The following is a 72,089-nucleotide window of genomic DNA, read 5'->3' as shown; positions in this document are numbered from 1 at the left end:
TAATCAGAAAATAAATATTCCATATATCAATCCGAATACAAAAAAATAATCAACAAAGCGTAAGATTCGATATATACCACAAACTATCAGATCAGACAAAAACAAAACAAAACAAGAAAATTGAGGCAAAATCACAGCGAGAAACGAAAAACAAAAGCAGATCTAGGATCTAAAAAAAGCGATATCCCTAACAAACTCATCCATACATTATTATCATACCTGATCGAATAAAAATCATAATATTCCATCAGATCTACAAAAAAAAAAAAACAAGAAAACAAGACAAAATCAAAGAAGTAAAGAAAAAATAAAACACAACAAATACCTTCGGTGCTTGAGGAAGAACATCCCATCCCAAACGCTGTCTTTTCCTCGGCCGTCGATCCATAGTCAGTTCAGTGACGCGTTCCATCTCCATGTCTGGATCGGGCGAAAATTCGAGGGAGAGAATAGTGGTAATTGTAGAGAGTAAATTCTAGGGTTTGTAGAAACACAGAGATGCAGAAATTGAATATGAAAGGAGAGAATAATTAAGGGCTGGTGCGGTGGGCCGAGTCGGTCGCAGCAAAATCTGGCCGTCCACGTGGCGCAACGACAACCGTTGCTTTTGAGTGATGATTCTCCTTACGCTTTACTAACCTTTATCCACTGACCCCACCCATCATTGTGATAAAACCTAATTATTATAATTATCAAATTAAATAATAATTTTTATTAATTATTTATAAAAATAAATTTGTATTCAAACATTTTATCCAATATTAATTTAATTTTTTTTTTACTATTTTTAAACACTAAATTCAAATACAAATCTTAAAAAAAAAAAAAAAAAAAAAACGTGCATTAAGGTTGTTGGGCTTTTAATGACCTGAATTGGGAAATTTTAGAAAAGCTGGGAGTTATTGGGCCTTAATCATGTAATTAGCGGCCCATAATGATAGCTTTCTTAATTGATTGATTTTGTTCTTAATTATGCAATGGTTTTGTGTAGTTTGTGTATTAAACCAAACTTTTTATTATTTTAATAATTTTAATAAAAATATATTATTTTATTTTTTAAGCAATTGCACAATTATAATTTAATAAATTATTATTACAATATAAAGAGATAAATTACAATTATTCCTTATACATTTTATTACGATAAAAATATTTAATTATATTATCGTTTGTAATATTTCTAATAAAGTGAATTAAGAACAAAGTAGATTAAAGTTCTGATACAGAAGGATATTAATATAATTACATTATTAATTAAGTTTTAAAAAAAATTAAAATAAGAATATCCTTTAAATAATTATAAAACTGAAAAATTTATATATAGAATTTTACTATTTGTATGTTTGAATATAATGAAAATTGTATAAATAATTAGTATATATACATAAAAAATCAAGTGGGGTCATGTGACTCACCTTGACAATAGTGAATCCGCGATTGCGGATAACATCAATCAAAACTCAAAAATTAAAACCACAAATAGACATGAAAATTTCAAAATTTATTGGGTTTTCTTTGTTAATACTAACACAATGGTCAATAAATGGACTATTTTATTTTATACTCCCTCCGTCCCATAATAAACTATTCATTTTTTTATTTTAGTCCGTCCATAACAAAGTATTCATTTCTTTTTTAGTAACGGTACTATCTACCTAATATTACAAATACCCTTACAACTTACAATATATTACAAATGTCATTACATTTATATCACACATACTGATAAGGTTATTTTAGTCTTTTCTATTTTATTTCTACTATATCCCAATATAATACTAATATTTTTAAAATTACGTGCAAAAAGCACATGGATATTTTACTTATGAGACGGAGGGAGTAATATATATCAGCAACAAAATTGCCCTACTAAAACAACATTATGTTTCCCCATATTATTCAAATAATTCTCAAAAACTAAGTGTATGTTTCTTTTGACGTTGTTTAAAAAATTTTGGTTTGAATTTGATATTAAAATAATGTATGATGAAATATTTTTGAAAAAAAATATATATATTTTTCGAAAAACGCAAAATTTGAAAAGTAAAAATTCAAAGTTTATGATTAAATCCTAAGAAAATTTTCAAAACATAAAATTTAAATTATATTATTCCTCCTTACCAAATATATATTTAAAATAAAACTTAAAAAAAATAATTTCACATTACAACCACCCAAACCAAAAAGGATAAAATCATTGAGCATGGTTGTTTTTTTTTTTTTTTTAAATGATTAAATATGATATTTTGTAATAGTCAATACGATTGTGCAAAAATTGAAGTTTTGGTGAATAATATAATATTATCTCCGTCCACTTTGAGAGTTGATATTTGATTTTTTGCATGTCTATTTTTAAATATTAATTATTATATCAAAACGTTATACAAATTAAGGAAAAATAATAATAATACTTGTATTAGTGTCTTATCATACAATATAATGACATTTGTATAAGAAATTATACAAATATAATGATATTTATAATCTTAAATACAATTACACAAAAAATAAACGTAAATTTATTAAGTGAACGAATGGAGTATAATATAGTTGATTTAGCGGCGGAGTTAGAACTGTTGGGTCGAGGGAGCCGGAGGTAAGAAAAATAATATTAGGGTGAATTTATTAAATTTTATTGTATTTATTATATATTTTAAACGTTCTATTATTTATTTGTAATAATTATCTAATAATATAATTTAAACTAAAAATAATTATATAAAAAATTTGGTTGTGGAGCTTAGATTTTAAATAATAAAAATTTGAATTAAAATTATTGTTTAGAATATATATATATATATTAATATAATATTTTTAATTTGAAATTAAATTTTTTAATATAATATAATAAATAAATATTAATTTGATATTTTTAAAATAATTTTTTATAATAAAAAACAAACAATCACAAATATATAAAAATAATAGTATTAGTCATGATTTGCTTGCTGGGGTGCGGAGATACCTCAAAAGAAAGAGGATCGATGATCTCATCCCATAAATAATTATATAAAATAATTTTAATTATATAAGTATTATTAAAAATATTAATAACTCTTACGTTAATCCGATTTTTTCTTTTTTTTTTTTTTTAAATTTATTGTTATTATTATTTTCAATTATTCCTCCCCTAGCAACGCTGTTCTGTTCGCGAAAAATGATTTTTTCTTCATTTTTCCGTTGTAATTTATGTGAAAAATAATGGGAAGTGAGGGCATAAAATGATCTTCCGAGTCCAGGCATAGCTCCGCCCATCAATTTAAATTTAGAAGAGAAATGATGTTGCATATTTTATTATTATTTTTTTATTTTTTATACTATTTAATTTTTTTAAAAATTATATTATTCAATTTTATAAAAATCAATTTTAATTTATTATGAAAATATTTAATTTTTACAATCTTTTAAGAAATTGTACTAAAATATAATATTAAAAAACATAGTATATAATTTATAATTTTTTTAAAAAAAATATTACCAAAAATATTTTTTATGAATTTTCATTTGTTATAACTTTTTTTTTAATCCGGTTATTCATTTATTTTTATTTGATCCATTCATATAGTTGCAAATTTATTTTTTTTAATTTTCTCAATTGAATTATTTGTTTTACCAAATAAAAGAATTAATTGTAATTCTTTACTCAATTTCATTTATGTGCAATTTCATTCTCAATTTTATTCTCTGTATCTAGGGATGTCAAATGGGACGGGTTAGCTCCGGACCCGCCCCGGACCCGCTCTTAATGGGGCGGGTTCGGGGCGGGTTGTGAATTTAAATTTTTAAACCCGGCCGGGGCGGGGCGGGTTACGGGTTTTACTAAAAACCCGCCCCAACCCGGACCCAGATCCGAACCCGGTATTTTTTAAAATTATTATAACTAATATATATATGTACATTTATATAATAAAAATATATTATTTATTTATTTAAATAATTTTAAATATAAAATTCAATTAGTGGTCTGCTCCAAATAATTTTTTAAAATTATTATACCTAATATACGTATATTTATATAATAGAAATATACTTATTATTTATTTATTTATCGTATTTTTATGGATCAATATTTGATTATTTTTCGATTTTTTTTGTGTTTTTAATGCTATTTGTTTTAGTATTCGATTGTTAAAAAATATTTATTATTATATATTTAAAAAAAAAACGGATTTGCCGGGTTGGCCCGGGGCGGATCCTGGGGCCCGGTGGAAGCGGGGCGGGACGAGTCTCAGAGCCTAATATTTTTTAGCGGGGCGGGTCTCGGGGCCTGCAGAACCTGTCCCGAACCTACCCCGTTGACATCCCTATGACTGTATCAAACGGCCTGTTAGGGTGTATTTTAATTATTTTTAATAAAAAATAATTTTTAATTACAAATATTTTAAATATACTACATAAAGGAAAAAATAATTTGTGGTAAATCACAATTGAATGTTTATTTAGTATTTTAGTTTGATGCATACAGATTTATATCGATATAATAAAAAAATATTATTATGTCTTAAATTATTAATATTTTTATATTATATATATTGTATGGATATTTACATATTATATTTTCTATTAATATTCATTAAAATATATGTCGATCCAAACTTGGTAGGTAAATAAACCTATAATAAAATACAAACAATTGCTCCCAATTGATGAGATATGCATACCTCTGCATAAGATTTGTATTATGTAAAAATTTTACATTTAGTGTAAATATACATATAATATTTTAAAAATTATGTATTCAAAAAAATTGAATAATAAATTTGGAGGGGAAAAGTAATACTCCCTCCTCTCAGAATTATAGTCTGGGTTGTGTTTGATACGAGATTTAAAGAATATTGATATTATATTGATAGTAGATAAAAAATATAAGTAAAGATTTTTTTGCCCTGGTGAGTGTATTGGTGTAAAAAGTAGTAACAATTGTATAATAATAATGAAAAAGTAATGATAGTTATATAGTGATATGATTATTTATGAAAATGAGACTATTGTTTTTTGAGGAACAAAAATAGTAAACAAGACTATTGTATTGAGACGAATGAAGGGTGTGTTTGTTTGAAGGATTTTGGAGGATTTTCACTATTCATCCAATTTTTTCCCCCAAAAAACATCAAATCAATCACCTATTTTTCATTTTTTATATTATACTAAAAATCAATTTTACATTCAAAACATCACATCAAACCCTATTTATATCACATCATACAACTATTCAAATTCAAACTTTTTACTATTCAAATCCCAATCCAAAATCCAAACCCCCAAACAAACACACCCGAAGTATATTTTTATTAAAAAGATAAATAATTTTTTTTTTTATGAAAATTATGTAAATATTATATTACAATAATTCATTATTTTTATATTATCTATACAATTATATATATAAATATAAATTATTTAAATCATTTTACAAAATAAACCTCTTTATCTAATGCCCAATGGTCAGGTAAGGGGCTTTGATCACGTGCGTGGGCTCGTGCAGGTGGCATGAATATGTGCGCACGTCTTGATGTCATAACCCATGCCAAATAATAATACTACTAAAAACAATTCAAATATACAATTATCACTGTGACAGTTGGTGTGCGTGTGATTTAATTTAATATTTTTATTTTTTATTATTATAAAATAAAATTGTAATTGAATGATTTATTTTATAAAAACTATGTAATATTAAATATAATTTTCGCTAAAAAAAATTGAATATTTGAAAAAAAAAAAAAAAAAAAACACATTTCCAATAAACTTGTTTTGATTTGACATTTATTAAAAATTAAATTTTATTATAATGTTATGTTCCGATAAATTATGCAATGATCATCGTTTATACCTGTCATTTATTTTATGTCATTTTTCTTTTTTTTTTAAATAAGAATTAATCATTATAATTGTATTTTTTTATTTTATAATTTATAGTTTTAATTAAATTAATTAATTATTTTAGTTTTGATCTAAACAATAATCTTTTTGTCCGACATAATTTATCTATATTTTTATTTTCATATGGTAATTTGTTCATTTATTTTATACAAAATAATTATATATTTTAATAGTATTTTAAGTTTTATAATTTATACTATATTTTTTAATATTTCAATTAAATTAATTAATTATTTTAATTTAAATTTATAATAGTTTGTACTCCTTCCCTCCGTCCCATCTATCATGTTCACATTGCCGTTTATGTCCGTACCACATACTATGTCACTTTATTGTTTAGAAAATGATTACACATTTTAATCTCATTTTAATTTTTTTAATTTTATTGTTTTTTAAATTTTAATTAAACTAATTAGTTATCTTAATCTTAATTTATAATTATTTATATTATAGGATAATTATTTTCACTAATACATTCTTAATTATCTACTAATTACACTCCTCCTAAAATACCGTGTCTACAATGTAGCAGACACAGTCTCTGGAACGGAGGGAGTATTATATAATAATTATTCTTATTAATATATTTTTAATTATTTATTAATTATATTTTTTTTATATATAAATTGTTGAATCAATATAAAATTGGACAATTAAATTGAGAAGCCGGATTAAACAAATAAACTCATCCATCATTTCAAAAGATTCTCAACAGCAGCTAGCCAACTATAATCCGACAAAATGAATCTTTCTAGAATAAGTAGTTGCGTTACATTCGAATTTTATGTCTATTTTTTTAAATTACTGCTCCCTTCGTCTCGGATATTTTGTCCGTTTTACTGTAGACACTAGAACTTAGAAGGGGTATAATTAGTAAATAATTTAAAATCTATTAGTAAAAATAATTATTGTATAATAAAAATAATTATATATTAAGATTAAGATAATTGATTAGTATAATTAAAATTAAAAAAATTATAAATAAGATTAAAGTGCATAATTTTTTTAAAAAAAGGAAAGTGACAAAATAGGTGAGACAGACGGAAAATAGAAAAATGGAATGAGAAGTGGAACGAAGAAAGTATTATAGTCCCTCCGTACCACATACCATGTCCACGTTGCCGTTTCTGTCCGTCCCACATACCATGTCACTTTCCTTTTTTGGAAAATGATTACACACTTTAATCTCATTTTAAACTTTTTAATTTTTTAAAAATTTTAATTATACTTATCTTAATCTTAATTTATAATTATTTATATTATAGAATAATTATTTTTACTAATACATTCTTAATTATCTATTAATTATATTTATCCTAAATTCTCGTGTCTACAGTAATCATGACATTCATTGTGGGATAAAAGTAATATATGAAATACTCACACCAATATTTATGTCCATTTAATTGGATAAAAGTTTTAAAAAGGTGGTAAATCAGAAACAATTTTTTATAGTTAAATAAATATAATTTTTTAAGTGACAAACAAAAATTAAAATGAACATAAATTTGAATGGTAAATAATATAATTTTTATAAAAATATATTATTAAAAAATTAATAATAACACTCTAAAATTTGCAGCTTTAAGGCCTTCTTTAACCATTATTTATTTCTACAGCATCTACGGTGAAAATGCAATTGATTTACAATAATTTATTTAAATTATAAACATCAATTTCTATTTAAAAAAAATATATATTCCTATTTTATACTCCCTCTGTCCACATAGAAAATAAATATTTACTTTTGCGGCGATTTTTAAAAAATAATAGTATTTTAATTACAGTGGAGAGTTAAAAGTTCACTTTCTATTCTAAAAAATATATATTCCTATTTTATATTCCCTCTGTCCACGTAGAAAATAAATATTTACTTTTGGCGCAATTTTTAAAAAATAATAGTATTTTAATTATAGTGGATAGTTAAAAGTTTACTTTCTATTCTAAAAAATATATATTCCTATTTTTATACTCCCTATGTCCACGTAGAAAATAAATATTTATTTTTGGCGTGATTTTTAAAAAGTAATAATATTTTAATTATAGTGAATAGTTAAAAGTAATGTAATGACATTTTTACTCTTGTTTTTTGGTGTAAAAGTAATGATGTGATGTAAAATAAAGGTATTTGTAGAAAAAGTGGGATATTTGTGGAAAATAGTGAACTATTTTATAATATGTTTACTTTATAATTGGACGTTCTAAAATAAAAATATGTATACTTTCTAACTTAACGAACGGAGTATAACTTTTCATATATATAAGTCGTACATCAACTTTAATTTATTTTTATATTATCACCCACAAGAGATCCGGTGTGGAATGAATTCTGCAACATTTCCGCACCAATTCATTAAAATTGTTGCGGCTTCCTATTAATTCTCCTACGAATCATTCTGCGGCATTCTTGTTTATTTCTGGTAGTGTATCAAAATGTAATACAAATCAAGAGAAAAAAAAAAAAAAAAAAAAGATAAAAATATATTTATTAGTGTTGTTACACATTCAAGATCAATAAACCATATATATATAAGAAACATAACAAATTTAACCAAAGAACTTAAAGAATGTTTTATTACGAAAACTACTGTTCGGACTCAGTTTACCCGATCGAAAAATAATCTCAACACCTAGTGTAATGCACAACACCAACCCAAACACAATCGACATCCACAGAAATGCAACAATCATGCGAACCAAAACACGATCTAAGGAAAACATCAACGATTTAAGCCTAATCTCTCCCAAACAGACAATATACTCAATACACTGTAAGGAATGCTCAAAATCGTGAATCAAACCAAGGAACAGCCTCAGCACAGGCTGTATATCGAAAGCCTCAGTCGAAACCTTCACTTCGCCGGATAGATCACCGGAGAAACCCAAGGAAGATCGCTGGAATCGCCGTCGCGGTTAGGGCTTTTTTTAGAGAGAAGAATCGCGTCGCGTTGGGGAGAGAGAAAAGTGATAGTGAGAGTCTGAATTATCACACGAACCAGATCAGATTGACATATATAAGTATTATACTGTTCCAGACCGGTTCAGCACCAATATGGGCAGTTCAGTATCAGACCGCCGGTTCCTCCACAAACCGGGTTTGGTTCGCAATTACAGAATCTGGATTTCGGGTTGTGCGGGTCAGGTTTGTGCATCACCGGCCTCATTTGTCATTGGCCAAAAAATAACTACACAATTAGTCTATTATAATACCAATACAATGACATTTGTAGAATAAATTATTCAAATATAAGAATATTTTTAACGTCAAATACAATGACGCAAAAACCAAATGACAACCTTAAAGCGAAACGAATGGAATATTACTTTTCCAAAGAATAATCACACCAAAAAAAAAAAAAAAAACACTCTTGACTCCAAAAATAGAGTGGAGTTAACAAAAGTGGAAGGAATTTGAATTTAGGTTGGAACCCCAACCCCCATTTTTACCCAACCATAATACAGGTTAAAAAAACACTCGACTCCAAAAACACTCATCCCATTTTTACCCGACGCCTTAGATCATCTACCACACATGGTTCGCCCAGTGTGACTTTCCCGTCGAGGTTTAACCAGTGCACACTTTCGGATAGCGATTGCGAATTCCCACATCATAAAAAAAAAAAAAAAATGCTCTAATAACAAAGTCATGGATAAAAAAGTGTATAATTGCTCATTGGTTTTTTTTTTTTTTTTTTATCGGAATGTGTATTATTGCTCATTGTTGTTTAGCTAGGGTTTAGTTTTTGGATTCTTTTGATTTAAGTTTGTGTAATAGTTATTCCAGTGATTTGAGTTTATGCAATAATAGTTTGATGAAATACTTTATAATATAAATAATACTATATGTTCAGTTACAAAGTAACTTCTTTTTTTTTTTTCTACAAATATTTTTCTTTACGTTGCATCGTTACTTTTACATTTAAAAGCAAGAGCAAAAATGTCATTATAAGAAAAAAACTTCAATCAATCATCATTATATTTTACAAGAAAAAAAATAAAATTGTATAGTTGAAATATAACTTTAAAAACAAATAGAATTTAACTATCTTATCAAGTTTCACAATTTATGTTATATTTTATTATATTTAAATTAAATGTTATATGCAAAAATTTCACCCAATATTTTTTAGTAGAATAATTTTTTTATAAATATTATTAAAAAAATACAAATATACACATTAATATAATATATATATTTTCTATCAATAAAAAATCAATCATTTAACATAAAATAATATTTTTTATATTATTAACACAGTTGTTATACGACATACAAAAAGATCAATTTATCTAAATTTATTAAGTGAACAAACATCATTATTTTTACTTAAAAATTTAATACAATCAGTGATAACTATAAGAATGGGTATTCGTATATATGGTTTGAATTTTTCCGAATCAATATCCGAATTAATTCGAATCCAAAAATGATCTCGATCAAATTAAATTGTCCAAAATACGAAATACAAACCAAATTAAAAAAATGCATCATATATTCAAATGTTTGAAAATTAATCTTTTTGAAAAATTAGATAAATTTATTTTTAACAAATATTATCCAATAAAAAACAACCAAACAAATAAACATAGAACAATATTATCCTATATTTAAAATAGATCCCAACAAGTATCAAATAAAAAATCTCAAATAAGAACCCATAAAATCTGCAGTATATTTACATTTTTATTATAATATAAAGTTAATATTTTACTCCCTCCGGGTTTGACACGAGAATTTAGGTGGAGAGTATTAAGTATGATAATTTGAGATAATTTGGATATCAAGTTATGTGATTGGAGAGATAAATAGTTATTTGTTTTTTTTTTATTTGAGTGATGTGATGTGATAATGTAAATTATACATTAATACATGTATAAAAATATTATTAATTATTTCTAAATTTGAAAATGTTGCAGTGAATTTGAGAAAAACAAAAAAGAAAATGTTGCAAGGTGTTTGAGACGGAGGGAATAATATATTTCAAATTTCAAAATAATTTAATTATTCAGTATATCAATTCAAACTAATTAAAAAATTCAATTTTCAATACAATCCGATCAAATTCATTTGAAAATTCGAACCAAGTTTTAAATTTTGGTACGATTTGATTGAATTATTATTTTTTACGAATATGTATAGAATAATATTCTCTCTATCCCGGCTACAGTGCAGTGTCCCTTTTACCATAACACGAGAATTTAAGAGAAATATAATTAGTAAAAATAATAATAATATATTAATAAAAATAATTATCATATAATTAAAATAATTTTAAATTACATTTAAGATAACTAATTAGTCTGATTAAAATTAAAAAATATATATATTAAAAAAATTAAAATAAAAATAAAATACTCCCTCCGTCTCATATACTTTTTACACGTAGTTTTAGAAATATTAGTATTATATTATGATATAATATGAATAAAATAAAAATGACTAAAATAATTTTATCAGTATGTGTGAATAGTACATTTATTAAAAAAAAAATTTGATATTTTGTCAAGGACTAAAATAAAAAAAAGGATACTTTGTTATGGGACGAAAGAAGTATATAATTTTATTTTTTTTCCAAGAGTGACAAAAATAACTGAGACAATATTTATAGTTTTATGATTATTAAACGATAAATAAAGTAAAATGAAATTCTGACTTTTAAGTATACTTTCAAACGTGCAATGTATACTATTCCCTTTGTCCTATGTAATATGAGTGTATTACCGTAGACACGAGAATTTAGATAAAGTATAATTAGTAAGTAATTAAGAAGTGTATTAGTAAAAATAATTATTATTTAGTAAAAATAATTATAGATTAAGATTAAGATAAAGTAAATAGTTTAATTAAAATTAAGAAAACTATAAAATTTTAAATTTAAAACGCGATTAAAGTACATAATTATATTTTTAAAAATAGAAATGAAAAATTATGTGGAACGAACAAAAATAAAAGATAGAGACAAATTATATGGGACGGATGTGACAAATTATATGGGACGGAAGTAGTAGTAATCTATGGATGATTCTAGCAAAGGGAACGCATTGACAACGACAATGACAATAACAATGAAACTAGGCAAACCGATGGATGACTCACTTCCACGTCAGTCACCCAATGGGTCTTTGTTTCCATTGGCTTTCATCATTACCTATGCATATAGCTCTCTAATCTCTATTATTCTCCTCCCTTCCTATATAAACCCTACTTCTCCACGCCATTAATGCATCCACTCGTTAACGGTTAACCTCTCTTTTTATTACTACTACTATTTATTTCCTCCTCCTTTGTTGCCACCCACCAACCAATATACACATCCATCCTTGTCTTTTTTATTTCTCTATACATGACTATTACAGCAGACACTGTTATCTCTAATGGCGGCTGCCTCATGGTCCGCGGCAAAGTTGTCTTAACCGGAGTTCCCAAAAATGTCCTCATTTCTCCGGCCGCTTCCGGCTCCACATTCATCGGAGCCACCTCCGTCGCACCCAGTTCCCGCCATATCTTCGACCTTGGACTCCTCCGGTAAAATAAAATCAACACTATATATATTGTTAATTCATATTATAATAGTTGGCGGCAAATCCTGTGTCGTGCTGATCTAAATAATTTGACCGAATCAGCACATGATATAAAGGTGATCAACATATGTTTATAGATAATAAATGCCAAATTATAATATAACATATGATGTATTATAAATATATTAAAAATGTGTATAAATGTTGCTTATCAACCCTTATAACAAATCCTTGATCCAATCAAATCAGCATCATGCTTACTTGCCTACTTATGACAGAGACTCAAGGTTCATGTGTCTGTTCATCCCCAAGATATGGTGGATGATACCTCGCGTCGGGAATTCCGGCCGCGACATCCCCGGGGAGACGCAGATGCTTCTATTGGAAATCGGCGAAGAATCAGCACTCGGGATCCCCAATGATCAGGAAGATTCTCTTCCGGAATCTTCGTCGGAAAATAAGTACTATGTACTACTCTTAGCCGTGGCAGACCGAGCCTTCCGGGCAACTCTGCAAGGGACAGCGGACAATCATCTCCAGTTCTGCTACGAGAGCGGTTCGTCTTTAAAGCAGCATTATAATGCAGAATAATTAGCCATTTCTTGACTCATATTGTTCTCATTCGTTCTTTTAGGCGACCCGGAGGTGAAGACCAGCCAGGCGACGGAAGGTGTATTTGTGAACTCAGGGGACAACCCGTTCGAACTCATCAAGGATTCAATCAAGTATGTTGGGAATCCAAGTTCTACTTATCGCTATTCATCAACAGTAATTATTTCAAAAAAATCATTTGAACTACACCCGATGTTTTCGGGAAGTTTAAGAATGGATAGTAAATCCTAACTTCGGAATTTCTTCAGGATATTGGCGAAGCATACGGGCACATTTAGCCACCTTGAAAACAAGAAGGTAACTAACAATTTGGGTCCTACAAAAAGTGTTAGTTATAGTCTTAATCTTACAAGAGTTCGATACAGATCCCGGCACATTTAGATTGGTTCGGATGGTGCACTTGGGACGCTTTCTACACAGAAGTTAGTCCCAAAGGAATCAAAGACGGTCTCCAGAGGTTAGCATGTCGAACCAACATTGGATGTTTTTCGTTCACATGCACAATTCGGAAACTTATGTCCTAAATTCCAAACATTATTACAGTTTCAAGGATGAAGGGATCTCTCCTAAATTCCTCATCATAGACGACGGGTGGCAAGAAACCGAAAACGAATATCAGACAGCAGGCCAGCCGTCGATTGAAGGAGCACAGTATGTTCATGCCCCTTAATTCGATCACACGAACTGGACAGATTATATCACTTCACTAACGATCAATCCTAACAATACGATAGGTTCGCCGCCAGATTAACTGACATTAAGGAGAACCATAAGTTCAAAAGATCAGAATCAGATGGTTCGACTACGAATCTCAGAGACTTAATCCACGACATCAAGGAGAATTACGGACTCAAGTAAAAATTTCATATTCAAAAAATGTATTCATTACCTCAATAAACATACCTTAAAATCCCCAAAACTTCCAGGTACGTGTACATGTGGCACGCATTGGCCGGATACTGGGGAGGAGTGAGCCCTTCATCGGAGGCAATGAAGAAGTACGATCCGAAGCTCGTGCATCCGATCCAATCACCTGGACAAATCAACAACATCAGAGACATAGCAATGGACAGTCTAGAGAAATATGGAGTTGGGCTGATAGATCCTCGAAAAGTATTTGAATTCTACAACGATATGCACAGCTATCTCGCCGGGAGCGGGGTGGATGGCGTCAAGGTCGACGTCCAGAATGTGCTGGCAACATTGGGGTCGGGATATGGAGGAAGAGTGTCCATCACCAAACAGTATCATGAAGCCCTTGATGAATCTGTGGAGAAGAATTTTAGGAACAATAACCTGATCTGCTGTATGTGTCACAATTCCGACTCCATTTTCAGGTAACTTTCAATCTCCCATTCCTAAACATTCTGCAGATGTCTTTATTCAGACAAGAAAACGTACCTTATTTATTTTTTCCCACGTATCTTTAGCTCAAACAAGAGTGCAGCTGCTAGAGCATCCGAGGATTTCATGCCGAACGAGCCAACATTCCAGACACTCCACATAGCATCTGTTTCCTTCAATAGCCTTCTCCTAGGCGAGATCGTCGTGCCTGACTGGGACATGTTCCATGTAAGAAATCTAGTCATAATGCAATAAAGCTAATACCGTTGAATTAGATGAATACTAAGGCCCTCATTGTTCCTTCAATTTAGAGTAAACACGGCACTGCTGAGTTCCACGGAGCAGCTAGAGCAATAGGCGGCTGTCCTGTATACGTAAGGTAAGAAACAGTTCACATAATACTATAATAATATTGTAGTTACAACTTACACTCATCTCACTGATGATCCACATTCAATTACAGTGACAAGCCAGGAGAACATGATTTCAAAATCCTTAGGAAGCTAGTTCTACCCGACGGATCAATATTAAGGGCCAGATATGCCGGCAGGCCGACTCGGGACTGTCTATTTATCGATCCAGTCATGGATGGAAAAAGGTCAGCTCCTTATATTTTTATATAAAGCTAAGACAGTTCATCAGTCCAAAAGAAGTAAATGAACTACAAAAGAGATGTTCGGAACAGCCTAACAGTTGCTACGAAACTTACAAACTACTAATTTTACCTAGTTGAAAATCGAATACACGAACTCAAGGCTATATTCCAACAGCTTGCTCAAGATATGGAACTTGAACAAGTTAACCGGAGTGGTGGGTGTGTTCAACTGCCAAGGCGCCGGAGTTTGGGCGATGAAAGAAGCTCCTCCCAAACAGGTTGAAAACTCTTCACCTGCAGATACATCAATATCAGGCCGTGTCAGTCCCCTTGACGTAGAATCCCTGGAGGATATAACCGGGGAACATTGGTCCGGAGAATGCGCTGTTTATGCATATAAATCAGGTTCATCACTCTTTCCATCTACACTCCACTATAAAGTAGTTAAGCGTCAAGCGTAAATAATGCTGCATACTAAGTGATCACCCCATCTATAGCAAATGTCTGATTCCTAATACCTATGTTGCAGGAAGCCTTAGAAGAGTGACTATGTGCAAATCTGTGGGAGTGTCTCTACCCATCCTGAAATGTGAAATATTCACAATCTCCCCTATAAAGGTGAGAAAGCCTTGTCGGAAGACCAGACTTTTCACTCTTCTAGATTCATTGTGTGCACTAACAAAGAGTGTTTTATTGTGTTCAATCAACAGGTGTTGAATGACAATGTTCATTTTGCTCCCATTGGCTTAATCAACATGTACAACTCGGGAGGGGCAGTCGAAGAATGCAGCTTAAAAGAGACAACAGTGACAATCAAAGCAAGAGGGTCAGGACTATTTGGAGTGTATTCAAGTATGAAACCATGTTTGTGCAAGGTAGACAAGAAAATTGAGGACTTCTCATATTGCAGAGATAATGGATTGATGACAATCCATCTGCAAACTGAAAACATCTTCAAAGAGATTGAAATTGTGTACTGAGACAGCACTCTTTCTAAGTCTGAGATGCGAGTCATTTTAAGTACATTAGATAACACTCTTTCAATTAGAATCAGGGTTTAAATCCAAACCTCGCAGATTGGACGATTTGGACATATATCTACAACTATACATCTACCCTTTGTTTCACTGGTGAAACAAACAACTGTAATTTTCTTCTCCAACAAAGAACAACAAAATTTTCTATAAAAGACTAAGCCTTCAACCCCACTAACAACATAGACTAAAATGTTAAACAAATCCATTTATAGATGGTTCGGTTTCGAAAGCATTATTCTCTCGGGGTGGGGGGTTGCACCTAGCAGCTCTGCATAATAATTCTCTATGCCATTAGAGAGGTAAACAACTGAAGTTTTGATGACAAGTTAATATGCTTCTTCACAAAGTTGAGGATCGGCATATTTATGATACATATGCTTCTTCCCAAGTTGAGGATTAGCATGTCTATGAAAACATTATGGGGTCCATAACACTTACAAGTAAATCAATCTCCCAATGCACACCCAATAAATCACCTTCTATTATTCTAGAGGTACACCTCTGAGGTACGATGATTTATCGGGGGCTCGTATCATGTTAGAGTCATCATCAGGTATTACTGCCATTCTTCATTCTCTTATGTGCAAAGAAAACACAGGAAATGTAAGAGTTAAATAAGCTAATGGATTACAGGAGTGAAGTAAAAGATATACATTAAACCATCAAAAGAAGATAGAAGAAAATATAGTACAATATTTATTGCACGCTAGCTGGAATATCTGTAGGTAAATACATGTAAGAGCAAACATGTATATACAATGGGGAGATTTCTTGAATTACCATGAAATGCTGTGCATTATTGCAAAGAATATACATTATGCATATCATCCAGACTTATCCTCTAGAACTTTCTGTAAACAGCCAAATGAAAAAAAGAGATCAAACATTATATGATGCGATGAGAACAATTACGTATCTGATGAGAATACCAACCACTAGTAGCCTCGTATCTGTGCTTCCCGGCTTGTCAGTGGAACATAACGGACAGATGTTTGATTATAGACAGTTAGTGTGCCATCCGTGCTCTTGTCAACAACTTGGAGGTCCTGAAAGATGTTGCCCACAGGGATAACCAATCTGCCACCAGGCTTCAATTGTTCAACAAGTGCAGGAGGAATTTCTGGTGCTGCAGCTCCAACATGAATAGCATCATAAGGTGCACACTCAGGCCAGCCCTTCCTACCATCTGCAACAAAAGCAGTAGCAATTAACTGCAAAATGCAGAAAGAAGTATCCATCTTCTCAGAAAATGCTGAAACACCTACTCGTCTTTTCAGCAGCAAAGAACATTGTAAATTTGAGACTGAGAAGGCCACAAAAATAAATTTAACCCTCAGTTTCTAAGAAAAGCAACCGTGTCAACAGCAGTGAAACTTCAACCTCGAAAGCATCTATAAGTATATTCATCCAATAATTCGATCAAAAGTATATTTCTCAGTCCAAACTCGTAGCTTTCACCTCAAACATCTAATTTTCTTGTTTGAACCAACAGAACAGAAAAAAAAAAAAAAAAAAAAAAAAAAAGGAGTTTCTGGACCAACAGCTATACCTTTATTCTCTTTCTTAATTTTCGTGAATTCACACAAAAACTAACTCTAGTTTTAGACGAGTCTGTTCGATCAATAAAGAGGTGAAAAACTGGAGTATCAAGTATGGCTACCATTTCCATTCTTATATTTATTTATACTTGGGAAATGATGAAGAACTATATACGGTCTATCATTCTGCCACAAGTGCAGCAATGGTGAACAGAATGCCCTTTATATTCAATTGAATGAAATGTATACATGCACAAGAATGATTCAGAAACTAGATCCAGTATACTTGATAATAACTAAAAATTCAAATGAAAGTGTAACATGAGAATTAATGGTATACCGCCAACATGTACTGAAAGTGATCCATCTTCAAGCAATGGGGATGCTAAGCTCTTTCGGATATTCAGAATAGAAGATTCAACTAACTCGGGAATATGTTCTACACCAACAGCACGACCTTGCGGTCCAACCATAACAGCAAAGCATGCAGTCAAATAACCTGACCCTACAGAAGAGAATACATAGAAATTTGTCAAGATTAAAAACTGCAATAACAGAAGCTAATATCTCATCCCGCAAAACAATCATGACTGAAAACAAGTTGTACACTGATCATCAGGTTAAACCAAGCACAAAATTTAGTTACCAACCACAAGTTCCACCAACTTCAATGATAGGCGGAAACATAAAATAAATAAAATTACAAACTTGGTACAAACAAAATTCAAGGCAGTCAGGCATACTCAAGATTAATTATACATTAAACAATCAGATAATACACTTTCTAAAGAAATTCTCTCCCCCCCAAAAATCATAACTATAACATGATATTTCAGGCAAATACATCTACTGATAAAAACGCATTCAAGTGATGAATTTTGTAATGCAAGTCAAAGAAGAAAGCTAATTTTCTCTGAACTTCTAGATATTTCATAGCATAGATGAAATGAAATAACTGTCCTACCTGAACCAACGTCCAAAGCACACATTCCAGGCTTCAAATGGTTCTCCAATAGTTCAAGGCACATAGCATGCATATGAGGTGCTGAAATAGTAGCATTGTGACCTATCTGCATGGGGCTGTCGACATATGGCGGTGCACCCTCAGGCACAAACAAGGCCCGGTCAATCATTTCCATCACTTCAGCTACTTTCTGAGACCTTACTGCGCCATAGCTCTGTAAATGCTCAACCAATTGTTTGTTCTTGCTAATACTGCTTCCAGTCCATACTTGCTGTTCGAAAACATAAAACGTTGACATAAAAAGTAACACAGAGGTTCTTCTTATGATCTGTCACAAGATGAACATGAAACTGAACAAACAGTAAATTTCAAATGCAAGTAACTGAAGCTCATAAGAACCTAAACAAAATCAAAATCAAAATACAATTATCTCATCAGTACTTGTTCATATACAAAATCAACCCAAACCACTCACTCAGAGACTAGTGAGGATTGGCCAATACGAAACGCTAAATCCACAGCTTGCTTCAATGCATCTAATTTTCAATCTATCTTCCTTTCCTACCTACTGGTTTTCAGATTACATATTCGTTCCAACATACATACAAGACCATAGCAGAAACTTCACATTTAGCCTTTTTCTGTAAAAAAATTCAAACCACACATTCTTTTCAGCACGCAATCAACAGAACACTCCAATTATCTTAGCAAAACAGCTCCACTCTTCTATTTCGCATATGAATCGTACGTAAATAAATATACATAAACAAAACTATATATATTTACAATTCTAGCCGCTAATGGTGCTGCGGCTTCCAATTTCTTCAATTTCCACCAACTAGACTCCGAATAAAGAACACAAAAACAAGAGGAATCAAGCATCCTATAGAACCACGTGACCGTTTACCTCCATCCGGGAGAAGAGCCAGTTCCTCGTGAAGAAGCGAGGGTAGCAGCGGGTGGAGAAGGCGGTGATGGCGGCGGCCAGTGGCGGAGTAGGAGGGCGGCGGCGGTGCGAAACGGATAGTCTGAGAGGGTGCGCAGGGTAGCAGAGGCGGTGGGCGGTAGTAGAGAGTGACGAAGAATAACGGTACGACGTGAAATTCATTTCTTTAATCTTCTAATCCTTTCTCGCATTTTCTCTGTAACTCTCTGTCTTCGCTTCGTGTCTCGCTCTCGCTCCTTCAACTCTCCCTCACGTGCTCCTCACGTGTCACTCTCTACTATTGGGCTTCCAATCAGGCCCATCCTACTTTCTGGTTTACATTACTAGTTAGGCCCATTCATTTTAAATTAGTGTTTTAGAATGTGTTTTTTTTTTTAAATACTTAACACATTTTTCAAAAAAAAATTTAATATTCCTTCGTCCAGCATAATTTGTCCATCCGTCCCACATAATTTATCTTTTATTTTTTAAATATAATTATACATTTTAATCATATTTTAAAAATTCATAATTTATAATTTTTTTATTTTAATTAAACTATTTAGTCAACTTAATCTTAATATATAATTATTTTTATTATATTATAATTATTTTTACTAATATATTTTTTAATTACTTAATAATTACACAATACCTAAAAATCTATTTCTCAACTAAGGTGGACAAATTAGCTTTGACGGAGGAAATATATAGTTATAACATATATTTATTATTTTATATTATATACATAATTTCGTATATGCTTATAAAAAAATTGCCCTCCAAACCAAAAACAAAAAGAAATAAACCCTTACTCTTTATAAAATACTCTTCTTCAACTCAAATCATGTCACTATTTTTTATGGTTCTTTTGTCTATTTTACTTAGTAAATCATTTCATTTATTTATAATTTTTATGTATTTTAATAAATAATAATTAATTCATCAATATTTTTTAATTTACCATGATTATTTAGCAATTTTTTAATAAATTTTTATAAACTTTAAGTTTACTTTCTTAACTGCATTACTTTAATATTGAAATATTAATATTATTATTATTATTTTATTTCAGTGTTCAAACAAATTTATATAAATTTATGGGATAGAGTGAGTATTAAGTATTTAATAGTATGTGTGTGGTTGTGACTTTTTTTAGATTTTTTACTATTTAAATTTTATTTTTTCAAAATATCGAATTAAATATCTAATTTTTATTTATTATGTTAAGTTAACATTTAATTTTACATTTAAAAATATGATACTAATAGTATATTTATATGATATGAAATAATTATTTTAATATTTAAAATTTAAACCCACAACAAAGGGTTTGTTTGCTTTCAATATTACTCCTTATGTCCGAATAATTATGCTAATATTTTTTTTATTGCGTCAATTAAAAATGATGCAGAATTCATATAGTATTATATAGAAAATTATTAATTTATAAATGTTATGAATTTATTCTCGAATCTTTGAATTTATCGAACAAACCTAATAGCGGAACAATTAAATAAAATAAACCCAAATCAACAATATCGAAATGAAAAAAAAAAAAAAGAATTAAGGCAAAATCATTTATGAATTCTAGGGAAAGAAAAAACAACCAAACAGAATATGTACAATACGTTGACCATGGTGCGAAAATGACTTAAGGTAACCATGCCTCGAGATGGAGATCGGCTTGTCACTCTAAATCTCGACACCCACCGGAATCGCTAATCGAAAAAGGGTTCGAAGCTCACCGGAATCACTCACTGGAAAATCGGCGGAATCTCTTCGGCCCAAAAAACTAATTTCTATTTAAACCTTCCTAACAAACTAACCAATTAACAAACTCTAACAAACTTATAGTTCTCCGTTTGGGCTTGGGATTGGATTAGGACTAAAGGGTTGGGCCGATCCGGTGGACCGGGCTACGGAGTGGGCCAACTTATTTATTTGTCGGAGAGACTTATCGGGTTAGGCCTCGAATGGCCAAAATTTTTAACACTAAATATTGCTTTTATTTGTACAATTTTGGTTTTGATTTTAATATTACATAAAAATGTTATTTTGAAAGATATCAAATCAAACATCTATTTTTTTATTTATAATATTACATTAAAATTAAATACTACCTCCATCCGGCCATAACATTTATTTTTTGCATGTTGATATTTGAATATTAATTATTATATCAAAACATAGTACATATTAAAAAAAATTGCAAAAATACTTCCGTTAGTGTCTTGGAATACTAATAGAATGACATTTGTACAAAAAATTATAAAAATATAATGATATTTTTTAATGTTAAATATAATGACACAAAATATATATATTATTCTTAGAGATAGACGAAGAGAGTATTATATTTAAAATATTACATAAATACATAATTATATTACATCAAATAACTATTTCAGTTTAATTTATTATTTTTCTTTATTCAAATCACAATTCAAAATCAAAGTCCCACAAATAAGTTTTAGGTGCACAATCGTCAAGTGATTTTTTTTATTTTTTTATTTTTATCTTTTAAATTTATTGTTGGAACGACACTTAAAAGAAAATATAAAACAAAGAGTAGATTAACAAGACAATATTTTAAAAAATATATAAATAATAGGAAAAAGGGAAAAAAATGAAAAGAAAAAAAAAGAATGTGAATAATTGGTAAGAGTAGAATGCAAGATAAGAACTATATGAATGGATAGAAAGAAATTACAAATCAAATCAACATCCCTTTTTCTCATCCACTAAGTATAAAATACTAACAACAAAAAGTAGTTTAAAGTACTTAGCTCAATTTTGATTATGTTATTTTTTAGTTTGATTTAAATTTTAGAAATATATATGACCGCATTTTCAGCGCTGAATTTAAATTTCAGTTAAATTTAGTATTGAACAACACACAATGTGCTAATAAATAACACACAATAGTCTTATTTCCATAAATAACTACATCACCATAAAACTACTCCTACTTTTTTATTCTTATTATACAGTTGTCACTACTTTTTACGTTAATACACTCACAAGGACAAAAAAGTCTTTTATCCATACTTTTTATCAACTACCAATATAATATCAGTATTCCTTAAATCACGTCCAACTCAATTAAGACTATATTTATAGGACGGAGGGAATATAATATATAAACTAACAATGCATAATAGAAGTTCACACAACATATACACAAATTAATTTTAAGATATAATATACTCTTATACAGTACACGTTGTAATTATAAACAAAAGATATATATATTTTTATTAAAAACAACACATGTTATATATAATAAAGATATGTGTTGTTTCTGTATTTTACGTGCGCTGAGTTGAATCGTAACTTTTTTATATATATGTGTTCATCCAACTATTTTTTAATTAATGACACAAATTTCATTAAATATTATTAGAAAAATAAAATATAAACTCGCGTAATTATATCAATATATGGTATTTATTCATAAAATTATTTTTTATATTATTAATACGATTTTTTATGTTTAACCTAAAAAAACTCAAAATATACACACATCATCGCCTTTTTCTTGGGGGGCAAATTTTTAATTCTATTTTTTTTATTTATAAAATAATGTAAATTATTTTTATTTTATTAAAAATACTCTATTCGTCCCATTTGAAAGGACATATTAAAATTTTGTAGTAGATTAAAAAATAAATAATTAGTGTAAGTGTGTAATTTGACTTTATGTATAAGAAAAATTGTACGTGTAATGATATGTTTATTATTTAAATAAAAATTAAAAGTATTGGATTACTTTTACTAAAAATAGAAAGCGATACTTTTGATTAAAATAGACAAAAAAAAAAAAAAAAAAAAAGAGAATACTTTGAATTAAAATGAATGGAGTAATAAATTAGGAAAGCATCAATGTCTAATATATTGTAACTATATATATATATATATATATATTGTAAATATTCATATATTTATCTTTTGAAATAAAAAATAACACATTTTTTTTCATTGGAAAAAATAAATTCAACACTTAATTTTTTTATATAATTTTGTTTATTTTAAATTATTTTAATACTATTATATACACATTTTTATTTAATTTAAATAACAAAAAATAAGGGGTGGGTGTTGGGCAAGGGCCAGACAAAATTGGAGGCGTCGGGTTTTGAACCCACTTCACAATCACAAATTCATCCCCGCGCTAACAAACTATTCCTTACCAGACAAAAATATAATATTTAAACTATTAAAATAAAAAACTCAAACTTTTAAAAGAACAAACTATATATAGTAGTATAATAATTTATTTCTTACTCTCTTTGCCTTTAAATTATTGCATGTTTTGTTTTTGTTTCTTTTTATGTAGCTTTTTAAATGATACTATAATTTCATATATATTTTTTAAAAATATGTTAGTCCTATTTTCTTTTTCTTTTTTTTAAAAAATAATTATAATTTAATTCCATCCGTCTTGATTTTTTTTTTTTTTGCTATCTCCAAACTTTTCTATCTTCTCTCTATTTATAATTAGTGTTTTCCTCTTTTTATCATTATAAATATATTTTATAAAAAATTATCTCAAGAAAAAATAGACTAAATGGTTGAAAAAATTATCAAAATTATACTAATTGAAAAAAAAAAAAAGAAGATATCAGAACAAAAAAACAAACAATTATATATTTTGAATTGGAAGAAGCTGAGCATCTAGAAAGGTAAAAGAAAAAAATATATATATATTGTACTCCCTCCGTCCCTTAATAATTTATCCATTTTTTCATAACAAAATATCAATTTCTATTTTTAGTAATTGTACTATCTACCTATCATTATAAATATCCTTCAAATTCACAATATATTACACAAATGTCATTACATTTATATCATTAATTTAGTTTTTTTATATTTATTTCTATTTTACTTTAATATAATACTAATATTTCTAAAACTCCGTATAAAAAGCAAATAAATATATAAATATGAGACGAAGTGAGTATATATATATATAAATAGACATTCTATATTTAGAATAAAGGCAAAAGTATTTGGAACAAATATAATATACTATATAATATTATATATATATGATCTTTTTTGCTTTTGTTGAAGCTAAGTAAAGAACTACGTACAGTGTGCATGCGTGCATGCAGTGTGTTGTTTTCAACTGATCCAACTGATTTATGATGATGCAAAATGTTGATGCAATTATGACGTCACAAACCAATTAGTATATATTTATTTATTTAATTGGAAAGAAGCATCCAGTCCACCGTCTGCTTTGGCTCTTCTTTTTCTCTTTTTTACTTTTTGTAATTAATTTCTAATTGATATGGTAAATTCTCACACCTTTTCTAAACCACATGTTTGCTTGGATCAAATAATGGGTTCGTTTTGCCCAACCAATTATTTTCTCCAAACGAAATATTTGGATTTTGAGTTGAGATTTGAATAATAAAAATTTTGAATTTTAATAGTTGTATGATGTGATATTTTGAATTTAAAATTGATTTTTAGTATAATATACAAAATAAAAAATATATGTTTGATTTGATGTTTTTGGGGGAAAAAAATGGGATGAATAGTGGATTGGAAATTCCAAACAAACACACCCTATGCTCCATCTGTCCCAAAAGTATAGTCTTGTTGTATTGGGCACGAGATTTAAAAAATATTGATATTATATTAGTAGTGGGTAAAATGTAAAGATAAATTATTTTTTTGCCATTGTGAGTATATTAGTATAAAAAGTAGTGACAATTGTATAATAATAATGAAAAAGTAAAGATAGTTTTATGGTGATATAGTTATTTATGGAAATGAGACTATTGTTTTGGAACGGACAAAAATGACAAACAAGACCATTGTATTGGGACGGAAGAAGTATAATATTTTACTATTTATTTTTAATATGTGAATTTTAATATATTACTCCATCACTCCCATTTCTCATGTCCATGTTTTCATTTACATTCGTCCCACTTATTTTGTCGCTTTCTTTTTCTAGAAAAGAATTATACACTTTAATCTTGTTTTAAAAAAATTTAATTTATAATTTTTTTAATTTTAATTATACTAATTAGCTATTTTAATTTTAATCTATAATTATTTTTATTAGATGATAATTATTTTCACTAATACATTTTTAATTATTTACTAATTATATCTATCCTAAATTCTCGTGTCTACGGTAAACCGGATAAAATATCCGAAAGGGAGGGAGTAGTATTTTATATAAATTATATTGCAACTGAAGGCTAAAATATAGTATATTTTTATCTTTAAATTTATTTATTTTGTAATGATTGCATAAAATATAGAAATACTTTTTTATTAAAAAATAAAAAGTATAATTGCTATAAAATTACATGCATTGAGAGTAAAAAGTCTAAATTAGGAAAAATGGAATATTATTTGGATTTTGTGTTTTTTTTAAAAAAATACATTATTTTTTTTTATAAAATATCCCACCAAACATTATTTTCATATCAAATTCAAATCAATTTTTTTTTTTTTCAAATTCATCAAAAGAAACACACTAATCTTGTGTTTGGATGTGGGATTGGGAGTTGATTTGTATTAAAAATAGTAAAAATTTGAATTGAATATATATTTGATGCAAATTAATTCGTATTTGAAATTTTTTTATCAATGAAAAGGTATTATTAATATAATGATTATTTTTTTTAATCTATAATTATTAAAACAAAAAACATTGAACGAATACACAAAACAAAAAGACCAAAAATAAAGTATTTTACTATAAATATTAGGTTTAATAGATGTTTATCCAAAACACACTCGACTACTAGTAACTATTATCGTTTTTATGTTATTAAAAATAATAATAATAAAAAAAACCATAAATAGACTATTTTTGGTGGAGCTAAGTGATTGCTAAAATGGAGAGCTATGGATGCACAAAGGAAAATCCCCTTTACAAGCAAAGAATCCCCCCAAACAACTATATATATCTCTTCAAATTTGAACCTCAAAAACTACACAGAAATTAAAACATAATCCTCATCACAAGACACAAAAAGAAATTAATTAAAAAACATGTCTAAACCCGGTCTAGTAGTGCCACCCGCTGCTAGGAACAACCACCACCCAAAGCCGCCGCAGCGCGGCGGCCGGAGAATGGCGGACGACAACGCCCTCAAGAAGCAAGTCCAGTCGACGCACGAATACGATGGCCGGGAGGTCGACGTCGAGTCCATTCTCGTCATCATCAAGAACATCCTCGACCTCGTCTCCCCCGGCATCGACGGTGTCCTCAATGTATGCTATGGCGTGGACTTGACTCGTTTATTTATTTTTTTTTTTTTACGGTCGTTTGATTTTGTTCGATTGTAGGGCTCGAATCATCGCGCCGATGTAGTCGAGGAGACCGCCGCCCTCACCGGCATTGTCGATGGCTTCGACGACTCCGTCGCCTACTTGCTTGGCAAGATCTCGTGCGAGGTTCGCATCAATGGCCAATATCTAATTTTTTTTGGCAAAATTGTTTATAATTCACTTGTAATTTGAAAAGTCTGCACTAATTTGTATAAGAGTTCATCTTATTTTTAAAAATACTACACATAATTTCCTAAAATGACGCAAGGCTCTTTGTGTTTTCAGAAATATTGTACAAAACTATTAAAAAGAGATTTTGTATAGTAATTTTTAAAATACTTCGTATGTCCCAAATCAAATGGGTCTTTTGTAGTTTTGTAGTAGATTAAAAAGTAATATTTCTTCTGTCCTAAAACAATAAAAACATTTGAAATTGACACAAGAATTAAGGAATAATAGTATTATATTAATAGTTGTTGTAAAAATATTTCTAAAAGACCAAAATGCTCCTACTTTATGTAATTATTGTGAAAAAGTAGGAATAATTTTATAAAAAGGTGGAAAGCTTGTTGCCAAAAATAGAAATGAGACTATTGTTTTGTGACGGACGAAAATAGCAAAATGGAACTATTGTTTTGGGACGGAGCGAGTATTATTTTATTAGTTAGTGGATGTGTGTAAGAGTTTTTGACATTCTTGTTATTTGACTTTATATATAAAAAGTAATTGTATGTGTAATAGTATGTTTGTAATTTAAATAAAAGTTATTTTGATATTAATGTATGATTACTTTTTCTAAAATAGAAAAGATATACGTTGAAATGAGACAGACGAAAATTGTAAAAATGCTACTTTGAATTGGGACGGAGAAAGTACGAAAAAATTTAATGCAGTTTTTAAACTATAAAGTTGAATGGTGGTGACTTTTCAAACCACAGGTCGATTATGATCAATTTTGCCTTCATTTTTTACGTTTAAGAGTATTATGTAACACGGTCGTGTTTCTAGTTCTCTTGCAAATGTTCGGGATTAGACGCCAATGCGTCAACGATGGAAATACTCAACATGGTGTCGGGATACGCTTGGGATGCGAAGGCCGTGTTGGCATTGGCGTCGTTCTCGGCCAACTACGGCCAATTTTGGCTGATTGCGAACAACTTCACAACCGATCCGTTGGCGAAATCCGTGGCCGTACTCAAGGAGCTCGTCGACATCTTCGAGAACTCGAACTCAATCAAGTCACGATTCGATACGATCAACAATCTCGTCAAAGTTTCGTTGGAGCTAACCCGATGTGTGTCGCAGTTCAATCAGCTCCCGTCGAAATACATTACGGAGGAATCGAAGCCCTTGGCCGAGGCCACGGCGTCGGTCCCTCTCGCCGTGTATTGGATCATTCGAAGCCTTGTGGCCTGCACCGCGCAAGTCATCGAAATTCTCGGGTCTTCTAGCAAGTAAGTCACGAAAATCTTTTCGATCGTTTTTTGGTTTTGTCGATGATCGATCGAATACTCACAGAACGGTTTCGATGGCTGCCGAAACTTGGGAGCTCTCGAGCTTGGTCGAACGGCTGTCGACGATCCAAAAACATCTCAAGACACAGTTAAACCTCTGCAATCGATACATTGGTACGTAAAATCGAAAAACCGAAGCGAATTTCTTGCGGCGAATCTAACGAAAGAGTCGAAATTTTTGCAGATGAGAAGAAGCACAACGAGTACTTCCAAGCGATCGTTAATCTGTTCCAAACGACGCCTCATTTCGACAACCAGCGCGTACTGAAGCAGCTGATTTACTCGAGGGATGATCAGCCTCCACTCGTCGCCGGCGCAGGAAAGAAGTCGAAGGTATGTTCATTACAATGTACCTCTGTTTTAGTTACGCGATTTACGCCGGAGAAAAAACACAGGTCGGTGTTGAAGCTCTGAGAGGGAAGACGGTGCTGCTGCTGATATCCGATCTCGAGATCTCGCACGACGAGATTCGATTACTCGACGGCATGTATTTAGAGTCGAGGGCTCGACCGGAGCTTAATTACGATATTGTGTGGCTACCGTTGGTCGAAAACGCGACGTCTATGACGGAGGAACTCGAGCACCGATTCGACGAGCTTCGATCGATGATGTCATGGAACATGCTGCAGCACCCGAGCATGATCGAGCCAGCGGTGGCGCGGTACATCAAAGAGGCGTGGCGATACTCGAAGAAACTGATCGTCGTCACGTTGGATCCTCAGGGGAGAGTCGCGAACCCGAACGCAGTCCACATGGTTCGGATTTGGGGGAATTCGGCGTACCCGTTCAGCGACTCGAAGGAGTCGTCGTTGTGGGACGCCGAGACGTGGAGCTTTGGGCTCGTGATCGACAGTATTGACGGTGTAATCATGTCATGGACGAACGAAGAACCGAGCCCGATAATCTGTTTATACGGCGGCGAGAACGAGGGTTGGATACTGAAATTCGTCGAGACGACCCGCAGCGTCGCGGCCGCGGCGCAGATAAGGCTCGAGATGGCGTACATCGGGAATGGCGCGACGAGGGAGCGAACGAGACGGCTCAGCGACGTCGTGACGAGGGAGCGACTCGGACATTGCGTGAGCGATTTTACGACGGCGTGGTTCTTCTGGGCGCGGATCGAGAGCATGATGCACTCAAGGCTACGTCACGGCGGGACTATCCCAACAGAGACCCGGCCGGGCGACGGGATTCTTGCTGAGGCGATGAACATGCTGACGTTCGTCGGCGACGAGGGGCAGGGGTGGGCCGTGTTTTTCGACGGATCGGAAATCGGGGACGGCGAGATGGCGCGGGGGAAGGGGGAGGCGATGATGGAGGCGTTGACGGCGTTTAGGGAGTGGTCGGAGGTCGCCGGAGAAAAGGGGTTTGTGGCGGCGCTTAACGACTACTTGCGGGGACATCACACAACGAAGCATTGTAATCGGCTCGTGCTTCCGGGGATCGAAGACGTGCCGGAAATGGTGGTGTGTACCGAGTGCCGTAAGCCGATGGAGAAGTACTTCATGTACCGGTGCTGCACCGACTGACGGCGGCCGGACGGCGGCGTTTGGGTTGTTGGTTGTGTGTGTATGAAGTTTATGTGTTGTTGTGTTGTGATGAATAAATTGTAGGATTGTTGTAAGGAAGGCTGTTTGGGTTATAGGCCATGTTGTGGTGTGTTTGATTTTGGGTCTTGTTTACTTCAGTCGGTTGTTATAATTTGTTATGATTGTAAGTTTGGTGGGTTAATGTTAAATAAATCCTATGTTTTATTACATTTTTATTTTTACTTTATTTTATTTTTTTACTATTTCTTACATATTTTATAAAAATATACTCCCATTATGTGTAATTTTAATATAATTTTATAATTAGAGAAATAAACATATTGATAACTATTGTACTTCGATATTCAAATTAAAAAATTAAAAATTAAAAATTTGTATACCTGATTGTATGTTTGGGAGTTGAGTTTGCATTTTAAAAAGTACTCCCTCCGTTGCAAAACACCCTGCAATATATATATATATATATTTTTTCTAAACTCACTGTAATATTTTTAAATTTAGAAATAATTAATAATATTTTTATACATATATTAATATACAATAAAAAAGCAAATAATCATTTCTCTCTCCAATCACATAATTTAATATCCAAATTATCTCAAATTACCATACTTAATACTCCTCACCTAAATTCCCGTGTCAAATACAATTGTTGCACGGTGTTTGGGACGGAGGGAGTATAATTTTGAATTAAAATAATGCTTTAATTTGATATATAAATATATATTTTAAATATAAAGAGAATAAGTAAATATAAAATTAATTTTTAATACTACCTACATTGTAGATACGGTATTTTAGGAGATGCGTAATTAGTAGATAATTAAGAATGTATTAGTAAAAATAATTATCCTATAATATAAATAATTATAAATTAAGATTAAGCTAACTAATTAGTTTAATTAGAATTTAAAAAAAAAATTAAAAAGTTTAAAATGAAATTAAAGTGTGTAATCATTTTTTTTTAAAAAAAAGAAAGTGGCATGATATGCGAGACGAACAGAAACAACAACGTGGACATGGTATATGGGACGGGTGAAGTATAATATAAAAAAAAAATTAATTTAAATTTTTTGAAAAAAAAAATGATAGACTTATAAACAAGTAAAACTCAAATGAAAAATACATTACAAAAAATAGCACAACTCTATTTTCAGTAAATATTTTTGTTTTAAATAATCACATTATATATTTACTTGTTATTTAATATAGTACATATTAATATTACTCCAATTTTTATTCGAAATATTATATCAACTTTATCTTTATATATTAAATAATTTTAATTCAAAATTTTTACTATGTTCAAAACATGGTAAAAACACAAAAACAAAAATTCCACTTGTAAGAGTTAAAAGTACAATTTTTAACCCATATCATCCAAAAAAATAATAATAAATAAATAAAGTACAATTTTTAATCATTAACAGCATGCTAAAAAATATATATTTAACCGCTTGAGCTACACAATCTCGACAATATATATATTAATATTTAATTTTTTTATATTATATTAAAACTCATTTTAATTTAAAAAATTATATCAATTTTTATTTAAATCACATCAAATAATTATTTAAAATTATAATTTTACTATAAAAAAAATTCAAAATCAAAATCTAATCCCGCAAACAAACACAAGATTATTTATCATTTTTTTTATATTTATGCATCCAATAAAAAAATGACATACCGAATGTACACAATGCATATATCAATGTCATATGCAAAAATAAAAATAAAAATAAAAATAAAAATTGACCGTACGTAAGTACAAGATTATTAGAATGATTGTGGTAATTATTTACATACATTTTTATATATAAGAAATGGGCTCTAGCAAAAATTGGGGGAAAAATAGGAGAAAGAAAAATAGATGGTTAGTTTAGTTAATAATCATTCTAAATAATTTTACTATTTAAATTTTATGATTCTTTCTATAATACAACATTTTATATTATATTCAAATCAAAAGCCAAAATAAAAAAATAAAAAAAACCAAAACACATCTAGAGATTGTTTAGAAAAATTAAAGAAATAAACTCTATATTTAAATTAAATTCATGTTAAATGAACTAGATTGAGTTGAGTAAATGAGCAATTTCTATTATATCCTTGGATGAATTTACACGAGTTTTAAAAAAATTGGTTTGAATTACTTCAAATTTAAAATATTTTGAAATTAATTAATTTAGAGTCTGTTTCTCCGGTCCAAACACAGTGATCCAGCCCAAAACTGGACTGGAGGGGATTTGGAGGGTACAGACTCTGTCCGTCTGTGAGTTCGTCATTTTCTTTCTTTTTTTAAATTATAAATATAAAAAAATTATAATAATTATAATTTAATAAAAAATATACAATATATATGTCATTTTGTAAAAAATAAAATTTTTTATAATACAAATAAATAAAAATTTAAAAATATATATAAATATAATATAAATTTATAATTAAATTATACAAATTACTATACATTTATATTATTATATTCATACCCATCAAATCAATACACATAAAAAAAAATCCTCAAACTCCAAACAAATCTAAACCCAAAAAAAACATCAAAATTCAAATAAAAATCAAATTCAAACCCAAATTTCTCCAAAATCTCCTAAACAAACACACCCCGGTATTATAATTTTTTTGACATTTCTCGGTATTAATAAAACATTTAAATTGTTAAAAAGCGAATGTATATGTAATTCAGTAAATTTCAGGGTTTGGATTTGAGAGTGGATTTAAATGAATGAAATTGAATTATGTGAAAAATACAATAAAATACAATTTTTTTATAATTATTTTTACATTTATGTTTGATTTTGAATTTTTTTATTTAAAATTTAATTTAAATAATATTTTGATTTAATATTTTTATAAAAGCAGATAATATTTATTTATTGAAAATTATACCAATCAAATAGTAAAATAATTGGTTTGTCAAACCAAAGAAATCTGAGTTTCTTCTTTTTTACAAAATACTACACATTATTTTTAGTAATATTTAAAAAAATTATCAATATTTTAAAAAAATAATAGAAATAAATATTATAATAATACTTTCATAATTTTCAATAACTAACCCACAATTTTATTTTTTTTGTTTTTTATATATAAACTACACGAAAGAAAAATTTCAGGAATCATAATAAACACTAACCTGTCATTGCAGCATTATGTGTGTGTAGTCACCATAGAACAATCATATAGATAAATATATATATATATATATATGTGTGTGTGTGAGGGGCTTATGAAGGAATGAATTGAGAGACAAAAGAAAGGAATTGTATACTAATCTTACCTCTTTTTTTATGCAATCCTTCCTAGAGAATTTATTATACTTCATCCGTGTCATAATAAAGTATTATTTTTTTCATTTTAGTCTGTCCCATTACAAAATATTCATTTTTTTTTAGTAATTGTACTATCCACTTAACATTACAAATACCCTTACCACTTACAATATATTACACAAATGTCGTTACCTTTATATAACGCAATACTAATAAGGTTATTTTAATCATTTCTATTTTATTCCTACTATATCTCAATATAATATTAATAGTTCTAAACCTCTGTGCAAAAAATAAACAGATACATAGTTATGGGACAGAGGTAGTACGTTATGTTTTCTTTATTTTTATTTTTTATTTTTTTCATAAAAATATTACAACGTATACATATAGTTCACAAAGGGTGCCAAGAAAAATAAAAGAGTATATTTATGAACGATATGATCTTCACCCATATATAGGAGACGCAATTCGGGTCGGCTCAACTCTTTTCAATTCGGCCCGGCCCGGCCCAACTCCAAACCAATCAATAGTTGGGCCTGAAAAGACTGGCCCGAGCACAGACTGACCGGGCTGTGCTGGCCCGTGTTTTAGCGTGTCAGGTCATGCACGACCCGAAAATTATTGTGCCTATTTTCTCGAGACTCAAGCACGATTTTTTCGTACTGAACCAGACTTTCGGGTCATACTTATTTTTGTCACCCTACTCGTATACTTCAATTTCAATATGTACCAATTTTTATTTTTGGTTATTTATAATTTGATATTATTCAATTATTATTATTATTATTATTTTTTCATCTTTTTATTTTTTTTTAAATATAATTTAAAATTATTTCAAATAACAAAATAAGATAGTTTAGAAAAAACTATTAAAATTATATCACTTAGAATAACATACTGAAGGTAAAACTAACAAAGAAAGGAAAGTATTTTATTATTATTATTATTATTATTATTATTATTATTATTATTATTATTTGTTTACTTATAATTTAAGATAAAATAGCCCATTATTTAATGCACTTTACATTTTAAAATTCCGATTTGAAAATTTTAAATCACAGATTCCAGGGAATGAATAGAATGTTTTTTTTTTTAAATAATAATTAGTTTATATTATTATAGAGTAAATACATGAACTCTCAAATCAAGAAATAAAATAAAATAAAATAAAATAAGCAAGAACAAGAACATGTAGGGTACAGGATCCAAAGCTTTCAACTTGATACTAATCCTCTAATTTTAATTTTAATTTTAATTTATATTAATCTTATTTAATAATATAAAAATTCGTAGTCGTAATTTGTTATTTCACAAGTTTACTAGATAAATATTTTTTTGGAATACGATCACTATTCCTCCAAACCTATTAGTTTCTAAATAAAAAAAATATTTAATACTATATATATATTTCAAAAATATTTATATGTATAATTATTAAGGGTGTATTTGTTCATGGATTTTAATTTTTGAATTTAAATTTTTAAATAATAAAAAATTAAATTTGAATCTATAATGTCACGGAACGAAAACACACTCAATTTTCGGTAATTAGATAAATGGATGATAGCTTTATTTTGTTCAATTTTTTTTTGGTTAAAAATAGAATGAAAAAACATATTGAATATATGTGAGCCTGACCGTTATTATATACTTTCTCCATTTCATAAATATAATTTTAATTGGGTTGGATACAATATTTAAAGAATATTGATAGTTGATAAAAAATATGGATAAAAGACTTTTTGTCCTTGTGAATGATTAGTGTAAAAAGTAGTGGTAATTGTATAATAAAAATAAAAAAGTATGGATAGTTTTATTGTGATATGATTATTTATGAAAATAAGACTAATATTTTGAGACGGATAAAAATGAGAAACAAGACTATTGCATTCATGTATTGAGACGGAATGAGTATATTTTTTATAATAATAATAAGTTTATTTGATTGTATTTTAGGGTGTGTTTCTTTAGGGGAGTTTAAGGAAAGTTGGGTTTGGGTTTGATTTTTATTTGAATTTTGGGATGAATTTGAATTTTGTTGTTTCTTTTGTGTTTGAATTTGGTTGGGGTTTGGGAAGTTTTGGTGTATATTGATTTGATGGATAATGAATAAAATAAATGTGTATTAAATTTAATTGATAAAATTTATATTGTATGATTTGATTATGAATTTATATTATATTCAACGTATATCTATTTAAATTTTTATTTATTTGTATTATAAAAAAAATTTATTCTTTACAAAATGACATATATATTGTATATATATTTTTTCATTTAATTATAATAAATATTAAATAAAATTTTAAATTTAAAAAAAAAAAAAGAAAAAAAAATAGATTTGACGCTCATTTTACTGTGCACAATAAATACACGGTAAAATTAGGTGAAACCACCTGGGAAACATATCCTTAGATTTTTTAAAAACTTAAGTAAATATTAAATTAAAATAATCATTTAATGTAGTTTAAATAAATATTAATGTTAAAATTTAACAACAAATAAATACATAATAATTTATTTTTTCTATAAATAAAATATAGATTTTTTGAAAAAAAAAAACATAATATTTATTTTTAAATAATAAACAATGTTTTTAAACGGTACATTCAAAAGAACAAATGTTCATAGTAAAAAGAGGAGTCGCGTGGATCAATGTATTCGGACAACGTTTTACTAACAATAAAATACATATAAAATTAACTAATAGATATAGCACCAATATCAATAATCATGATCCCATTATGTATGTAAATTTTTTTTTTTTACTCTTTCTATCAAAATTATATTATTATTTTCTTTTGGGTCGTCCAAATAATTTTATTTAAATTCATATATAGTAAATAATTTTATTAATTCATAATTTTATTACATTTATTTTAATAAATAATAATTGATTTGTAGCTACTTTTTATATTATTATTATTATTATTTACCACACTTTTTTTTATCAATTTTTTTAATTTACTCTTATTTAATTTTTTTATGTGCCCACTATAATATTAAATATTACTACTCCATCCGTCCCATAACAAAATATCTATTTTTCCAATTTAGTCCGTACCATAACAAAGTATCAATTTCTTTTTTTTTTAGTAATTGTACTATCTACTTAACATTACAAATACCCTTACAACTTACAATATATTACACAAATGCCATTACCTTTATATCACACACACTAATAAGGTTATTTTAGTCATTTCTACTTTATTCCTACTATATCCCAATATAATATTAATATTTCTAAAACTACATGTAAAAAACAAATAGATACTTCTTTATGGGACAGATATATTTATTTTTTTTTGTTTTAATTTTTGTACCCAATCAAACTTACATAATTTTATCAGATTAAGATAGTAATATTTCTTTTTAGAACCTACTTTTGGAACATATAGTAGGTAAATTATAGTATGTAGATCGTATTAGTAAGACAAATCATATTAGACAAACTTTGTATGATATAACTTAACCAAAAAAAATGTCAATTTAGTTAACTAATTTGATATATATATATATTGTATATAATTGTAAATTATATAAAAAGTAATAATTTAAAACATTGCGTATTGTTTAGTATGTAGTATTTTTAATTTTTTATTAGTTTTAAATATATATTATAATTAAAAATATATATTTTTATTTATTGAAAATAGTACTATAATATTAAAAATAATTTGAATTGAAAGTAGACACACCTATATACACACAAAAGCCAATATAAAATTAATTCCTTATACTCTCTATCTCCTATAAATAGATATTCATTTTTTTTTCATGTAGTTTTATAAATATTAGTATTATATTGGGATATAGTAGGAATAAAGTATAAATGACTAAAATAACCTTATTAGTATGTGTGATATAAAGGTAATGATATTTGTATAATATATTGTAAGTTGTAAGAGTATTTATAATGTTAGGTATATAATACAATTACTAAAAAAAGAAAATGTATACTTTATTATGAGACGGACTAAATTGAAAAAATAAATAATTTGTTATGAAACGAAAGAAGTATTAAGGTATAAGTTCAAAATATAAAAAGGTAAACTCATCCTGTAAAATTCATAAATTCAATCAATCTATTTATAAAATTGTATACTTCCTCATACCCTTTTTTTTTTCTATTATTTTTCGGATTCTAAACATTTTTGCAGATTTTTTACTTTTTTCTTTTTTCATCATTCTTAATACTATAATTTATAAAATTATTTCAAGAAAAATAGTGGGAAACTGATTTTATTTTATTTTAAAAAACTACTATCTATGTCAAATTTATTTTTATTTATTTTTTCATCCTCCATTTAAATTTATTCATAATTAATTTTGATAAAATTAACAAATCAATATTTAACTGTTACTTTTAATTCAATATTTTATTTACAAAAAATGTAACTATAATTATTATACATCATTCACATTCTTTCAACAAATGTAACTATAATTATTATACATCATTCACATTCTTTCTTTTCATTTCTTAAAACTTTTATAAATATTCTTAATTATTTTTATACTTTTATCATTTTTAATAAAATATTCATATTTTTTAATCTATGCATCAATCAAAATTGGATAAAATTAGCGGATAGAGAAAGTATAAGAATTATAATACTCCTTGTGCCCCGGTGCAAGGTTGTTCTTTACTTTTTGCACGTAAATTTTTTAATATTAGTATTATAATGGAGTGTAGTGAAAAAGACGAAAATACCCCTATTAGTATTGTGTAATATAAAAGTAATGATATTTGTGTAATATAATATAAATTTGAAATATATCTATTATGTTAGATAGATATGGAACGAATGAAAATAAGAAATGACAATAAAGGAAGGGAGGTTTCGGGACGGGGGGAGTATATATAAAATAAATGAATACATATGTATAAAGTTAAAACAAACATAAAAGATATGCTAAAGAAAGGCTTGTAATAATACATGATTTGGAGGGATCACTTTGTGGGGACCAAAATAAATTGAGTTACTTGGTTCAATGATTAATTTAATTTTAAATATAATATCCAATGGTACTTTTAATCTTTATTTAGTTTTAAAAAGTGTGTTTGTTCTGGGGTTTGGATTTTAAGTTGAGATTTGAATAATAAAAGTTTTGAATTTGAATTGTTGTATGATGTGATATAAATCGGTGTTGATGTGATGTTTCGAATATAAAATTATTTTTTAGTATAATATAAAAAATAAAAAATAAGTATTTGATTTGATATTTTAAAAAAAAAAATTGAATGAACATAATATTTAAAATTCAATCTCCAAACAAACATACCTGCGGCTAGGGTAGTAGTTGCATCTTTAATTGATGGGCACATGAATATAATAATGTTTACTATTAGAAATTTAATAAGCTACTTTACAATAATGATATTAACTATAATGTTTTTTTTTTTCAATTTTTTTTATTTTTATGATTTTTTATTATTAATTTTTAGAAGTATAAATTTTTATATAATAGTATAACAATTATGTGACCTAAAAAAGAACAATTTTTGTTTGGGGGATTGGATTAGATTTCTACTATTCTATCATATTTTTTCTCCCAAAAAATATCAAATCAAATATCTATTTTTTATTTTTTATATTATATTAAAAATCAATTTTACATTCAAAACATCACATCAATACCTATTTATATCACATCATACAACTATTCAAACTCAAAATTTTTACTATTCAAATCCCAACTCAAAATCCAAACCTCCAAACAAACACACCAAATATCAAATATAATGTGAGTTTGCAAAGCCCAAACAAGTTGGGAACAGCTCATCACTATTCTACAACTCAATTTGCTCAAAATCTTTGACCATTCTAAACCAACTCTATTTTTTTTTGCTATAAAATATTTTGAGTGTGTTTATTTAAATATATTTAAATATAATGTGTTATAAAATAAAATAATGTATTTTTATAAAATATTATGAAATTTAAATAATAAAAAGTTAGAAATTAAAAAAAAAAAAAGAAAAAACTCACAATTTTTAATTTCTCTACATTTTTTTTGATATTTTATTTTTATAAAACATTATAAAATTTAAATAGTAAAAACTTAAAATAATAATAAAAAAAATAAACTCACAATTTTTAATTTCTCTACATTTCTTTGGCTTAATCAAGTAAGAAAATAAGATCGTCCCGTAAGCGATGACGTGGTAGTGTAGGGGTTAGACTTGTGACCGTGGGGTCATGGGTTCAAACCCGACGCCTCAAATCACCTGTCACACATGGTTTGTCGTGTGACTTTTCCGTCGGGCCTAGTTTACAAGGTATTAGGTTCGGTCGGAGGTTTACCCAGTGCGCATTTTCGGATAGCAGCTATGCATTTTTTTTGTAATAATACATCTAAAATAAATTATGCATAAATTTAAGTCATCTAAGAAACGGACATAATTATTTCGAATAGAAGAAGTATTAAAATTCAAAATCAAATTTCAAAACCATACTTAAAGAAAGACATTATGTACAATATTTTTTTATTTATTTATATTATATAAAATTTTATTCTCTATTAGATGATATCTATATTGTATATATATTTTATTGAGATATAAAGCTAAAAATAATTAAAATACCAATAACACTACTCATATACAAAATAATAAAATAATATTCCATCCGTCCCGCTGCAAGGTTGTCATTTGATTTTTGTGTCATTGTATTTGACATTAAAAATATCCTTATATTTAAATAATTTACTCTAAAAATGTATTTATTGGTATTATAAGAGACTAATAAAAATATTCTTGTCTTTTCTTCTCGATTTGTACTACGTCTTGATATAATAATTAATATTCAAATATCAACATGGAAAAAACTAATGACAATCTTGTAATGGGACGGAGAGAGTATAGTAACTTATTATTAATTATTTAATAATTTACATTACTTAAAATACAGTATCCCTAACTAAAAGGTTATCTTGACCGGAACGGAGGGAATATTATTCGAACAGTCTACCGACAATACATTATATCTGTATGAACACCATAATCCAAATATATAAACAATATACTCCTCCCGTCTCATTGAAAGGTTATAATTTTCCATTTTCGTCCGTCCCAAAACAAGGTTATCATTTCCTAATTTAGTAATTGTACTACATACTTAACATAATAAATACCCTTTCAACTTACAATATATTACACAAATGTCATTACTTTTATATTACACCATACTAATAGGGGTATTTTTGTCTTTTTTACTACAATCTAATATAATACTAGTATTAAAAAATCTACGTGCAAAAAACAAACGTCACCCTTCCAACGGGACGAAAAGAGTACGATTTATGTTAATACAATACAAACATTATATAATATATAATTAACAGCACACGTTGGATTTACGTTAGATGACATGCAATTAATTTTTATTTAAAGTAATAGATCTAATACTCCATTTATTTTATATAATTTGTTTATTTTTGTTCGTTCTATGTAATTTGTTATTTTTTTTAAATATAATTATATATTTTAATTATATCTTAAAATTTATGATTTTTTTTTAAATTTTATTTTACATAACTGTTTAGTCATCGTAATCTCAATCTATACTTATTTTTATTAATACACTTCTTACTTACTTACTAATTATACAATACTTACAACTTTGTGCCCCAGTTAAAAAGGACAAATAAGGTGAGACGGATGAAGTACTATTTTCTATTACAAATATTATGTCTATAGGTATGGTGTGTTTAGTTTGTATTTCAAAACAAAACTACCATAATTTATTATTATTTTTTTAAATACTATTTTGTATTACAAAATATCAAATCAAGTTACTATTTAAATTAAACTCAAATTAAAACATCAATTTCAAATCAAAATCAAACAAATTAATACTAAGGTTTTTTTTTTTTTTTTCTTTTTACTATTTTAAATTCAAATTAACATTGTTCATTCCAAATCAATAGAAACACACTATTTTATCACATAAAATATCACATTACATAAAATATCACATCAAAATACAATTTAAATAAAAATTTAAATCAAAATTCAATTTTAAATTAATTACAAACAACAACCAAATAAACCCTAAATATTCCTAGAATTTAGAAAATATTACATTATATATATATATATTATATAAAGTATAGTATCAAATACTAACATTTTATTATATATATAATAAAAAATTAACTTACAAAATTTTCATTTTTTTTTTAAAAAAAACGGATCGTATATCAATTTTTTATTTTTATTTTATATATATATATATATGGTAAACTGTTTTTTTTAGTCCCGTAACTGGACCCCTTTATCATTTTAATCCTGTAAGTGGAGCCTGTCGCAAACTAGTCCTATAAGTGAAAAAATTTCGTTGTTTTAGTCCTCCGGCGCCGTAGACGCCCTCGTGGCTCGCCAGAGGTGACGTGTTTGCCAGGTATGGACACGTGGATTTATTTATTTATTTATTTTTATTTTTTTAAATTTTTTAATTGGACCAAATAAAAAAATAAAAAAATACAAGTAAAATTTAAAATAAATTAAAAATAAGTTTTAAAAAATGAAAAAAAATAAAAAAATCTACGTGTCCGCCAGGTCAGCGACACTTGGCGGACCCGTCACATCCGGCGAGCCACACGGGCATCTCCGTCGCCGGAGGACTAAAACAACAAAAAATTTTCACTTATGAGACTAGTTTGCGACATGCTCCACTTACAGGACTAAAATTATAAAGGAGTCCAGTTACGGGACTAAAAAAACAGTTTACCTATGTATATATAAATTGTACTTGGTTTTAAAATTATAAAAATACTAAACACATGCATAAATTCACAAACAAACTGCCATTCAAATTTTGTGGAGGTAGATGTGATGTTTTTAAAAATAAAAAAATAATGATGTAAAAAAAAAAAAAACCAATATATTCAATTTTTTATATGAATATAATTACGGACAGTGTTTAATTGAATTTAAAAGCGAATATTAATTGAATCTTTATGACAATAATAATAGTTTTTACAATTTTGGTCCACCTACGAACTTAAATTTCAATTTTAAATTAAACCGTGACGATATTAATTTTTTTTTTTTTTTTAAAAACCCATGATTTCTTCTAATATTTTTTTACTACTATTAATTTTAAAATATACTCCCTCCTCCGTCCACTTACCATGTTTATATATTTTTATTTTGGAACTTCCAATTACAAAGTTAACATTTCATTAAATACCCTACTTTTTTCCACGAATATCATTACTTTACATCATATCATTACCTTTTACGCAAAAAAGTAAAAACAAAAATGTTATTACACTACTTTTAACTACTCACTATAATTAAAATACTATTATTTCTTAAACACCGCGCCAAAAGTAAATGTAAACATTGTAAGTGGACGGAGGGAGAGAGTATTACTATTTATTTATTCAATTTATCATATGATTATTTTATCTAAAAATACAAATAATAATAATAATTATAATAACAACATAAATAAATCAATGGACTATATATTTATTTCATAATTTTTATATTGGCCATAAATTTTTGTATTTTAGTAAAAAAATATCATTTTTTTTTATTATTTTTTTTTAGTCAAAAAATAAAAGTTTCTATTTTTACCTATTTTTCTTAAAATTCATGCAAAATGAACACACAATTGGATGATAGAGGGAGTACTAGTTATGAATTTTTTTAATAAAAATTTAATATTTAATATGTTTTTTTTAAAAAAATTAAATAATAAAAATAAACAAATCAAATCAAATCAAATAATACTCCATAAGAACAAATATGATGCTTTGAATAAAATATGAATATTCTGCATTATAAATTTTCTAAAAAAATAAATTAAATAGTTAGAAAAATTAAATTTTAAAAGAACATGTGTACTAGTACTTTTTCTATCATTATAGTATATAATATATTTTCTTATAATATAGTTATTCCGTCCCATATCTATATATCTATTTGTTTTTTACACAAAATTTTAGAAATATTAGGATAAAGTAGAAATAAAGGTAAAATGACTAAATTAACCCTATTAGTATTGTATGATATAAATGTAATGACATTTGTGTAATATCTTGTAAATTAGAAAGATATTTGTAATGTTAGGTAGATAGTACAATTACTAAAAAAAAAATGGATACTTTGTTATGGAACGAACCAAAATGAAAAAATAAATAGATTGTCAAGGGACGGAGGCAAAGGGAAGGAGTATTTGAGTTTGATTGATATTAGTTTCAAAATCAAAATTGGTTTTTAATAAAAATATTATATTTATTTTTTCAGAACATATCATATTAAAAATATATATATATATATATAATCAAAATCAAAATCCTCTAAATTTAATTACTATCTAAATAAAATCCAAATTTAAAATACAAAACACATGCAAAAAAAATACCATAATGATGGAAAAAGTATTATCACTAATTGCAGAATATTCTTGTTTTAGATTAGCAATTAATTTTCAAATTCATACTGTTTAAATTTTAAATTTTTAATAAAAATATATAACTTTCTCTTATAAATTATCAAATTAAAATTACTATTTAATTAGAAAACTAATTTCAAATTTTCAAAATATCACAAAAGAACACAAATTTTAGTTGATTTTACTTTTAATTGAATTAATGAAATTTTGGTTTTGTTTGATTTGTGTGTTAACCAACTCTTTTCACTATTGAATCTACCAATAATACTACATTATTTTTTCTTACTTCCTCTGTCCCGATTATGGTATTCACGTTACCGTAAATATAAGAATTTAAGAGATGTATAATCAATTATAATTAAAATTATATTAGTCAAAATAATTATCGTATAATAAAAATAATTATAAATTACGATTAATATAACAGATTAATCTAACAAAAATTAAAAAATTATAAATTAAAATATTTAAAATAAAATGAAAATGTATAATTTTATTTTATTTTTTAAGAAATAACAAAATAAACGAGAGACAGACATAAATGAAAATATGTATACAATAAATAGGACCGAATTAATATTAATTATCAAATTAAGATATTATTTAATCAAAACTCATAAAAAATTTTCAAATTCAAATACAAACCAAGCAAACTCAATTAACTTATATTTCTTATTTAAATTTAATTATTACATAAAAGAATATATTTTATATAATAATATCATAGTTAAATATGTGATTATTTTTACTAAATATAAAATCAGTAATTTTGAATGGAATAAACAAAAATGGTAAAAAAATACTATCAATTATAAGGAAAAAAATACTTTTCTATTACCTCTCTCCTTAACTTGTCAGTTTTTAGTATAATTAGATGGGTTACATCTATTAAGAAATACAGTTAATACTAATTTATTGCCTTTATCAAGAACTTATTACATTTATGAAAATAATAAATAAATTATTATTTAATTAATTATAACTTAAAATTTAAAATTTATCAATAATTTATTTATACAAATACTAATTCAAATTTATCTCAAAAAATCATGACTCACTATATATTTTTTCAATAATCTTTTTTATATATTCAATTTTATTATTTAAAAATTTTAAAATTTTTTTATATAATCTATTTTCAACTAGTTCTTTGAGAAACCAAAAATTATTTTGGCAATAAATTAGTCCTAATTTATTTAAATCATTCAAATTTTTAAATGCTACTAATTTTATAAATTAGAATAATTTTAATATTTCATTATATAAAATTTTATATAATATTATTATAGTTTATATAAATTAATATTTTAAAGATAAAAATATAATATTTCATATTAAATATTATATATATATTATTAGATAATAAAAATATATAAAAATAAATAATTATAATAAATTTTATAAAATTATAAAGGTAATAGTTAAAAGAAAATAATTTGAATGTTGACGTGATACGGTGATATAACTTGGAGAACAGAGGTAAAAAAAAGAATACAGTAAAAACACACTTATAGTAAAGAATGCTCTAATAATACTATTTTATTTTTTATCTATTCCATATTTAAATATTGTGACATAAATAATTAAATATAATTTAACAAAAACGAAACTTTTTAGTGACGGATTCACACATAATTTAAAATTACCATATGTTAAACCAATATTAGTATTATTATTTTTTTTTTTATAAAAAAAGAAAAGTTCAAAAAAGAAAGTAATAAAAAAAAAAAGAAAGAAAAGAAAAAGAAAGCCTTTGGTGGGCGTGCATTGATGATGGGTTAGCGTCACAGCGGGTGAGATTATCAGAATCACTCTCCTCAAACTCCCCACCCCAAAACTTTCCCTTTCCCTGTCTCGCCCTCTACAGTTCTCTCTCAGCAGAGCTCTGCCTTGCCTTGCATACAGTTCTGTACAATTCTCCCTTCCCCACGCACTACACGCACATATATGCTCCACGTACATTCTTCATCGTTCTGCCACAACAAGAAGAAGAAGGGAAGGAGCAATTCTGGATAGACAGAGAGAGTCAAAGAGGGAGAAGAGATAAGTAATGGGAGGAGTCACGTCGTCCATGGCAGCAAAAATGGCCTTCTTCCCGCCGACCCCGCCGAGCTACAAGCTGATTACCGACGACGCTACCGGGCTGCTGCTGATGCACCCCTTCCCGCACCGGGAGAACGTCGATGTTTTGAAGCTTCGGACGCGGCGGGGGACGGAAATTGTGGCGGTCTACGTGCGGTACCCGCTAGCGACATCCACGCTTCTGTACTCGCACGGGAACGCGGCGGATGTTGGGCAGATGTACGAGCTTTTCGTCGAGCTCAGCATTCATCTCAAAGTTAATCTATTGGGGTAATTAATTTCTCCGTTTTCAGTTCAATTTAGGTATAGCTTTGGAAGTTGAAGCGATTTTGTTGGTGAATTGGTTTGTTCGATGCTTTTAATTTTGGGCATTTTTGTTCAATTGTTCTTTGAATCGTCGTATTTGCTGGTTAATGATTGATTCGACGCCATTGATGTGAAGATCCTGTGCTTAGTTTGTGCTTATTCGTTTCTTCATCAAATCATTGATTGATTTTTCATGCTAAAAATGAACTTTACAATGACTAACATCATCATTCTGACATCTGAGTTGTTAGCATTGTTGGACAGATGGATTCTTTGTTTTCGTGTGCTGTTTGAATGAAATGTTATAATATTGATTTCTTGGTTAAGATACGATGAAGATTTCCTCATGTATGATTTAAGATGATTCCAGTAGCTGTCAGGGTTTTAAAAAAATGCAATTATGCATAGAGGATTTACGACACTAGTATTCGAATATATAACTTAGTTGCTGCGGCAAGCCCGGAAAAGAGACTGTTGTTAAATGAGTAAAAGTTAGTGAAAACAAATCGATGGCCGGACTAGGAGAGAATTCACTACTATTCTAACACTTTGGTTAATTGTTTTCTACATAATGTGATGATTTATTTTATATTTCTCTCTTTATTTTGATTGGTCCGTCTCCTTTCCGCCGATTAGTTCATGTGTTGGGATGTGACAGCCTTGAAATGGCAGTGATCGTTTTATTTATTCGTAGAGCATGTTTTTTGATATTCAAATAATAGAGACAAATGAACATGGGGATGGGTGACATGTGCTTGGTATATTTTTTAAAAGAAGTTTCTTGTATGGATCTGCTAACCACTTAAAGCTTCACACAAGGTATTTTTTTATTTCCTTTTTCCTTTTTCTTTTGAATAATTTTCTACTAAATGCCAACATGAAGTTTAGTGTCAATTTAATAACTATTGCTTTACTTTTAAAAGTTACTCGTTATAGGATTATACGAGTAGAATAAAGGCAGAGAAGAGTGTCTATTTTTATTGTTTTTGGCCGAAGACAATATGTGGAATACTGTTCTGTGACAATAGAGTGACTCAAGCTTTCGACTTTTATTAGTCTTTTACTTACGAATAAGTTCATTGCTAAACCTTTACCTAGAAAAGTGATTTTGAGTGTGGCATAATTGCATGGGAACTCTGTAGAATTTTTTTTTTCTCATGTTAAGTAAGAGTTAGAAAGGTTTCAGTTTCAGATTCGAAAGGATTTATAGAAGTGCTGGTGTCGAGACTTATGAACTTGATCTGTGAAAGGGGAATACACAGTTTTGTAGATTGGAAGAACACCTTGGGTTTATTGGTTAATTTATACAGTGCTTAACTATTGCCAATGCATACTATCACTGCATGAAGTTTCTTTCCTCGATAATGTATCTTGTAGACGTAAGGGTGTGTTTGGTTGAGGGTTTGGATTTTGAATAGTAAAAAAGGTGAAGTTGAATAGTTTTGTGAATATAAATGTGTTGACGTAATATTTTGAATGTTAAATTGATATTTAGTATTCCTTTCGTCCTACATAATTTGCCATGTGTTTCCATTTCGGTCCATCAGCATAATTTTTTATCATATTTTAAATTTTATAATTTATAATTTTTATAACTTTAATTAATTATATAGTTACTTTAATCGTAATCATTACTAATTATAATTTTTTTAAACGTATCTTCAGTATACGAGACACTTTATGTGAGACAGATGGAGTATAATATTAAAAAAAAGATGTTTTATTTGATATTTTTGGGAAAAAAAAATTAGTGAATAGTAAATTCGGGGTAAAGTCCGCAACCAAACACACCTTATAAAATTTAATGCCTTAATGTAAAAATGCAATGTATGGTTGAATGCATATGAGAAGAGTGTATTTTTAACCTAGAAAACATATCAAATTTATTGTTGTGTGCATGAGGTAAATGATAATTTTATTTTTAACCTGGAATATGCATCAACTCATTGAGACCTAGATGCAATTTATTGTTTATTATTGAGATTGGATGATTGAAAATAGGCAATTTCCGATTCTCAGCAAAAATGTATGTCAAACATCTGTTTGTATCACCATACTTAGATGTTAAACTTGAGATAAGTTATGGAGTTCCGATCATACATGTCACTACCGACTTTACCCGATAAAGATCTTGCCAGGATACAGCCTAACCTCAATTGTTACAGAATAAGTTAGTCCACGTGGCTTATGCTTTGTTTTTTCTGATCTATTATATGCAAGCCGTCCAATTTAATTAGATGCAATCGTGTACTCGTCACTTGTCACAAAGATTCGTATCACAAGTTTCTTATGAACACCTCTTTTACAGGTACGACTACTCGGGCTATGGGCAATCATCAGGAAAGGTTTGAAACTATGTCCTTCAATTATTAAATGATTCGTAATCTTGAGCTCACTTTCTTTGCTACAATTTTCTCCACTGCAGCCAAGTGAGCATAATACCTATGCAGACATTGAAGCTGCGTATAAATGTCTCGAAGAGAATTACGGGGCTAAGCAAGAAGATGTTATCCTCTATGGTCAATCTGTTGGCAGTGGACCTACTGTGGACCTTGCATCTCGTCTGCCTCGACTGCGTGCTGTTGTTTTGCATAGTCCTATTCTTTCGGGCTTACGAGTCATGTATCCAGTGAAGCGCACGTACTGGTTTGACATCTACAAGGTACTGCGACCATCATTAAATTATTTGCAATTTATTTCGTTTCATGCTAAATGTACTTTTCTCGGGAGTCCCTTGTGTTCTCTTTAGTTTTTAGTTCTCCCATCTCTGAACCTTCTGTATTTTTCCATTTTTTTTTTTACATAAGTGTAACGTTTGATCTTGGCCCTAAGCATGACTTTATCATGGCTTTACGCAGAATATCGACAAAATTCCCTTGGTGAAGTGCCCCGTTCTGGTTATTCATGTAAGTACTTCTTCGACTTATTGAAAATATACAAACAAAATCAAATCATGGGAAGAATCATGGTTGCAACTGTGATATCCGGAGCCGATATTATAAATTAGATATAGACACATAAAGACCGAATTATATCCCTAAAGTAAACACATCCTTACAGTATTCGTAATCCTTGAAAGTCATTTAGCCTATTCAGAAAGTTAAGAGCATAATATTTCCATCCGGAAGCCAATCTGCGGATATTTACCTTCTGCCTTTTACAATATAGCAAATTTTGATTTGATGTTACCATCTCATGAAAGAAATTTCTTTCAAATGCAGACTATAAATGTCATATCCTTCGGCTTCCTATACTGCTCGATATACATGTTTTTTCTCTATATCTGCACCGTCTTGCTATATCTGGTTCTGTTTTCTTTGCAGGGTACTGCTGATGACGTTGTCGACTACTCCCATGGAAAACAGCTTCACGAGCTATGCCAAGAGAAATACGAGCCGTTGTGGATCAAGGGTGGGAACCACTGCAACCTGGAACTATACCCCGAGTACATTAAGCACCTAAAAAAATTCGTGTCATTTGTCGACAAACCTCCCGCCCAAAGGATTTCATCAAGAAGAAGCATCGACCGGCCTGAACATTCCAGGAGGAGTACTGACTGCATTGAAGCTCCAAGGAAGAGCAGTGACCGAAGAGACAAACCTAAGCGGAGCACCACCAGTCGACCCGAAAAAGTAAAACCTTTCGAGTACAAATTCCACGAGGACAAGGTTTCCAAATTGCGGGCTTCGTTCGACCAAGTGGAGAGATCTCGGAGGAGCGTAGAGTACTACGAGAAGCCCCGGAGGAGCATCGACAATCAGCTGGAGAAGGGGCGCAGGAGCGTCGACTGGCTCGATAGGATACGGCCTGGCGCGTAACAGGTACTGTAAATTTCATTGTTCAATAGGTCATTAAGAAAAAAGGTAAAAAAAAACAAGATTGGGTTAAGTTATGGTGAATTGGAATTGGAATTGGAATTGGAATTGGGAATGGGATTGGGGTTGGGGTGTGTAACTTGCTCATTAATCATCTTCACTTCATAGCTGATACACTTCCTTTCGTCCCTTTTTCTTGTTGGAATTTGATGAAAATGAAAATGTGGGTGGGTATAGCATTCGATACTTGTCGTTCGCTTTAAGTTTCGACTTGTTTTATCGTAGCCAGCCGAGCTACTTTCGATATCTCGAGTAACAAAAGTTGACCCGAGTCGAGTAAATCTTAGAATGCGTTTCTTTGTGTTCGAAAAAATAAGTTGTGGAAAATGTGGGTTGGTATAGCATTCGATATTTGTGGTTCGAGTTAAGTTTTGACTTGTTTATCGTCGCCAACCGAGCTACTTCGATAACACGACCAACAAAAGTTGACCCGAGTCGAGTAAATTTAAGAATGTGTTTCTTTGTGTTCGAAAAAATAAGTTGTGGAAAATGTGGATTGTTAGAGCTTTCGATATTTGTCGTTCGAGTTAAGTTTCACATTGTTTATGCCGAGCTACTTTCGATGATAATTCGACTAACAAAAGTTGACTCGAGTCGAGTAAATCTAAGAATTGTTGATTGTGATTGGTAAAATAAAATAAAAATAAGTGTAATTATATTGTACAAGCTTTGAGTCCTTAAATGAATTTACAAATTTGTATGATGATTGTATTATTTATAGATGTGTCCAAATTAATTACATAACATGCATAGAATACCAACCACAAATTGCCCAATCAATGAAAGAAAGAAATAATGCATTGGAGCCAAATTTGATCACTAGCATGTGCTTTTGCCTAATTGATTGTGACATCATTATTTCAATAATAATAATAATAATATATAATGAATACTTTTCAATACAAAACTAAATATATATATATATTTTATTACCTGATCATCACTTTTATTTTGTAAATTTATATAATAGTTATATAATTTTGTTCTGAAATTTTATATGACATATAATGTCTAAATTTGAAAGCATAAAAAATAAAAAGATGTAATAGCTTATATAATCAAATAGTATAACTTATACAAAGATAAGATAGCAACCAAATATATGTATTTATTATACAGATACACAAGAATTTATAAAAAGAAAAAAAAAAAAAAAAAGATTTGCTTAAATTGTTCTCTAAAAGGGAGGTTGCGGTTGTTGGGATGTCTCATTATTTAAAATTATTAATTGATATTTTGATAAATTCATATTTAAGATATAAAAGTTATTTGCCTTGTGCTACTTGAAATTAAATTTAGAACTTTTATCTAGGGTGTGTTTATATTGAGTTTCAAGTTTGAAGTAGTTTTTAGGTTTATGTGGGTTATATATATAATATTTTTTATTAAATTATTTTTTAACTTATAAAATATATATATATATATATTATACTCCCTCCGTACATCTCTAAACGTTACATTTATCTTTTGCATTATTGTACTTAACATTAAAAATATATTTATATTTATATATTTTTTTATAAAATGTCATTCTATTAAGTATTATAAGACACTGGTAGAAATATTTTTGCACATTTTTCTTAATTTTTGTACTTCGTTTTAATATAATAATCAATATTCAAAGATCAACGTGCAAAAAGTAAATGAGACCCTTAGAGCCAGACGGAGATAGTATATTTTATGAGTATTTTTTTATGTTTAAATAATAATTTGTTAATAAATTTTGCAATAAAAAATAGTAATATATTTTTATAAATAATTGCATAAATAAAACTATAAAAAAAAAAACCAAAGCCTATATAGACATAAATGGATAATATCATATATAAATGAACATCTATATCAACATTTCGACTATATTTTTCACGATGCAAAAGCCACCTAATCACTCGTGCCAGGTAGTCTTGAGATTTTCAGCTTACCTCGCCGAGGACAACATTATAATTCCCAATTTTGAAATAAAAAAAGACAATATTAAATAAAATCAGCATATACCCAGCCACATGAAACATTTATATATATATACATATATAATTATATTCATCAACATCGGGATCCCCTCTTGCAATTAAGGGCGCCGGCACCACCGGTGATCGAGCTAATGAGGGTTGACGGGCGCGCCCCCAAGCTCGATGCCTTGGCATAGCTAGACGAGGTGGCACCACCCGATGGCGTAAAGAATGCACCGTTTAACATTAAGTCGCCTTCCGATCTCCAATTCCAATTTTTCCACGTGCTCTCTGGCGCATCTTCGTGTTTGGTTACCTATCACAAATTCGAGAATTTAGACTCTGTTTATATATATGTATTTAAAAAATTTGACATTTCGGAAGTAACTTTTTTAAACAGAAATAGTATAAAATGCTCATTTTTTCATAAAAAATATTACATCATATAATTACTTACTATTTTTAAAATTTGAAATATCACATCATATAATTCTTTACTATTTTTATCATTTTTCAAATTTTCAAATATGTCTAGTTAATCACAACATATGTATACATTTTTTAAGAATGTAGAGTAAAAATATTCAGTATTTTTTAAATCTTTTTTATTATTATTAATCTGATGTCAAAATTCTTGCAGTTTTTTTTTTTAATGATAAATTTACATTGTTTCTCCTCTTTTTTACCCATCTTTTTTTTTTTCAAAAAATATAGTATATCTTTCGGAAAGTACTATTTTTCAAAAGATATTTAGTAAAAATAATTATATATAAATATCAAAATAAACTTTAACTTTTATATATATTACAAATATACAGAAGCAAAAATTTCAAAATTATTATGCACATTTCTATAAAGTGCAATATGATCGTTCGGAAAGTAAGTGCAAAAATATTTTAAAAAAAATATCAAAATTAATTATACTATCATTTAAAAAATTGTGCCAAATGTAAATCAAACGGAACAGAGTTAGTATATCCTTTCTTCGAATTTAATTTAAGTATATTAATTATCGTTTTCATCCAACATTATAATTGCGTGGATGCATTTTGATTATGTAAATTACCTTATTTTTCACTTCTTTTGATCATGAAATTCCACATGCTAGTCATATAATTATTAAATTTCAAGACAAAAAAAAAGTAAAATAAATAAAAAATTACAACTATACAATTAAAAAAATAATAAAATATATGTATATATATATTGATTAATTTAATTTAATTTAATTTGATATATACCTCTTTATTGAATCTATCATTTGGGGCAAGATATCTATTGCCTTGGCTATTAATGGTGGGGTCAGCACTTCCTCCAATTGCATACATCTCCCAATGTGTGTAGTCATTGTTCACCACATGGAAGTAGCCATGTCTACATCTATACACAACAAAATATATACATAATTATATATATATATATATTGGATAGGAAAAACCCTAAATTATCATACATTATGATGTCCCACTTTTAGTAGTGTAGCATGTGATCATTCAATGTAAGCAAAATTGTCTAAAATCCCACAAAAAAAGGGATCAAATCTTGATGTAATGACTTTGTCCAAGATCCCACAAAAAATAAAAAAGATCAAATCTTGATGTAATTAACCTTTGTGGGTAAAAATTGTTACCTTGGCATTCTTTGGACAAGCCCTTCTCCAAAGTGATTAAAGGCAATTGTGACTTGCATTCCCTTGTCTTGAGTGTAAGTGTCACTATGTCCTAAGAGCATAACCTTGTCATGGTGAGTCAAGAAATTGTTCGAGATTGTAATAGCCGTCGATCCGTGGATAGCGTCGATGAGCCCGTCCGTGCAACTAGCTAACGAGCAATGGTCCACCCACACATGGCTCCCGCCAAAAATGGACACTCCATCGCCGTCGGATATGGTCCTCCAACCGTAGTGGTGTGGAGATGATCGGACATTGGCATTCCCTCCTCGCTTACAATCGTGTATATGTACCCCGTGGATGATAATGTTGGTCACGTACTGTATAGTGATGCACGGCCCGTTGGCAATGTGGACACTCGCGCCCCTACCGTCGATAGTTTTGAATGAGTTCATTATTAACTCTTCTTTTAACTGAATCACCATATCGCGTGCGAAGATGATCCATAAAGGATCATCTTGAACCACTGCAAAACGAAGGGTTCCGGGCTTAGGGTTGACGGGGTCGTCGTCCCCAGAGTCAGTGACGACGTAAATTTCCCCGTCTCTTCCCCCGATGGCACTTTTGCCGAAGCCAATGGCGCAATCCGCCAACTTTTGGCGATTCTTTTCCCAATTCGAGTCGCAACGCCAACAATCATCGATAGGGTTTCCCGTGTTGCACGACAAGAATCCTAATTTCCTCCTTGACGCGTTTAGCTTCCTACATTGTGTAAAATTCAAACAAAACAACAAACACAAGAGCATAAATCAATTAAACTTATAATGTTGCTAGCAAAAGAACAAGTTTAAGTAGTATTTATCTTTTTTCTTTTAGTATTTTTTTGTACATTACCTATGTACTTCATGTACAACTAATTCAGGGTCTTGTAGGGTTGGAAGTGAAGCAATAATGAGTGATGGGAATAGTAGACATAATATAAAGAATAAGAGGGCCATTGAAGAGAATGCCATAGCCAAGTTTGAGAAGAAATGAAAGGATTTCTTGATGAGTGAGAGAGTGGGAATAAAAAGTGGGGATTATAAAGGGCATAAAGAAGGTCATGGTGACATCAATAACTAAAACAAATAGGGCCCTTTATGTTGTTTTCCTATTGCTATATTAACACTTAAAAAAATAAAGATATATAGATTATATTTGCATAATCACAATATTCTTTAGTAATTTTTCCATAATACCTATATTTTATTTTATTTTTTTTATATATCCTACTTTTATATTAAAATACTATAACCTTTTAGCCTTAGTTTCCAATAAAAGTTATCACATCAACATTCCAAACGAATGAAGTATATAACAAAATTTTAATATAATATTTTATATATTTATATCAAAATGCATGTTTCGTACAGTCATTTACCTAAAATAATGGGAATTTTAAGAAACCTTCCGAATGTGTTCTTTTAACAAAAAATACACAAGTTTTTTCGAAAAAAAATTAATATTATCACATATATTCTTTATTTTTATATTTTCTACACAATTCATTGTACTTTACATAAAAGATATCCATTCAAATTATCTCACAAAACAAACACACCATCCGTTTCCTTGTCATCACCACATACACAACTAAATACTAAATCATAATATTGCAGTATATTGGATCTCAATTGGTGAAGAACCTCTATAAAACAAAACCAAAAAAAAATTAAAAATTGCAGAATGGAGAATGTAAATCCATAAAAAGGGACAATTTTCTTGCTTGAAGTATGTCTTAAAAAAAGACAATCTGATTAATTCTTTATACTACATGATGACTATTATAAAAATAATATATATATATTTATTTATTTATATATAAAGTGAGACTATTTCTTGGCTGCCGACAGAGGGAAGAAAATTTTATAGGGTCTTATTCATATAGAAGAACAAGGGGGAAAAAATGGTGTATTTGGACTTATAAGGACCATACCGATACGAAAGGTAAATCAAGATTTTTTTATGTATAGTTGATGGCCCTACAAACATTTAAAATAAATAAAATAAAAAATAGCAATGATATACAAATTATCAAGGAAATTTTTTTAGGATTGTAGTAAGTTTTCCTTCCTCATTTAAAAATTATTTGGATCTCATATTTAGTATAGATCGATAGTTTTATTGAAAACACGGATGCATACCAAATAAAGTACCATAATTTCTTATCGATATATAAGTCCGCGGAGGTTAGAATATTCTTAAGGCTAATCAATACAATATTGATCAATCATAACTAGAACATACGAGTATAAATTGACAATACATTATGTATAAACAAACATCATGATTCAACTTTTTTTTTTTTTTTTTGTTTAATTTTTTTTTAATATCACCATTCAAACAATACATGTATGAATTACATTGTCTACTAGCCATTAAAATTTCAAAATTAATTGATAGTTAAAATTGCAATCAGCACTTCAACATCAACATTTGATCCTTTTCTTAAAAAAAAAATAAAAATGAAACTTTGCTAAGCATTATTCAAGAAAAGGTATCTTTATTGCAAGAAATAACAAATTATTTCATGCCCATTAATATTTGAAATGAAATTCTAACGACATTATTTAGTATCCGATAATTAATTGCACGATTTTGAGATTATCGATTGCCTTTTGTCTTTTCCAAGCTTGACTTGAAGTAGAAACCTCTACAAATTAAGTAAAAAATAATGGTGCATTGATGCACTTCTAACTTTAATAATACAACCTTATACCATATGGTGATGTTCAAGTAAAAGAAGAAAGAAAAATCGACACATTATTCTTGTAAGCCCGAGTACTATTGATTACTTTGCCTTTGTATTTTTGTCTGTGTCTTTTATGTTTAATAATTATTAGATTTAATATTTTATGAGGAAAAATAATATTTTTTTAAAAAATTGTAAAAGTTGTATAAAAAAGATTCAAAGTAATAAGAGCCTCCGATTTTTTTTCTTTGAATTGTACCAATTTGTTTTTTTTTTTTTTTTTTTCAAGATTATGACATGCATCTAATTATACACTTAATGGGGCATAGTTATTTATGTTTTGTAATATCTAATTTACAATTATATATATATTTTTATTAAAAATTTGTATTTTAAATTTATTATCATTCAAAACATAATATTAACGATACATTTTTCTATTAAAAATGACATAAATTCGAAACAACAAAAAACAATCTAAAATACTCGTAATTAAGTTTTCTTTTGTTCAATATATATATATATACTACTATGCAAAAAATATATGAAAACAATTCATCTACTTCATTTATGTATTTATTATAAACACTATTAATTTGTCTATTTCAAATTGATTATGCGAGGTTCAATTTTTTTATAATTTATTAATGACTACTATTATTAGAAATTTATGAATACATTTTGAAAAATTAGTTTGAAATTTAAACTAATATTGAGATTAAATTTTAAATAATATAGAATTTTGTTTGAAAAACCACACGAACCATCTTGAACTCAATTGACTATGACTCACATGATGATATACACTCATTAAACTTAAATTTGCATACTAGTGAGTAAATGATTGTAATAAAAAAAAAAAATCTACTTACAATTATCTAACACACCAAACAAGGTAGGGTGAGGTCAATATTGTTACAAAAATATACCAAATTCAATATATATATATATATAATTCAATAGAATTTGATTATTAAATTCGATCTAGACTAATCTACACGGGATTCCAAAATAAAAGATTTCACTATACTTTGAATAGATATATATGTATATAGAGGGTTGAAATCTAAGTCTATATCTGACATATCACAACAAACATTAAATTTATACTTTTTTATGATTGTTTGTTATCTTAACAAATCATAACCATATTCTCATTTTTGGATTTTTTTGTTATAAGATTTTACAATCTAATAATCCCCTTCTTGAAAACTGATTGCACTTATTGCATAACTTCAAATTTACACGTTTCATTTGAAAGTCTTTCATGTCTTAGATCCAAAAATTATGGCATAACCTTAATCGTCTAATTGTCCTGTAGAGATCAAATTTGTCTTCAAGAGTAATATGTCTTTGACGTCATGCAGCTCCCATTCATCAACTGCGAGTTTTGTTCTTGACGTCCTATTTTTCCAAAATCCTCAACCTTTAATCATATGCAAGATAAACAATTCCGAAATATTTGAATGTGAATTTGCCATGATCTTTGAGTTATTGTAAGAGTGAAATGAAACCCTAGAACCCAAAACCCATGACTTCAAAAGAATGTTTGTGGTCATAATAAAAATATCCCTTATATCTTCCGTCATTGCATTGGCTGAATTGTTACTCCTCTTATCTCAATTCGGTGCTCTGCATTAATTCCGATAATTTCCAGACTTTGCACAATTCTAACACATGACATGAGTTAATTTTTTTCTTGGACCTACAACAATTAGTCAACTTGAATCCATCTTGATTTGTTTGTGTGGAATTACCTTTAACTTGATTTTTCGTACTCAGGTTAAATCTTGTCACATTCTATCTTCTACAATTATTTTCGCTCAAAATCAAATCTTTGATGTTATCAAATTTCATTTTCTCTTTTCCTAATGATACACTAACTTATGTGACAATTTCTTCCCATATTTTTGAAAGACTCAAAAGTAAGATTAGGGCTTTCACCTCATCATCATCAAATTCAATATTAACATAGGTCAACTACGATGTGATGATATTGGATTTTTTGAGGTCATCAGCTACAATTGTAGTTCCCGACATCTTAAAGTTGAAGAGTTTTTACATCTTATTAATTTTATTGACTGTAGGCGGCTTTTCCTACATCTCTTCCAAGATTTGCAATGTTTCATTTATCGATTTTTCTTTGCCATGCATATGAAACTCCACATTCTGCAAAAGCGACATACGAATTACTGCCATGGCTTTTCTATCCAAGATTTTCCATTCATTTTCTTTCATATATTTTGACTTCTCTTCTAAGGGTTCAAAAACCCATTCCATAGAGGTAATATAATGTGCAAATTTAAAAAACCATAGGCGACTCAATCAAATTTGTTGATGAGAAACTTTCCTTGCATCATTGTGTCTGTTCCCATTTGATGAGGCTTTGATAACAATTGTTACGAAAATATTCTAATATTTAAAAAGAAATAATATGAAATTCAAGAGAATTTGATATTTCAGTTCAATCTAAATTTATCTATGTTTGGAGTGCTGATAAAAATTTCACTATACTCCGAATCAATGGATTATTAAAAAAAAAAAAAAAAAAAAACACTAAAACGTAATACTCTATCCGTTCCAAAACAATAGTCTCATTTTGTCTATCCCGAAACAATAGTCTCATTTCTATTTTCGGTAACTATCTCCACACATTTTTACAAAATTATCTTCATTTTTTCACAATAATTACATAAAGTAGAGGTATTGTGGTCTTTTAGAAACACTTTTACACCCACTGTCAATATTTACTATCTCTCCACATTTTTACAAAACTATCTCTCCAATCTTGTAGACAAGAGTGGCCCCACAGGTCAACACGAGTCATTTTAGCGCGCTTCTGTCCTCACTCACGCGCACTTTAGGAGACTTCCTAGAGGGTCACCCATCCTCAAATTACTCTAGGGCTAGCACACTTGACTTTAACGTTCTTTTAGTTGGGCTCTCGAAAAAGATGTGCACATTGTTAACATAAGTAGTCAATTTAATCCAATTAACCTCTTATCAACTTCGGATGACCTAATACCGGCTCATCTACATACGGGAGTTGGCCAAGCAGTGGCCCAACTCCAAGGTATCACATCCTCCTCCACTTTAAAATGCAACGTCCATCGACTATGATACGAACTGTGACACCCCGACCCGCAAGCCATACCAAGTCGGGCATGTCCGGATTGTAGACTGACCCCATAGGTCAACACGAGTCTTTCCAAGAGGTTTTTGTCCTCACTCACGCCCACTTTAGGAGAATTTCCAGGGGATCACCCATCCTTAAATTACTTTAGGGTTAGCACGTTTAACTCTAGAGTTTTTTTAGTAGACTTCCGAGAATGAATGTGCACATTTTTAATATAACTAATCTATCCAATCCATTTAACCTCTATTCAATTTCGAATGACCTTATACCGACTCATCTACACATGAGATTTGGCCGAGCAACGGACCAACTCTGAGGGTATCACACTCTAGTCCTATTCTTATTTTTGGTTGTTTGTTATCCTAACAAATTCTAATAATATTTCTATTTCTGAATTGTTTGTTAATGGACTTCATAATCCCATAGGTACACTATTAACATTTTTTTTTTCTACATAATTTCTTATTAATAAAAAAGAAATTTTCTTCAACAAAGTGTAAAATATTGGCTTTTATATTTTCTTCTTTATTGTGTTTATCATGACTACTATTACTATAGTGACTATAGTTGGTCATGCAATGTTATAACTCATAAAAATATATGTATAAATTAGTATAATACAAATAATATACATAAACTCATAATATATGATAATAGTTCACATATCATATACTATAATTAATTTTAGCATATATTGTACATTAATAGAATTACAATATAAACTAGAACAAACAACACTTGCTAATTATACCTACAACACGTATTGTTTAATGTATTGGGAAAATTTGCAAAAAATATTGTGTATGTATATTCAATTATCAATCTTATTTTTTAATTATTGCCCTAGAAAACTATATTTTGTATGTTTTGGTATTTCTTTATTTATGTATATTGCCAGCGTGTGAATTTTTATCCCGCCCGCAACTGCCACTCTCACTTGCATTTTATGAATACCCTAACAAAATATATTCCGGACATATCACATTTTCGCTAAAAAAAATTTGTACATATTTTATATTATCCAATATGGTGCCACATATCATTCAATGGCAGCAGCACGTGGATTTGACAAGTTGTGAAACTCACTCGCAAGCCATTGAAATAACAAAATTGTGATACACTCATGATATATTTTGCTATAGTAACTATTAAAAAATAAGACTGATAATTAACTAGACATATGCACGTAATTTATTTTTTAATTTTTCCTTAATGTATTTTTCATATGCTAAATTTGATTGATTAACATGGTGTTGGTTATTCTCGTTTGACACTCTAACCGTCCTCATTTATCATATAAAAGAAATCAACGACCAAAAAAAAATAAAAATTGTATAATCCCTTGAAATTAAATAAGACAAGCAAGGGCATATATGTTTGGAGCTATTCGAGCATATGATAATTAATTCTTTCAATAATATAAATTTGAATATATAAGGAATAAATATAATTTAAATTTTGAATGTAATATATATTTGTTGATGTATTTTTTCAACAATAAAAAAGTAAAATTCGAAAATAGGAATTTTACTCCGAATTTGATTAATACTGCCTGAGATTAGAAATCTCTAAATACGGTACGGTACTGAAAAATAAAAATATAGACTAGAAAATAAAGTGGTGATCCCCAAAAGAAATTCTCTTGAATTTAATGTCGATTGAAGATGATTGAAGATAAAAAAATCCAAATCCTTAAATATTCATTCAAGAAAACGTTTCAGAACCCTCGCCTGGTTGGTTACAGCAACCGCCCACTAATTCTTCCTTCACTGACACGTGTCTTTAACCGTCTCGCCAAACGCTTCCACCGGTTCCAGAATTCAACTGGTCAATCTAGAGACTAACTGGTTGCTAGACCAAACCACTCGTTGGTCGCCCCATCAAGCGACTGAACTACTGTTCACTTAATTAGGCGACTAATTAACAGAACTTTTTCGCTTGGTCCAAACTCCGTATTGGCCGACTCAACCGATGGCGGACCAACCGACTGCGAACCAACCGATCCGACTGCAGACCATCCGACCTGCCTGTCTGACCGCGGACCTTCCGACTTGTTGGTCCAGCCGCAAACCTCCCGACTTACGGACCATCCGACTTGCAGACCATCCGACTTGCAGAACGTCCAACTTGCAGACCATCCGACCTGCAGATCGTCCGACTTGCAGAACGTCCGACTTGCAGACCATCCGACCTGCAGACCGTCTGACTTGCAGATTTTTTGACCTGCGGACCATTCGACCTGCGGCCCTTCCGACCTACGGACTTTCTGACCTGTGGACCATCAGACCGGCGGACCTTCCGACCCGCGGTCTTTCCGACCGGACCAACCGACCTGGGATCAAATTTTCTCCTTTTCCGTCCGACTTCGTGTCTAACTTCCTTTAAGATCCTGCTATCCTTATTATTATTATTATTATTATTATTATTATTATTATTATTATTATTATTATTATTATTATTATTATTATTATTTTTTGTGTATAACAATATTATACTATATTGGTCTTTTAAGTAAATTTTATATAAAAATAATCTTGTGTAAATTTAGTTGCCGAAAGTCTTTTGATATCGAAATATTGTCGAAGTTAATATAAACTATTCATGTAGCAACTCTTATCACTAAATTTTGACTTAAATTTTTTTTTTGATATATACAAATATATTTTTTTTTAATATATATGTATAATTAAATCTACATTAGTATTTGACGTTAAAACCCAAAAAAAAAAATGAATACTCCCTTCGTCCCGCAGCAAGGTTGCCATTTGATTTTTGCGTCATTATAGTTGACATTAAAAATATTCTTATATTTGAATAATTTACTCTAAAAATGTCATTGTATTGGTATTATAAGAGGCTAATAAACATATTTTTGTCTTTTTTTCTCGATTTATACTACGTTTTAATATAATAATTAATATTCAAAAAATCAAAATATAAAAAATCAATGGGAACCTTAGAGCGAGACAGGGGGAGTATCATGCTTAAATATAAATATATTTATCCATTTATATATATATATATATTTTTATATACAAAAATGAAAAGTGTTGCATAAGACCTGTATTAATTGTAGTATTTATTTTTGTTTGCTTGAAATAAAGGGAGATGTGAAATCATACCTTCCAATCACTATTGCATATTAACAAACCTTTGCATTATCCAATTTCCTGTACGTATTTATTTATGTATATATATAAATGCATTATTGGAATCAAATAAATCGTACACACACTTCTTTTTCTATATATTTATAATTACTTTTTGAGAATTTAAGAAAGATTTACGAATTAATTAAAAAAAAGATTTGTGTAGGCAATTAAAGGGAAATTAATAAACCTCACAATGGAGTTAAAAAGGAGAAAAGTATACTCCCTCTGTCCATTTTTCAATGTCCTAAGTGATATTTACACATTTTTTTAGATAATTAGTTTTTTAGTTGTAAATTGACAAAATAATCCTTTATTTTGTATATAGATATAAAAAAGATAAATAAAGTAAGGGTAAAAAACTAAATTCTATATATAAAAATAAAAATATGGCAATCATTTTTTGGACATTTCAAATAAAAAAGTAGAACATTAGTTTGTGGACGGAAGGATGGGGGTTTTGATTTGAATAGTAAAATTTTAAATTTAAATAATTGTTAGATGATATATATATAATATAAATGATGTAATATTTTGAATATAGAAATAATTTTGTAGTATAATATAAAAAATATAAAAATAGGTGTATTAATTTGATAATTTTGGGAGATTTATTTGTTTTTTTATATATATATATGAATAGTAAAAATTAAATCAAATAATCCAAATCAAACATTATTTATTTATTTTTTGTCTTTTTATTCCAATTATTTTTTTGCGATTTGGGCAAATTACTTCCCAAATTCTGTACTTAATTTTCTATTTTTCTCAGCCTTCCTACTATAGTCCAACTTGCAAGTCGTCCAAATAGAAAATTTCACCGACAATAAAAAATGTACAATTAAATAATACAATTTTATCGTATGATTAATGAAATTTGACCCCATAGGTCATCATATCTTATTTTCTACATATTCGTAATTAATTATATATTGATTCAGCTTGGTGTTAAACAATGATGTGTTTATTTGAGTTTGAGATTATAATTTGAAATTTGATTTAAATAATATTTTGATGTGCTAGTTTTTGTAAAAATATATAATGTATTCTATTAAAAATCGTATTTGACAAATAATGTAAATTTTGATTAACATCATAAACAAACAAACCCATAAATTTAAATGAAAATATATATATATATATATTAAATATAAACCAAACTAAATATATATAGCCAAACATATATTTCAGAGTATTGAATATTCAAATTCAATATATTTTGTACAAAGTTCAATATATATATATATATATATATAATTATCAACTCAACATTTCTTGTCTGGCTCATCACATTATCAAAACTATAATTCAATAGATTATAGTAGAATTTAATAAATACTATTTTCTCCGTCCGCCTGAGTCACATTTATATTTTGTGTTATTATACTTAACATTAAAAATATATTTATATTTGTATAATTTTTTGTGCAAATGTTCTTCTATTAGTATTATAAGACACTAATGAAAGTATCTTTGTATTTTTTTTTAATTTGTACTATGTTATGCAAAAAGTAAATGAGACCCTCAGAGCCGGACGGAGGTACTATATTTTAATACTATTTGATAGTATTTTTAATATGTAAAATACTATTATGTTCTTATATGTAAATTAAATATAATTGTATTGATTTAAATAAATGTATATTTAAGTGATTTGTTATAAATAATGTAATCAATGGTTAGTAAAAATAAAAATAAATGTTTGTAGCGTCGGAAAGGATGACATGGTGACATGGAGTGGACTCGTGACCGTAAGATCCTGAGTTCAAACTTCCGATGCTTTCAGGTCTTGTTTGTCACATATGACTTACACCTTCTTAAAATTTCAGTTCTCTCGTTAACAATGATATGTCAATCTTTTAGTTCACTATTTCCCGGTTGATTTTAAATGGAGATATCGATCAAGACGTGGGGATCAAATGAGATGGCACCAGGATACAATCTATTATGTTTGGTCGTAACAAATTCTCACACGCCTAGGTTTCGTGGAATTACTTTTTTAGGTATCTTGTATAATAGAGATTCGATGTTTTTTTATGAGTTGCCATGCGTATATATATATATATTTGGGAATGAAAATACATGGTGGGTTGTTTGTTAGTACATTGTGTGCTGTTAGTTTATGTGCTTTATTTGTATTGTATTAATATAAGAAATGTACTGCCATAAGTAATATATTGTGATGTTTATTATTACATAAGTGTGGTGTTCAACACAGCGTTGAATTTTAAATTTAGAATTGTAGCCGCCGCCGTTAAATAACTATCGCACATAAAAAGTTTTAACTTTTAAGAAATACATATCACTCCCTCCGTCCCATTGAAAAGTTACCATTTTTTATTTTCGTTCGTCCCAAAACAAGGTCCATTTCTTTAGTAATTGTACTACCTACTTCACATAATAAATACCCTTTCAACTTACAATATATTACACAAATGGCATTACTTTTATATTACACCATACTAATAGGGGTATTTTTGTCTTTTTTACTACAATCCAATATAATACTAATATTAAAAAATCTACATACAAAAAGCAGACACCATATTTGTTGCGGGACGGAGGCAGTATTAATTATTATATAGTGAACTAATAAGTCCCCTTGGGAAGTATGAGAAAGTGGAAGAAACTATTGTGAAAATGTACATTATGAAAGAATAGATTGGGTGATTAGGACACAGCATCAGACTTGGGAGGGAGAAGACAGCAGCACATGCATCTTCCATTCTATTCTATTCAACTCAATTCAATTTCATGCCTATAAATTTCCTCTCTCTATATATATCTATATTTATACTAAGAAAATATTATTTTTGTAACAAGATTTTTTCGTCTTTAAATCTATTTTTTCTATTACTAATTATATTAGAGACGGAATTAACGATGAAATTACGTTAACTACGTGATCTTTAGGGACGGAATTTCGTTACAAATATACTATTTTTTTTTGTAGTAATATATACTTTTTTTTTTCTTTATATATATATATATATATAGTTATCTTAAATTTTGTTATATATGTGTACATTATTGATGTTTGATTTGCTTCCTATATACACAATTTTTATTTATTTTTAGATGGTTTCATGCTTTGTAAAAAGGAAAAAAAAAAATGAAGAATATGAAAAGATGAAAGAAGATAGACATAAAGAGGGAAACTAAATAGTTAGAATATCGACAAATAAACTTTCAAGTAATCTCCTAGAATTAGGTGACACGCGACATTTTGGAGAATTCTCGGACAGTGAAAATTCTTCTACAACTATCGTTGAAATAATCGAATGAGAGTAGGTCTCAACGCAATTAGAATAATTAAGTTGTGTATATGTAATTTTAATATGAATGTATAAAATATATTATAGAGTTCATTGAAAAATATGCATATATAGAGCTCTAAATTTGTGCATAATATTAGAAATTTCATGCATATTTTTTTCATTAGTATATATAATAAAATTAAACATTATATTGTATGTATGTTAAAATACTGATCAATGCATCCTATATGAACAAAAATAAAAGTTTATTATGAGGGTGTTTGAGAAACAGGTTTTTAAAGATTTTTTTGAAAAGCTCTTAGGTGTTTGACCGGTCAGAAAGCTAATTTAGATATTTGGTAAATTAGCTTTTTGAAAAAGTTTTTTGAATTCAAAAAGCTAATTTTTGAAACACTCATCTAGCTAGCATTTTGAAAAAGTTTTTTCATTTTAATTTTGATTATTCCATATTTATCATTAAAACTTAATTATTTATTTTATACATATAAATATATTTTTATAGCAGTATTTATAAATTATTTTTAATATATTTAATTTATAAAATTATATTTTTATTTTTGTAAATTTAAAATAATTACTATTAATAATTATTACATATAAATTATTTTATTTGTAAAATATATAAATTTTTAAAACTAAATCAAATAGAAAAACCAAAGGTTATTAATTTATTTATATATATTAAAACAATAATTAACATAATAAAAAAATATATACGAAATATTTATTATTTTATATTTTACATAATTTTAATAAAAAATTATTATTTTTTAGTAAAAATAATTTTCTCAAATCTAAATAATAAAAATAAAAATAAATATTTTATAATATTTTTATAATTTGCAATAATTAATAACAAAAATTCTCATAAATTTCAAACCAAAATAAACAAAATTAAATATTTTAAAAATAACATATCAATGTACTTAATAATCATTTTATGTATAAATAACTAATGTTAAACGGTTGTTTTACCATACACTTTAATGCAAATAACTAATTGAATTAACTAGTCAAACCAGCTAATTGAATTAACTAACAACTAAAAGCTATCAACTAATTGTCAAACGCAGCCTATATAGTGAGCATTATTATCATTATTTTTATTAAAAAAATTAATTAACCATAAAAGTGGTTTCCTTAAATGAAAAATCCAAAATGCCCTTATCTTATATACTTTTTAAATTTTTTTTTATTATATAGTAAATATGTTGAATAGTAGAAATATTATTTATAAATAATGAATAAAAGAGAAAATAAATATATATGTAACAGACGATCAAATAATAAATGAATGTTTTTCTATTGAACAAAAATAAAATATATTACTATTATTATTATTATTGTTGTTGTTATTATTATTTTGGTGACGTGTGATTATAAAAAAATGTAAATAGAAAATGAAAAGAAGCAAAAAGATGCATGAGAAAAGCACACGTTGCATGGGCCAATTAAGGTGGTACCACTTGTGAGTGAAAGCCATGTTTGGTTGAATAATAGTTAGTGATGAAAATTACATCCCATGTTACACCTCATCACTTGTTTCTTCCAAACAAGTCTAGCCTTACATTCACAAACATTGGCACTTACGATGCTCATTAGGAATAATCAGTATATGAGTAACTACTTCTCAGTCTACGTCGGAAATTAAATTACTTTTTAATTTAGTTTTGTAACTGGAGTCTATATTAAAATAATTTTGTAAATAGAATCACATTTAGTGCGTGCTACACTAGAAGTGTTTGCATGGCATCAGTATAGCCGTCAGGTAAGCGCCACCTCACGGACATGTGAATTTTTTTTATTTTTTATTTTTTAAAATTGATGTATTTACAGAAATAAAAACTGAAAAAATATATATATGCGTGTTTTGAAATAACATCTAAACAAGAATCTCTATAAATAAATAAATAAATGATGGAAGCAATTTTAGGTTAAATAGATTTTTCTAAGAGTTTGCCTTAGATAATTTACGCCTTAATATTTTTCTTCTTTTTTAATCATCGAAGGATATATCAAGCTCATGTGTCGGTTCAGATTTTTTACGCATATGCATATGCGCATTAATGCGATAGTTCTAGCAGCAACAATGCATAACATTTTGTCACATATATATATATATATATATATTTATATTTCTAGCTGCCTCGATTGATCGATCCATTGGGGACATATATAGACATATACATATATATATATATATTTATAGAGTTGGCAATTGATCGATTCGTGTCAAGTTGAATACTTTAAACGGGCTAAATTATTCAATTCTAACCTGACTCGTTTATTATTGTGTCGGGTTCGTATTGACTCCGTTTATTATCGTGTGGGGTTCGGGTTGACCCGTATACAATAATTAAGTCAAAATTCTTGATTCAAATTAAATAATTTTTTGTCGTGTTATGTTAATTTTTATTAGTTTGACCGTAAATAAGGTTGGATTATTTAAAATTGAACTTAGTTTTTAAATTAATTTATGAGAAAATTATTAAATTATAATTATTTTACATATATAATGAATACATTAATCAATATTAATATATTATAATCGGGTTATCGTGTCGGGTTCGAGTTGAGAGTCTCAACCCTAACCCGACTCGTTTATTATCGTGTCGAGTTTGTATCAACCTGTATACATAATCGATTGAAATCTTTGACCCAAACCCAATTATTTCGTATCGAATTGTCGTGTCGGGTCAGTTTTTGCCAGTTCTATATATATATATATATATATATCATTATCTTGATGGTTATATTAATTGTGGGATCGTATGAGTGTAATTTGACATTGATTTTATGGACAATAGGAACATGGTGGTCGATATGTAATAATGTGTATATATACATATTTTTAAGATTATGGAGGTTGAAGAATAGTTCGAAATTAATTAATTAATAATGTGATTTGGCATGTGAACAAGCCATGTTGGTGTAGTGCTTTCAAGATTGGCTAATGAAAGGTCTTGTGGGCCAAATCTTTCTCTCTCTCTTGTTTTATTTATTTATTTATTTATTTTCTATCATCTTTAATTAATTTTATTATTATTATTATTATTATTATAACTTTTGTCATTTTTTTTTTCTTTATAATTTACACACTATTTTTCCTCATTTACAGTTCAATTAGAGTGCTGATTTGAAATCATATTGCCTTTTTAAATAATTAATACGATTACAAATTCAAATAGCATCGATCAAGAGTTCATATAGCATATTATTTATTTTAATATAATAAAAATATAATATAGCATTGATCAAGAGTTCAGATAGCATATTATTTATTTTAATATAATAAAAATACAATATGAAAGAAAAATGCATGACATACTCATATGTAATACATGACATCCACGATTATTTTTCCAAATAGCATCGATCCAGGAGTTCAAAAAATACATATATTAAATATAGCACATGCTCTTATTTTATAAGTCATATATTATTTGGACTTTTGATCAGTGTTTTCTGAAAAATCAATACGGTGCCGCCATATATGTGGGTAATTTATCACAAATTTGATAAAATATGATGAAATAAATAAAAATGTTAGTGACAAATTGATTATTATTGGTTGATATATAGATAGTAAAATTGTGAGAGGATAAAATTATTTATTATAAATGAACTGTGAATAAATTTAACTGACAACTAAAAAGAAAATCTAATATAATTACAATGGATAGAGGAAATAATATATGTTAATTAAATTTAGTGCGATCTTTTTAAGCAGAAATTCTGTTAATTTTTGTATAATTTCTTTGTACTTTTATTTAAAAAATAAATATATAAATTGTATTTGAAATGATAAAGAAAATGTGTATATATGTTGCAATAATTTTGAAATATATTAAAGGGAAAATAATATATATATATATTTTTTTTCATTCAAATTTATTCCCGTTTCATTTTTTAGTAAAAAATATCATTTTTTTCTATTTTTTTTTACAAAAAATAAAAATAAAAATTTCTATTTTCACCTATTTTTCTTAAAATTCGTGCTTGGTTAAATGAATACACAATCGGATGACGGGGGTAGTACTATATTTATTATGTTTATGTTATCTATAAAACATTCATTCAAATTATTTTACAAAACAAAGCTTGAATTTGATTTTTTTTTTTTTTTTGAGTTTTAAATAGTAAATATAAATTGAATAATTATTAAATGCGATGCTTTAAATATAAAATTAAAATTTAATATAATATATAAAATAATTATAAATATTTAATTATTAATTTTTAAAAGAAAATTCATATAAATAATAATAACCCCAATAAAATCCTACAGTCAAACATAACAAAAAAAAATTGACCTACTTTTCATTAAATTTGAGTTGAATTAAATATTGAAATATAGAGGTTGTTTGGTTGAATTTAAATGCATGTGGGTTCAATCCAAAAAGTAGGCTTCAATTAATTTTATGGTTGTTTTGTAGAAATTTTGTGTATTTAAACTGTATTTTCATACATATATATATATATATATTTTTTGTATCTAAAGTTGTTGCCTTTTTTTTTTTCTTAATATATATATTTTTTTAGTGACGTGGGAATCCGCAATCGTTATTTAAAAGTGCGCATTGAGTAAATTTCCGGCTGAACCTAATACCCTGCAAACCAGGCTCAACGAAAAAGTCACACTAGACGAACCATGTGTGGCAGGTGATGTGAGGACTATTATTATTTTAGATTACTATTATTATTTGAGCTTATCTCTTTTATATTAGAACCCTTTATTTCAATTAAATAAAATAAAAATAAATATTTTATAAATTGTAACATGATATCAAAGTTAATTTTCTCCGACTATATTTCTGTAATTCTCGAATGTACTTAGAAATCTTCAACCACCGCGTCGTTGCCACTTCAATCCTCCCCGATTTGAAATTAGCCGTAATTGTTCTCGCTACATTTTCTTGACATATTTTCGATAGTTTGTCAAAGATGAAGTTTTCAAATTTAGTTTGTTTATGCTTCCGATGACCTTCGATCGCTTATCCTAATTTTGTGTAGAGTCATGTTTCTGACTTTGATTTGTTTAGAGTCTCGTTTATAACTTAGGTTTCTATTATACTACTCTCTCATTCTCACGTTGGATGTTTGGGTCACTGTAGACATGAAAATTTAAGATAAGTATAACCAGTAGATAATTAAGAATGTATTAGTGAAAATAATTATCCTATAATATAAATAATTATAAATTAAGATTAAAACAACTAATTAGTTTAATTAAAATTAAAAAAAATTAGAAAATGTAAAATGAGATTAAAATGTATAATCATTTTCCAAAAAAGGAAAGTGACATGGAATGTGAGACAGACAGAAACTACAACGTGGACATAGTAGATGGGACGAAAGGAGCATTTGAATATGAAAAGGACATTAAATATTTTACATTTTTGCGTTATTATCTATATTTTATTGAAATATTATATCTGGTTATTATTATTTGAACTTATTTCTTTTATATCATATTTGTAAATAGATATTTGATTTCATTATTAATAAAATATAATTAAAAAAATTCTACCAAACTGAATATAAATATATGTGATTTATTTATATTATATAAAATTTTATTTTATGTCAAATCTTATTTTTATTGAACATATTTTATTTGAAGTACAATTTTTCAAAACATTCCATACATATTTTTTTTTAATCAAATATATATTATATTATATTATACCTCAATTTATAATACTCCATTTCGTTACATAATTAGATATTTATTTGTTTTTTTCATGTAGTTTTAGAAATATTAGTATTATATTGAAATGTAGTAGATTTAAAGTATAAATGACTAAAATAACCTTATTAGTATGTATGATATAAAAATAATGATATTTGTGTAATATATTATAAATTGTAAGAGTATTTGTAACGTTAGTTAGATAGTACAGTTACTAAAAGAAGAAATAAATACTTTGTTACGGAACAAACTAAAATAAAAAAATAGATACATTGTTACGTGACAGAGGGAGTAGAAAAAAAAAAAATCAATTAAAATCAAACTTCCAACTATACTTTTCAGTTTCAAATTTCCATTTTTTTTAGAAAAAAAAATCAATAAGAAAAATGAATTATAAAAAAAAAAAAAAAAAAGTGCATTTGTGTGTGTGTGTGTGTTTTTTTCAAGATTGAAATTTATTGTAACATGAATTGAAGATGTAGGCATGTGCAATAAATTTAAGTGCGGTGCATTGAGATTGTTACGTTCCCACTTGCATAAATCATTCTTACTTTTCTTCAACGAATATTCAGCCGCGTGGCATGCTGTGGCCCTTCCTCAAGTTTTCAAACTTGCATAAAAACACTTTTTCTTAAAAAATATATATATATATATTACTCCTTCTGTCCCATGTAATATAAGTGTATAACTGTAGACACGAAAATTTAAGTAAAATATAATTAGTAAGTAATTAAATATTGTATTAGTAAAAATAATTATAGATTAAGATTAAAATAAGTAAA

The 72,089-nt window shown here is 28.2% G+C and overlaps 6 protein-coding genes across 17 annotated transcripts in view; 3 read left to right on the top strand and 3 right to left on the bottom strand.

Moving 5' to 3' along the window:
• Window positions 1–515, bottom strand: part of LOC127252865 (serine/threonine-protein kinase AFC2-like) — a 4,943-nt gene extending 4,428 nt beyond the window's left edge. For all 5 annotated transcript variants that reach the window (XM_051277218.1, XM_051277217.1, XM_051277216.1 and 2 more), the window contains exon 1: window positions 326–515. In XM_051277218.1, the coding sequence (XP_051133175.1) occupies window positions 326–418 (93 nt within the window). In that variant the 5' untranslated portion in view covers window positions 419–515. The remainder of the gene's footprint in view (window positions 1–325) is intronic.
• Window positions 516–11,868: 11,353 nt separating this feature from the next.
• On the top strand, window positions 11,869–16,106 carry LOC127252871 (probable galactinol--sucrose galactosyltransferase 2). Its single transcript, XM_051277233.1, has 14 exons — window positions 11,869–12,409; window positions 12,684–12,961; window positions 13,040–13,130; window positions 13,266–13,314; window positions 13,383–13,474; window positions 13,561–13,668; window positions 13,752–13,871; window positions 13,944–14,354; window positions 14,448–14,589; window positions 14,673–14,740; window positions 14,825–14,959; window positions 15,132–15,361; window positions 15,486–15,574; window positions 15,667–16,106. Exons 1-14 carry the CDS (start codon window positions 12,228–12,230, stop codon window positions 15,934–15,936), a joined length of 2,265 nt encoding a protein of 754 aa, XP_051133190.1. The 5' UTR covers window positions 11,869–12,227; the 3' UTR covers window positions 15,937–16,106.
• LOC127252873 (protein-L-isoaspartate O-methyltransferase 1-like) lies at window positions 15,118–19,667 on the bottom strand. 8 transcript variants are annotated; one of them, XR_007839161.1, is made up of 7 exons: window positions 19,403–19,667; window positions 18,496–18,823; window positions 17,872–18,036; window positions 16,927–17,179; window positions 16,774–16,844; window positions 16,432–16,569; window positions 15,118–15,250 (listed from the first exon to the last, which is right to left on the bottom strand). XR_007839161.1 is itself a non-coding variant. In XM_051277236.1 (5 exons), the coding sequence occupies exons 1-4, from the start codon at window positions 19,601–19,603 to the stop codon at window positions 16,929–16,931; spliced, it is 945 nt and encodes a 314-aa protein (XP_051133193.1). In that variant the 5' UTR covers window positions 19,604–19,667; the 3' UTR covers window positions 15,123–15,250; window positions 16,927–16,928. The 8 variants fall into 8 exon arrangements, 3 of the variants coding, with proteins under 3 accessions (XP_051133193.1, XP_051133194.1, XP_051133192.1); XR_007839159.1 differs by having other exon boundaries at window positions 16,774–17,179; window positions 19,403–19,666; XR_007839160.1 differs by lacking the exon at window positions 16,432–16,569 and having other exon boundaries at window positions 15,128–15,250.
• A 6,713-nt stretch (window positions 19,668–26,380) lies between these two features.
• On the top strand, window positions 26,381–29,986 carry LOC127252872 (protein SIEVE ELEMENT OCCLUSION B-like). The gene is made up of 6 exons (XM_051277234.1): window positions 26,381–26,668; window positions 26,744–26,851; window positions 27,734–28,179; window positions 28,244–28,353; window positions 28,424–28,572; window positions 28,635–29,986. The coding sequence occupies exons 1-6, from the start codon at window positions 26,447–26,449 to the stop codon at window positions 29,766–29,768; spliced, it is 2,169 nt and encodes a 722-aa protein (XP_051133191.1). The 5' UTR covers window positions 26,381–26,446; the 3' UTR covers window positions 29,769–29,986.
• A 15,336-nt stretch (window positions 29,987–45,322) lies between these two features.
• Window positions 45,323–49,949, top strand: LOC127253071 (uncharacterized). Its single transcript, XM_051277498.1, has 5 exons — window positions 45,323–45,852; window positions 48,197–48,233; window positions 48,314–48,550; window positions 48,747–48,794; window positions 49,212–49,949. The coding sequence occupies exons 1-5, from the start codon at window positions 45,551–45,553 to the stop codon at window positions 49,704–49,706; spliced, it is 1,119 nt and encodes a 372-aa protein (XP_051133455.1). The 5' UTR covers window positions 45,323–45,550; the 3' UTR covers window positions 49,707–49,949.
• Window positions 49,950–51,563: 1,614 nt separating this feature from the next.
• Window positions 51,564–54,382, bottom strand: LOC127253123 (probable pectate lyase 18). The gene is made up of 4 exons (XM_051277561.1): window positions 54,216–54,382; window positions 53,343–54,083; window positions 52,954–53,092; window positions 51,564–52,028 (listed from the first exon to the last, which is right to left on the bottom strand). Exons 1-4 carry the CDS (start codon window positions 54,332–54,334, stop codon window positions 51,807–51,809), a joined length of 1,221 nt encoding a protein of 406 aa, XP_051133518.1. The 5' UTR covers window positions 54,335–54,382; the 3' UTR covers window positions 51,564–51,806.
• Window positions 54,383–72,089: the final 17,707 nt, after the last annotated feature.

Source organism: Andrographis paniculata, unplaced genomic scaffold (genome assembly GCF_009805555.1).
Source record: "Andrographis paniculata isolate CXL003 unplaced genomic scaffold, ASM980555v1 Contig49END, whole genome shotgun sequence".
NCBI classification, from domain to species: domain Eukaryota; kingdom Viridiplantae; phylum Streptophyta; class Magnoliopsida; order Lamiales; family Acanthaceae; genus Andrographis; species Andrographis paniculata.
This window is presented reverse-complemented; position numbering and strand designations above follow the sequence as displayed.

What these genes read in the sequence shown, in the direction of transcription:
- LOC127252871 (XM_051277233.1), top strand. Translation starts at nt 12,228, where the DNA reads ATGACTATTACAGCAGACACTGTTATCTCTAATGGCGGCTGCCTCATG. An exon ending in TTCGACCTTGGACTCCTCCG is followed by an intron (nt 12,410 to 12,683) that starts GTAAAATAAAAT and finishes TACTTATGACAG; the next exon opens with AGACTCAAGGTTCATGTGTC. An exon ending in CCGTCGATTGAAGGAGCACA is followed by an intron (nt 13,669 to 13,751) that starts GTATGTTCATGC and finishes ACAATACGATAG; the next exon opens with GTTCGCCGCCAGATTAACTG.
- LOC127252873 (XM_051277236.1), bottom strand. Translation starts at nt 19,603, where the DNA reads ATGAATTTCACGTCGTACCGTTATTCTTCGTCACTCTCTACTACCGCC. An exon ending in TGCTTTGGACGTTGGTTCAG is followed by an intron (nt 18,037 to 18,495) that starts GTAGGACAGTTA and finishes TCTCTTCTGTAG; the next exon opens with GGTCAGGTTATTTGACTGCA. An exon ending in ACTTTCAGTACATGTTGGCG is followed by an intron (nt 17,180 to 17,871) that starts GTATACCATTAA and finishes CTTTTGTTGCAG; the next exon opens with ATGGTAGGAAGGGCTGGCCT.
- LOC127252872 (XM_051277234.1), top strand. Translation starts at nt 26,447, where the DNA reads ATGTCTAAACCCGGTCTAGTAGTGCCACCCGCTGCTAGGAACAACCAC. An exon ending in TTGGCAAGATCTCGTGCGAG is followed by an intron (nt 26,852 to 27,733) that starts GTTCGCATCAAT and finishes TCGTGTTTCTAG; the next exon opens with TTCTCTTGCAAATGTTCGGG. An exon ending in CCTCTGCAATCGATACATTG is followed by an intron (nt 28,354 to 28,423) that starts GTACGTAAAATC and finishes AAATTTTTGCAG; the next exon opens with ATGAGAAGAAGCACAACGAG.
- LOC127253071 (XM_051277498.1), top strand. Translation starts at nt 45,551, where the DNA reads ATGGGAGGAGTCACGTCGTCCATGGCAGCAAAAATGGCCTTCTTCCCG. An exon ending in ATGGGCAATCATCAGGAAAG is followed by an intron (nt 48,234 to 48,313) that starts GTTTGAAACTAT and finishes TCTCCACTGCAG; the next exon opens with CCAAGTGAGCATAATACCTA. An exon ending in ACTGGTTTGACATCTACAAG is followed by an intron (nt 48,551 to 48,746) that starts GTACTGCGACCA and finishes GGCTTTACGCAG; the next exon opens with AATATCGACAAAATTCCCTT.
- LOC127253123 (XM_051277561.1), bottom strand. Translation starts at nt 54,334, where the DNA reads ATGGCATTCTCTTCAATGGCCCTCTTATTCTTTATATTATGTCTACTA. An exon ending in CTTGTCCAAAGAATGCCAAG is followed by an intron (nt 53,093 to 53,342) that starts GTAACAATTTTT and finishes TGTTGTGTATAG; the next exon opens with ATGTAGACATGGCTACTTCC. An exon ending in ATGATAGATTCAATAAAGAG is followed by an intron (nt 52,029 to 52,953) that starts GTATATATCAAA and finishes AATTTGTGATAG; the next exon opens with GTAACCAAACACGAAGATGC.